This window comes from Apium graveolens, unplaced genomic scaffold, assembly GCF_009905375.1.
Source record: "Apium graveolens cultivar Ventura unplaced genomic scaffold, ASM990537v1 ctg971, whole genome shotgun sequence".
NCBI classification, from domain to species: Eukaryota; Viridiplantae; Streptophyta; class Magnoliopsida; order Apiales; family Apiaceae; genus Apium; species Apium graveolens.
In genome coordinates this window covers 26430-95134 of record NW_027421884.1, presented here as the reverse complement: position 1 = coordinate 95134, position 68705 = coordinate 26430, and the positions used below count along the sequence as shown (strand labels likewise).

Here is a 68705-nt window from a genome sequence, read left to right as displayed (position 1 = left end):
ATTTATGAAATGGAAATTACATCAATACTTATACAAGATTTTCCCTAAGCTTCTAATCCTAACATCAACAGCCTTAGTCCTAGCTAAGAAGCCTGACAAAGCTGATGATGAAGAAAAACAGGAAGAAGATGAGATTAAGTCATCTTCTTCTTCCTACTCTCGACAAACAGAATGGCGAGTCGGATGATTCGCTCTTGCTGGCGGAGAGCTTCCAGCCTTTCCTCCTCCAATCGCTCCAGATGGCGATGGTAGTCCATATAGAAGAACAGAAGGTGTGCCAGTACCTCCTGTGGGACAGAGTCCCATATCTCCTCAGGAATGGCTGTGACATGCCATTCCTGCTGCCACTCGGCACAACTTAGCTCCATATTGAAGTTTTGGTAGTTCAAAAACATGTTGTATCTGACCATTGTGTTTTTGAAGGAAGAAGTATGAAGATAAGTGTGTGAGAAGAATGTGATGGAAAGACTGATGTGAAGTGGTTGCTTATATAGGAAAGAGAATGCCAGGAGATGCAAAGAAATTGAATGCTGACATGTAGACTTAATTCTACCTCGTCTCCCTAGACTTTGAAAAAGAATAACATTCATTGGAAAGAGGAATCATGGTTTAAACCGCACAAGAAACAAGAAATAGTGGACTGTTCAAGGACGAATACCATTAATCCTAATCATAGTGACTATTAATCTTCCACTTCAACATATTCTAGTTCGAACTGAGACTGTTATCAAATTTTATTCACAGATAAGCCAAGTAAAGGATTAGACTGAGAAATCAGAACTTAGACCTATACCAGAACTTAACAGTCATCACAACATAATTTCTTAACTCGAAAAAGGAATGCCCATCTTAGTAAATCCTCATACAAGTTCTGAGTTATAGACTTCAGAACTTAATCATCAGAACGTGTAACTAGAACTTGTCCTCAGAATTTGTGCAATAATGACACAATGACTGTTTATCTAAAATAACATAGACCACCACAGAAATTTTCATCATTCAGATGGAGTGATAAGTGTGTGCATTAAGCTAAATAACAGACAAAGAGTAAAGTCTGATTCACTTCAGTACATCTTAGAAATAAGGCATAACTAAAATTTTGCTAAAGAGCTGTCATTGTCCTGAAACCTACTGATGAATGAGTTCATGCTTGAGTCCACCTCAACTGATTTGTGCTAATTTTATGCATCTTTTGAAATTCTATTTTACAGTGGCTTCTCAGTGTAAGTGAGTCACGACTGTTTATCAGAATTTATGCTATTATTAGAGTATTTCTCCAGTAATCATAGAGTGTGAAAAGTCACCAAGAAAATATTTTGCTTTTCTAATGCATATCTACTTAATACCAGCAATGCACTTGGGTCGTCCCTTCCACATTTTTACTCTAGATCTCAAAGGAGTACCTGATTTTATTCTTTGATCTTTTTGCTTTTTCTTTTGATAAGTGAGGTTTATCAGCACTTAGTACATTCAGCAGTTTTACTAGTATCAGAACTTAACAGATGAGTAGCATTATTCTAATTTGTGACTTAGTAATAAGATATACAAAGTAAACTTAACTAAGCTCAATTATCAGAATTTGCTAGTGTCATAGGGTTTCCACTGAAATAATTACTTCTTACATGGAATCATTTGTTTATTGAAGACTACTAGGTCAGTGTCTAGCACAGTTATCCTCATAGGATTGAATAGGTACTTGAACAGACATATCACTTATCAGAGTTTAGAAACATATATCAGACAACAGTCAGTACTTAAAGACATTTATCAATTAAGCACAGAATACACAATGAGATTAATTCTGTAAATACTGAGCATAAAGTCTGATAACACAGAACAAGACTAAGTAGATTTAGAGAAAGAACCTGAAACCATTCCAAGTTCATTTACCAATCTTGTAAAAGTAGCTTCACACAGTGGTTTTGTGAAGATATCTGCTAGTTGTTGATCTGTGGGAACAAAATGCAATTCCACTGTACCTTCATCCACATGTTCCCTGATGAAGTGGTACCTGATGCTGATGTGCTTTGTTATTGAGTGTTGAACTGAATTACCTGTCATAGCAATAGCACTTTGATTATCACAGTAAATAGGGATTTGAAATATGTTAACCCATAATCCAGTAACTGATTCTTCATCCAAAGAATCTGTGCACAACAGCTTCCTGCAGCAATATACTCGGCTTCTGCAGTTGATGTGGAAATTGACTTTTGTTTCTTGCTGTACCAAGAAACCAATCTACCTTAAAGAAATTGGCAGCTTCCACTTGTGCTTTTCCTGTCAATTTTGCAACCTGCAAAATCTGCATCTGAGTAACCTATTAGTTTAAAATCTGATTCTCTAGGATACCATAATCCCAGAGCAGCTGTTCCTTTAAGATACTTAAAGATTCTTTTTACAGCTGTTAAGTGAGGTTCTCTTGGATCTGCTTGAAATCTTGCTCAAAGACAGGTAGCATACATATATCAGGTCTACTAGCAGTTAGATAGAGTAGAGAGCCAATCATACCTCTGTAGTCAGTAATATCTACTGATTTACCGGTATCCTTATCCAGTTTTATCGCAGTGGCCATTGGAGTGGATGCACTTGAACAATCTTGCATTCCAAATTTCTTCAGCAAGTTTCTGGTGTACTTGGGTTTGACAAATAAAAGTGCCTTCCTCATTCTGCTTGACTTGAAGGCCCAGAAAATAGCTAAGTTCCCCCATCATACTCATCTGATATCTTGACTGCATTAGTTTGGCAAACTTTTTGCAAAGTTTGTCATTTGTAGATCCAAAAATGATATCATCAACATAAATCTGGACCAGAAGTAAGTCCTTTCCATGGTTGAGGTAGAACAGTGTTTTGTCTATTGTCCCTCGGTTGAATCCACTTTCCAGAAGAAACTGAGCTAAAGTCTCATACCATGCTCTAGGAGCTTGCTTAAGTCCATAAAGTGCTTTGTCAAGCCTGTAGACATAATCTGGATGTTTGGTATCTACAAAACCTGGAGGTTGTTCAACATATACCTCCTCCTCCAATTCTCCATTGAGAAAAGCACTTTTCACATCCATTTGAAAGACAGTAAACTTTTTGTGAGCAGCATAAGCCAAAAATATCCTTATGGCTTCTAACCTAGCAACTGGTACAAATGTTTCATCATAATCAATTCCCTCCTGTTGAGAATATCCTTTTGCAACCAGCCTTGCCTTATTCCTTGTAATTATGCCATCACTGTCAGTTTTGTTTCTGAATACCCACTTTGTACCAACAACAGATCTATTCTTTGGTCTTGGCACTAGGTTCCAGACTTTGTTTCTTTCAAATTCATTTAACTCTTCCTGCATTGCTTGCACCCAATCAGCATCTTGAAGAGCTTCTTCCACTTTCTTTGGCTCAGTCTGAGAGAGAAAAGAATTATAGAGACATTTATTTGAAGTACCTGTTCTAGTTCTGACACCTGCATCAGGATTTCCAATTATCAAATCAGGTGTATGTGATTTTGTCCACTTCCTTGCAGATGGAAGGTTTTCTCTAGAACTAGATGCTCCCCCATGATCCATGCTATCTTTATTTTCATTTTCTGATGCTCCCCTTGAAACTATGCTCTCTGAGTTGGATTCTTCAGTATTTAGATTTTCAGCACTATCAGAACTTGGCTTATCAGAACTTGACGAATCAGAACTTGAAGAGCCAGATGCATGTTCTGATGTTTCTTGAGATGTGGTAGGATCTTGAGTATGCTCCCCCTGCATAGGTGCATCTTCCTTTGACGTAGTCACCACAGTTTCAATAACATCAGAGTTTAATCTATCAGAGTTTACAGTATCAGGACTTAGACTGTCAGGATTTTCAGTATCAGAATTTGAGTCTTCATTTTCAAATCTCAGCTGATCATGGTCAATGAAATCTTCAAGACCAGTAATCTTCTTGTCATCAAAAGAGACATTGATAGATTCCATGACCACTTTTGTTCTCAAATTATAGACTCTGAAGGCTTTTGTGGAAAGTGGATATCCAACAAAGATTCCTTCATCAGCTTTTAGATCAAACTTTGATAGCTGTTCAGGATGAGTCTTGAGAACAAAACACTTGCATCCAAATATATGAAAATATTTCAGATTTGGCTTCTTTTTCTTCACCATCTCATATGGTGTTTTTCCATGCTTGTTAATGAGTGTTGCATTTTGAGTAAAACAAGCAGTCTGCACAGCTTCAGCCCAGAAATAGGTTGGAAGCTTTGCTTCTTCAAGCATTGTACGTGCAGCTTCAATGAGAGTTCTATTCTTCCTTTCAACAACTCCATTTTGCTGTGGAGTTCCAGGAGCAGAAAATTCCTGCTTTATTCCATGGCTTTTGCAGAACTCTTCCATTATCAAATTCTTGAACTCAGTGCCATTATCACTTCTTAAAACTTTCACAGAATCTTTGACCATTTTATCCAGATGTTTGATATGATCAATCAAGGTTGATGCAGTTTCACTTTTTGTATGCAAGAAATACACCCATGTGTATCTGGTGAACTCATCCACTATGACCAACGCATACTTCTTCTTTGTAATAGACATGACATTTACTGGACCAAATAGATCAACATGTATTAGATGATAAGGCTCAAGAATTGATGATTCAGTCTTGCTCTTGAATGAAGATTTTCTTTGTTTGGCTTTCTGACATGAATCACAAAGACCATCAGGACCAAATACTGTGTTTGGCAATCCTCTCACAAGATCTTTCTTGACCAGTTCATTTATATTGTTGAAATTTAAATGAGAGAGTTTCTTATGCCAATTCCAGCTTTCTTCAATTGATGCTCTACTCATTAGACAGATTGCAGAACCATCAGTACTTGTTGAAAGCTTAGCTTCATAAATGTTACCACGCCTGTATCCTTTCAGAACAACTTTGCCTTTAGATTTACTCACAATTTCACAGTGTTCTTCAAAGAAATCAACATGATAACCTCTGTCACAGATTTGACTTATACTCAGTAGGTTGTGTTTAAGTCCTGAGACTAGAGCTACTTGTTTAATTATGACATTTCCAATATTGATATTGCCATATCCCAATGTTTTTCCAATGTTGCCATCTCCATAAGAAACACTTGGGCCAGCTTTCTCCACAAAGTCTGATAGCAGGGCCTTATTTCCAGTCATATGTCCTGAACATCCACTGTCCAGAACTAGAATATTTTTCCTGTTGCCCTGCAATCACAAAGACCACTAATTATTAATTTTAAGGACCCAGACTTGCTTGGATCCTTTGGCCTTATTAAGTTTGTTAACATTTGCAGCGGATTTAGCATCAGAGTTTATGTTAACATTTTTCTTATCAGAATTTACACTATCAGACTTTGAATCAGAATTTACACTAGAAGGAACAATGGAAACTTTCTTCAAAGAAGGTTTTATTTGATAATAATCATAATACAAACTATGATATTCCTTACAAGTATAAATGGAATGCCATAAACTACCACAATGAAAACAAGGATTTTGTGGTTTGTATCTAACAGACTGACTCTTAACTCCTGATTTTGAAGGTAAGGAGTTAATATTCTTATTCTTCCTGCAAAAAGAAGCCAGATGGTTAGAACTTCCACAGTTATGACATGTTTTCCTAGGAGCATCAGGAACAGGTTTATAATCATTGCTTTTATTCACACCTTCCTTTCCATTCCTATTTTTCCTAGGTGATTTTACCTTGTTTGCATTCTTGACATCTTTCAGCATATGCTTAAGCTGCTTCTTTGTCATTAAGCCTATGTTCACTTCAGCTGTCTTTTCCTGTTTTAGTTTATCAGAAGTTAATTTCTTTGTAACTTCTGATTTTTCATTTTCAAACTTTACAGTTACAAACTTAACAGGTTTTAACTTTGGCTTTTGTTTATCAACAGACTTAATTTCTTCAGTTCCTTTATCTTTCTTATCTTCTCCATAACCTAAGCCCTCTTTCCAGTTTCCACTACTTAGCAAATTTTGAGTTGTTTTGCTAGAGTTAGTCCAAGTCCTGATAATCTCTCTTTCCTTTTCTAACTCAGTTTTTAGAGATTCATTTAATTTTAGCACTTCATTCCTAACATAAAAAGCATCATCTCTATCCTTCTGAGTTTGATGGAACATGACTAACTCTTTTTCTAAGAAATCATTTCTTTTCTTAAATGCAAGATTTTCAGAAGTTAATCTTTCACATGTTAAAGTTTGATCTCTATAGCTAACAAACATGGTTTTAAGATATCTTCTCAACTCATTAATATCATCAGTATGAAAAGCATAAGTAGTCTGAGGTACCTTTGTTTCAGCAGCTTCAGAACTGCTCTCAGCACTTTCTTTATCAGCATTTGCCATCAATGCATAGTTTTCCTCACTTTTAGAGTCTGAGGTGTCTGTCCAGCTTTTCTGCTTTGTGACAAGAGCCTTGCCTTTGTCACCCTTTACCTTCTTGCAGTCAGGAGATATGTGTCCTTTCTCACCACAGTTATAGCATTTAACATTGGTGTAATCTCCTCTGTCAGACTTTCCTCCTCTGCCTTCAGATCTTCTGAAATTCTTCTTATCAGAACTTATGCCTTTCCTGGAAAACTTCTTTCCCTTTCTGAACTTCCTGTATGCAATCTTTGTGATTCCTTTCACCATAAGAGCACACAGCTTCATCATCTCCTCATCAGCATCAGTCTCAGGCAAGCTTTCAGAATCTGAGTCATCATCACTCTCAGAACTTGATGACTCAGTATCGGACTTTATGAAAAGAGCTTTACCCTTGTCTTTCTTTGAGGAAGCTGCTTTGGGGAATTCTTCTTCAGCCTTAAGAGCAACTGTCCTTGACTTTCCTCCTTTCCTCTTGCTTCTTTGTTCCATCTCCAGCTCATGAGTCTTGAGCATTCCATAGATTTCGTCAAGAGTTGTTTCATCAAGATTGTAGTTGTCTCTTATTGTCGTTGCCTTCAAATCCCAGCATTCAGGAAGAGCTAACAGGAACTTAAGGTTTGAATCTTCAAGATCATACTCTTTATCAACCAATGACAAATCATTCAAAAGTTTGACAAATCTATCATATAAATCATTCAATGACTCATTAGTCTTTGAGTCAAAGTGTTCATACTCTTGAGTGAGTATTGTCTTCCTGTTCTTCTTAATTGTGTCAGTTCCCTGACACCTTATTTCCAGAGCATCCCATATCTCCTTAGCAGTCTTGCAGTTGATTACCCTGTTTGACATTACATTATCAATGGCACTATGCAGTAAGTGTCGTACCTTAGCATCCTTAGCAATTGATGCTATGTCTTCAGCAGTATAATCACTCTTCTCCTTTGGTACGGTCTTTGCTGCTTCACCTGCAACTGCAACAGCGAGTTTGGTTGGTTTGTGAGGGCCTTCCTTGATTCTATCAAGGTATTCTGGATCTGTTGCTTCCAGGAACATGGTCATCCTTACCTTCCATATGGGATATTCAGATGGTCTCAGTATGGGAACTCTGATGGTCTCATACCGACTCTGAATTTGTGTCTTTGGTGGTTCCTCAGTTTTGGTAGGCTTGGTTGGAGTTTCTGTGTCCGACATGATTGTGTTCTGATCTTTAACTGTATGTATGTTAACAGATAGGCTCTGATACCAATTGTTAGGTCACACACACACTGTAGAGGGGGTGAATACAGTGTATAGTACACTCAAATCGAACTTTAAGAACTTAAGTAATAGAAAACAAATTTTATTGAAACAATAAACTCTGTTACAGTATGGAACTGTTACCTCTCAGTGATGAACAAATATCACGAGAGCTGCTAGGGTTACAATGAATAATCTTCTGTAATAATGATAACACTTATAGTGTAAACCCTATATCTGTGTTTATATACTACACAGTTACAAGATAATCGCTAATTGATATGGAATATAATTCTGCTTCCTAAAATATATCAATCAGATATCTTTTCTTCCAAGTATTCCATTCTTTACGGAATTCCTTCTTCATGCATATCTCTTCTTATGTTTATCTTGATCTTCTTTCCTTTAATCAGCTACTGTCCTTATCTGATTGTCCTTCAGCACTTAAGTTCTGATATCTATCTTCTGACGATTATCTCCTGATAACATATGTACTGATATCCTTAAGTCCTGACTTCCAGTATAAGTACTGATCAACAGTTAAGTACTGATTTATCCTGTTCAAATAAGATCTGAAAGCTAAACATAAAACATATTAGCCATGACATTATCAAATATATCTAACAACACGGCTAATCAAGAGTTTCATAATATGTTGTGGAGGTCTGGTAGAGAAATATAGAGATGTACTGATAGGAAAGTACTTCATGAAAGAGCAGAAAGAAGGGCTTATAACTTTCCTCGAATCATGAACAATTACAAGTGGGAGAAAATTGATAATCTTAAATGCAAAAAGCAGATGCATTTTACTCCTGGAGGAATAAGGGAGGTAGGATTGCCCTCAACCTAATATCATGAACATAAATGATGATATTTCTTCTTGGATGAGACATGCTCAAGCTCTTAAATTACAAATCCATATACAAGAGGAGGAATTGGACATCATGAAGCTCAATTACTGAATACAAGGATGGTTAACTTCACATTAGCTGATATACCTGATCATGAAGTCACTGCAAATTATTTGGACAGGCTTGAAGCTGTGAAAATCATTCTTGACAGACATGGTGGTTCAGAACCCAAATAGAAAATCTTGCTTATGCTACAGGGTGATCAAGTTCAAGTTCTTTCACTTGATGAACTTTTGATAATATTAACCAAGGAACTCAAATATATTCACTATCTACTGAGGAATGAAAATGAAGCATCCAAGGAATGGTTGGACCTAATCTACTAAGCTATCAAAAGAAGAATTCTTGACAAGGGCATATAATACAATGGACATTACATTCCTACATACATGAACATCAGCAATTACGGAAGTAGACATGAAAAAGGGGGCAACAATATTTGAAACTGTCTGGACTCAAAGGCATTTAACTATGAATCCTGATGGAATGAAGCCTTGATATGTGTCATTGGATGAGTTGATGATTAAAAGAACTCCCATTGGAATGCAGAGAGCTGCTATATATCAGTTGTCATAGAAAACTGAGTATGAAAGAAACTTGAAGAAAATGCTACAACATATACTCCTAAAGAAGATAAGTGAAAGAGTAAAAGCATTTGTTCAGAGATACTTCAGAGTTTATTAAGAACCATGAGGATCAACTTTTATTTCCTAGTATGATCTACAAATTCTGCTTTCTATATTTTGTCTTTATATTTTTGGCATCACACATTACCTATATAATTTATGCTTATTCTGCAAAGCATAAATTGGGGGAGATTGTTGGAAAATGTTTAAGTCAGAAATCAGGATTTGCTGGGATCATGATCAGAATTAGCTGAAGTTAATCAGGATCTCCATATGGCAGTCGTGATCTGTCAAAGCGTCAGCATCTGATCAGTTGTCAGTATCTGCATGAATTAGGATATGACACTGTCAGGATATAACTATACTACAGGAAAAGTCAGAATCTGTTTGATTGATACAGTCCCAGTATTAAATGAGTTTTTTATTATCGGTTCCTGACTTATGGGAACATAGCTGTTAAGTAGATATATATAGAAACTAGATATGTCATACTGTAACATCTCTTATAATTGATAGAAATTGATTTTGTAGCTGTGTGATATATAAACATAGATTAGGTTACCGCTGTTGGTAGATACCTCGAGTATTATTCATAACCTAGCAACTCTTAAGAATCTTGTTTCTTGAGAGAGTCCTGTAACAGTTTATAAAGATTTAATAAAGTATTATATGATCTATATTGTTCTTACTTTACTTTCTTGACAATTGATTTATTTGATAATTGTATCCAACCCCCTTAAATAATTATCATATTCTGGGTAACAGTATATATATATACATATATGATCACTACTTAATTTTTAATTATTTTGATTTTCAAAAATTGAACCAAATAACCAAAATCTTTCGGTTCAGTTTTCGGTTCGGTTAACACATAAATTTGGTTCAGTTTCGAAAAAAGAAGAATTCAGATTTTCGGTTAATTCGGTTCGATTCGGTTTCTGACCGAACGGACCGAAGCTCAACCCTGTATATAGGCTAGTGCTTATATATATATAAAGTCATGACTATAAAGAGTCGCTGCACTTTATTTGAATTTGAAAATATAGTTTAACCCATTTTTTCCCCTAAAATGGCGAAAATATTGCATCTTAATTCGAATTCGAAATATGGCCCATTTTTTGAAAAAATATTCGTCATTCGGCTATATGTACCAATTCACTGCATAAGTTGAGTTCATTTAAATTACGAGTTCGGCGAAGATATATTATCAATATAGCAGAATGCTCTAAATGTCTTATATCAATAAAATGTGTTTGATATTTTTTTATATGATCAATAACTAATAAATATCATCTAACAATTGTTAACTACACGTCACCGCCATTAATATAACAACGTTGTACTGACACTTTAGTACGATATCACTGAAGTTGGACGGAGCCATTGTCGTTTTCAAATACAACAAATTTCAATTACCTTACACCCAAAAGTATCGGAGCTACACAAATTATAATTACTATCGACATATCTTTAACTTAAATATCGGATCCAAACAAAAAGAGTCGATTTCTAGTCGAACATGTATAAAACTCGACTCGAGCTTGTTTATGTATCGATCATTTTTCATGTTCAAGCTCGTGTTCGATTAATAAATGAACCAAGCCGAATTAATCTATAATGTTATTTTTGAATATGTTCACGAATACCTCACGAACTATGGTTCAACGAACAACTCATAAATATTGTTCACGAATTCCTGATCACAAACAACTCAATTTACGAACTTGTTCACACGATTCATCAAATAAATAAATTTGAGTGTTTAGCATTCGAATTTTGATTAAATAAAATAATTCTTATTTAAATAATGAATACAGGAACACAAGTTGAATAAAATAATTATATATATACCATCTAACATGTAATTTAATTTAAATTTTATATATCTAATTATAAATTCAATAAAAATAATAAAAAAAATTAAATAACTTGGTAAATTTATTGGTAGATAAATATATACATATTTATTCACTAAATATTATATCATAAACGTGTGTTTATAATATATTTATGACATGTATAATAAGTAATTTATATACTTATTCACAAGTTATATTAACAACATGTTTACGAAGAGATTGATACTACTAATTACGTACGCACGTAACTTGGATGAGTACAAATTTTTTTTTTAATATGAATGCACCATGACATTATTGTAATCACAAAATTAATTTAAAAATTTACAACACTGTCATTAAAAATACATTATATATTCACATAACCCCTAATTATGTACTTATGAACATCTTTCTCTATAAATATTATTCATGAACCTGTTCACGAACATTATAATCAAAGTTGTTGATGAACTTTGGAGCTAAATTATATTATGCTCAATTTTAACTCATTTATAAACTGAGTTTTAAAAATATATTCATGTTCGATTGTTTATAAATCAAACCAAATTCAAAATATTGATACCGGATCGTCTCATTTACCATGCCACCCCGTACCAACCGTAATTTTAAATCGCAGCCCGCAACACAAATAAAAAAAAGTTAATCGGTCTTCCACGAAATTTCTTCAACCTCTATCTTTCTAATTTTATGGCGCAAAAGGTACGCCGCTGTTCCTGAATTACACACATACCCACTGTCTCTCTCTATATATTTTTACTTTTGCAATTTATTAGTCACACAACTTTCCTTATTTCGCTTGCGTCGTTTTCAATTCATCACAAATTAGGGTTTAATTTATTGTAAGTTTTAATCGCACATTAACTGATTGTTTTGAAGATTTTTTGGTAGATTTGCTCTGGAATGATGGGGTTGTTAATTGTTCTCGATCTTGATCTGTAATTCGCCTGGGCCTCATACATTTTGTTTTAATTTTGTTGTGTATTTGTTAAAGTTGCAAACTTTTACTGATGGAAATGAAGGGTGAAAGTTCTTTACTTGAATTTGTTGAAGATAATCAACTTAATTTGGTTCATAGGAATGGTGCTTGTAGTGCTGAAAATGTTGGGAACAATTTATCGGTGAATGGAATGAAAATGAAACCCGAGGGGGTGCTTGGCGGTTCGACCCCTCAGGTTAAGAAAGGGAAGGGGTTGAGGAGGTGGAAAAGGGTTCCGAGGGGGGAATCTAGTAAGGAACGGGGTGAGAGTACGGGTAATGGTAAAGGAGGGAAGAGAGGGTTGCCGAATGTGAGAAATTCTGCTGAGACGAAGCAGAGAAGTGAGGGGTCGGTTTCGTCTACTAATGCTGTGGTGAGAAGTCAAGGAGGTGTTGTTGGTGGTTTTGATTTTGGGATGGTAGTTGGACCTAATAATTTTGCTGCTACGGATTCAGAAAACAGTGAAGATCGGAGTAGTAAGTCCTCGACTGCAGCAAGTGCTCCTAGGTGGAGGTTGGAGGCTGCAGTGGGAGGATATATTGGTGATAATAATGGGATTGCAAGTTCAAACAGGGACCAGAATTTAGTAGCCTTGATGGGTCAGCAGGGTAAAATTCGTACTGGTTTCGGTAAGAAGCCCAGGGGGAATCAGGTCAAAATCGAGAAGGAGAACTCTCATTCCAGCATGGAGTCTGACTCTCAGAGCTCCATCTTTGTCTTTGTGCAGGGAGCTAGCTCTGTGACCAGTAAGGGGAGACAAAGTAGGCGGTCTGCAAATTACGATGGAGAAAACAGTGATGATGAAGCTCAAGGCAGTGAACAGCGTTTTGCTGAAGAACTTCAAGCTGGATTTAGGAAAAATATGGCTGAATTTGAGGAAGTCTCACAAAGGTGCCTAGATGCTGATAACATTGGGTTATCAGAAGATCAAGATCCTTTGCTTGAGTCTATCACTGCACTCCAGTCTGCACAGGATGCACTTGCTCAAGGTGTTCTATCCTCCCTCATTACTTATTTTACCTGTGCTTAAGTATATATCAATAAAGTATTTAACACATTTTTTATCAAGGTACCATACATTTTGATTTTGTAAGAAGTGCAATATACATATTTAAGAACCTTTATAGAGAATTAGGATAAATGCTTGCATTAAATAAGCATTTCTACTAAATTATATACTGATTTAGTGATATTATTACATACGAAAAACTGTGATGGTCTAACATTCCCACTGTTTCATACGGATTGCAGTTTAAACTACTTTGTTCCCTTTACGTAACTCTATTCCGCTCTTCATTTCATTGAAATGAACTAGAGCTTCACCCTTTCTAATTTACGAAATGAGTGCATATGTCATCTTTCCACTCATGTCCTTCACAACTCTTATTATCTCTAGAAAAATACTGTTCATCACTTTTTTATATCACAACTTCCACCCCTAATTCTCTAGTTATCTTTTTCATGCCTCTATTCTTTACATTATAACCAAGTTGTCACTAGATAAAAACAATATCCTGGTAAGCACTGCTTAATTCAAAGGCGGCAGATGAGGTTACAGGACATCAGGACCCTACGAGGATTTTCATTTTTATTAATAATATATATTGTTAGCTTATATATTTATTTTGCTGATTTATAGCTTATATATAATTCTTTAATTTTTTTATTTGTATTTTAATTATTTTTTTGTGATTTTATATTTATTTTATTCTTTCAACAGTGTTTTCAATTTTATTTAATATCACATATAAAATTATCCTTCTAGTGTTAATCATATTAAATGGTTGTATTATTGTTTTGAAATGCATGTTTATGTATAAAATAATTATAATATTGTTATTGAATGTCTTTTGTTTGTTTAGTCCAATTCCAACTTGTAATGTATTGAAGATAGTGCATGTATATTTATATTTTTGTTACTATTCTTTTAGTTGTTTGTCCTCTATTGTTTTTTAAACTTTGTGGGACCCGCTGACGACTAACCACATTAAATCATTTACGTTAATTATTTATAGTTTTATATTATGGGGTCACAGGACCCAAATTCAATGTTATATTCTGTAAACGAAAGGAATTATGATTTTTTTGCGAGAAGTAAACATCCAATTTCTTCGGACAAATTGACAAATTTAACTGAGAAGTAAACTTATTTTCCAGCTGAAGTAGTTCTCTAGAGACCCATTCTCTCCCTCTGTATATAAGTTTGAACAAAAACATGAAATAAGGGTTAATATTCATATATTAAGAAAGTATTTATTATTTCAGTGATTTTATTGCGCACATATTTTGTGATCTTAAATTTTTATTTTTGGACTATAAGTTTGATTTTTTTTTCAACGCTAATTGAGAAGAATATTGCTCTGCGCAAATCACTGTTAATAAGTGTCACATTACTATACATTTTACTGTTATCGGTGGTGGATCTAAAAGGAGGAAGACCTGTTGTCAGGATATTTTATCCTTGAATAATTTCAGTGGCTCGCTTTGCACTGCTAGGAAGTTTGTTTATATTGTTATCTTATCAAGGGATATATATCATGTACTTGTGTGATCTGCAAATGCATTACTGGAGGGATAAAACCTTTGTTTATTGGCCAGGATGATGTATAATAATTTTATATGATCACCCTTTGATGGATAAAGCATTTGTTTATTTCTTGACCACTTGACCTGCTGAATTCAAAACTTCGTTCGTACCTGCTTGTTGCCTTATAGCTTTCTTTGTTATCTAACTGAATTCTTTGGCCAAACTTTAAATTAATGATTACAGAGTAGCTTTTGATTACTTTTTGTATTGCAGTGGGTCATTCTCTCTCAGTCGGGCAGTTGTATTACTTTCTGCTGCTTCTCTTAACATCATTCTTTTCCTCTGTTGTACTTGTACCTATGAGCTCATCATCTAAGATTCTTAATTTACTTGAGATTGAAATAAGGAACAATATAGCTAACAAATGTTTGCATCTGAAAGACGCATTATAGAGCCTGTTTAAGAACTTCATTTCAGGTGCCTGTCCTTAGAAGAGGTGTTTGATGTCTGCTTACTATATCTTTGGTATTTGGTCCTTAAAAGCAGGGTTAAATGAGCACAGTTAATATGGTACCTAAGTTTTCCTAATAGTTTATGATCTGAAAACAATTCTTGATAACGTAATGCTCCCACATTTTCCCCTCCCTTGTTTTTACCCTTGGGTTATATAATCATGAATATAGATTTTCTGGTAGTAAAGCTAATTCTACTTGTTTCTACTTTGCAGAACTTCTTAAATTTAGGGAATTTGGAAAAGATGACAGTGATGTGGTCCAGAATAGTAGTCCAAACTTATCTGAACCGCAGCAATATGGTGAGACTCGACAAACTCGTCCAACTTCATTGGAGAGTGAGATTGTTAACTTAAAGTGCAATGTTAACGAGTTAGAAAGCAAGCTTGCTGATACAAGGTCTATGCTTAAGGTGAAGGAAGATAAGGTTATTGAACTTGAAGCCTCTTTAAATTCTAGTGCACCACAACTGAAAGAAAACAGAAAAATCATAGATTTGGAAGAGAGAAATTTAAGAGAACTGAAGTCGGGACTTGAAAGCCTCTTCAAGGAAAAGATTGAAGCCGAGGTTGAGTCCCTGGTAGTATCTACGTGTCAAGATTTGAAAATAGCAGCACGGGATGAAATTACATTTTTGGAAGAACAAAAGACTCTAGTTACAGAACAAGCCGAGATAGTAAACTTGTCTGAAAACTTAGGAAACAGAGCGACCATGCTAAAGAGACGAGTGGACAACTTAGAAATAGAAGCAGAGGCTGGTGAAATTGTGAAGCTGGAGAAGAGAATATGTAAAGTTGCTTCGCTTTTCTTTATACAGTTGGTACTACTATTTCCAGTCCTTTGTTTTTTTGTTTTCCAGTTGGTTCCTGAATACACCGAGGATGTGCCCACCTAAATCGTAGACTGTCTGTTTTTGTTATCTTCAGTGTCTGTAGCTTCCCTAGACCGTAGACAATATGATGTAATATGTAAGTTCTTTAAGTAGTCGTGATAGAAAATATGATGTAACATATAAGTTCGTGTTGAAATGGTGATAGACTTTTGTTTAAATATGTTGTTTTTCTCAATCTTGAGCAGTTGAGCTAAGCTAATTGATGTCTGTTTCCAAAGTTAAAATTTGTTAGTGTAACTTGACATCAGCACTTTGCTCAGGTGGCTTACAGAGATGACATGTCAATAGAACAGCCAAACCTAATTGTTAGATTATTAAGTGATGGTTTTCTAGCTGTAGTTAGAGTAGAGGCTTATTATAACACTAGTGAAATGTCAATGAAGACTTTTATACGACTGTAAATTGAGATTAGAAATGTCCTACTTTAACTTTGTTATGATGTTTCGTTATTAGTTTCAACCAACATTTCAATCTGCGTCAACCACCCAACCTTAGCTATGGCTGGGAATGTTGTTTTGTTTCTTGTTACACTTGAATATAATTAGGTTTCGTTATGCTTTAATTTACAAATATCATAAAAAACAAAGAAACCAGTTAGATAGCATGAATGTAGATTATGCTTGGAAGCTGATGGAAAGTTCAAAGTAAGAATAAACTAAGCATATTAGAATTTGGAACCGACCTAGAAAGTTTCGGAATTTATGTTAAATATTAATTTTATATTTATACGGTTTTTTTTACGCTAAGTGATTACACACGTACATGTCAGTCGAATTCTTAAACTCTCGCAATTAAACTCCCACAAGTGAACAACAGTTCGCACAAGTGAACAACAGTTCAATCACTGTACCAAAAATTGATTTTTTTAATACGGACTGAGAATGTAGCAATAATCGAACCTTTCTGTCCCCCCCAATTAGTAATTATGTATTGGGCTTGGAGAACACACTTAAGCGTCTATCTACGTACAATAAAAAATATATACACATTCTTAATAAAACAAATTATTTTTATATCCCTATAATATAAATCGAGTAGAATATTTCCTATAATAAAAGATTGGATGATAGTAATTGACAAAAAACACTTATAATAATAATAATAATAATAATAATAATAATAATAATAATAATAATAATCTATCTATACTAAACTATAATAACCAAACAAGGGTCTAATTTGTCGTTTGGTTTACCCCTGATTTTGGTTATCATTTTTGAAATTATTATATTATAAATTAATAAGTGTAAATAATAACAATATTAATAAACAAAAAAGAGACAATTTAGAGAATGCACATGTCACGCCAATACAAACAATACACAAGTCACGGATGCCGATGCAAGACTCTCTGGGCAGTTCATTCTCTCATCAATTCATTCTACACACGGCCTCTTGCACCGCTACCCCTCCATACGCATCACTCCATACTATACAGGTCTGCCACTTTATTCATTTGTTCCCTCCAGTTATTAAAACTTTTCCAGGAGCCAATCTATACCAACATTAAAATGTAAAATTCTTAAAAGGTCAATAAAAAGTACCGAGAGTTTAGAGACACCACATACTAACAGACTATGAGAATAACGAATGCAGTGAAAGGATATGCATGACTAAAACTATATATATAAAACATTTGTCACGAACCTAACACCCCAACCCTGTTTTTAAAAAAAGAGCAAGGGTTGAAATCCGAAAAGAAACTTATGTATTAATTCAATCCAGAAGGGAAAAAAATTAATTTCTAAGTTGCCAAGCAAAGATATTGTTGATAGTTTTGATATTGGTTTGTTAAGTTATCAGCTCTTCCGGGATATAAGATTTTGGACATTGAACTAAAAGGAGGTTATATATGATGATATTAAGTCCTATTAATTATATTAAGTTATATTATCTTGAGATTGTGATAGAGCCATTAATATAACATAAGTAGTATAGTATATGATCTAAATAAGTTCTTTTACCATTTTGAGGTCATTAGTTCGTGAACACTTATACTGTGTCAATTGTGACCACACCTGGATCAACCAACTAATTACACATAGACCAATGCCAAAAATCATTGATCAATCTAATAAACCTTGCACTAACCAACTGATTGTAGCATTTTTACTATCGAATATGGTTAAATCTGTTGCATTTTGATTTTGGATCCTTTTTATGTGCGTAATGATTTGTGATGCGTGCGAATTTCAGTCTGTTTTTTTATATTAGGTTTAATTATATAGTGCCTACTTTTACCACATTAACATGTCAAGTTCATCACACAAGTTTAATTATGTGTCATTCGAGTCACTATGTACACAAAATGTATACTATGCTATATTAGAAGGATCTTTGATTACCCGAGCTCTTCTTTCTTGGGATCATAAATCTCGAAGAAAATACGCATATCTTCCTTCGTCCTTCCAGGCAATGGTATAGGCCATTGTTTCTGGAAAAAAATGGCAAACATTGATACCCTATTTAGCCTCCTTCAACTGCCCGACCTGTATTTGCACAAGTCATTAGTTATTATAATAGTCTAGGCTTCCATTGCTCATCTGCATTACTTGCACTTCAATTGTTGAGAGTTTGAGCTTCTAGGATTCCAGAACAGACATTTATAACCAAAATTTTAAGTTGACATCGGATCAATATTATCACGGTCATATTCATCCACGCGTAATCATCTCAGAAAATACAGATCCACACATGCAACTAACATGGTTGCTGACTCCATATCAGTTACAAACATATATAAATATTTATTATATTTACATTTTTTCCTACACACAAATATGAATATTTGTTATATTTACATTTTTTTAAATTTGTACTCCTATAACTTAATAAATGTCAAACCTTAACACGATCAAGTCAAATCTTATAAATTAATCCAATTCATAATTCAAACACTGTTAATTATGTACTCCTATAATTTATACATGTTTTAGTATAAGAAAAAAGTGAATAAGAAATAGAAAATGACTACCAGTAAAAACATATGAAATTTGTTGGGTATAATTCTAACTACACAACAACAATGGGCAGTTATATATATAATAACAAGAACATGTCAAATAACCAACTAATGAAATAAAACACGAAGGCAATAACAAATTATAAAGACTGTAATTGACAAAGAAAGTAAAGAAAACTTATCTTTTATCGCTTTCCAAATTCTGATAAGAAGAAGAACACAACAGCTGAGTCGCCAAACCCTTCAACAGGACTTGACTGTTCTTGAAGAGATTATTGCCCCCCACTTAAGCTGTGATGGAATGCAGCAATATCGATTCCAGGATAAAACAGCAACAGATCAATCTGGCCACAGAACCAACAATGATCAACGGCGACTCGCACCTCAGTTTGCCAAAAAAACCTATGCAACTCATATATGTTTGCGAGGTAGGCACCGAGACTTGTGTCATTTTAATCTCAAGTATACCTCTCAATATATAGGCATCTAAAGTTGCTCTTCTTCTATTTTACTCAATGTGGTACACCAAGTAACAAAACAGAAAAAGTAAACAAAATGGGTTTTCCTTATTATTTATATTATATCATGATTAATTAAAATTAATATTACAAAATATATTCAGAGTATGATTAAAATAATCCTTACTCAATATATTTTATATTAATAATTAAATAATCAATATAAATAATTAAACTTGTAATAGAAAAGAAAAATATAAGAGTTTCCACTAGTATTAGGCCACACAAGCATTCCACTTATGCTAGTAGTTGTAAACAACTGTAACACAAGATGCTATATAAACTCAATATCTTTCTTTTACAATACCAATGTGGGACAAAATCCCCATAACCCATTTCAAACAAGCAACTTTGTCTCAATATATTCATGGATTCCACTAAGAAAATATCTTAGATCCAAATATGAAAGTTTAAGTCCTCATGTCAAGGAACAACCTCCAAGTGTTAGTTTCCGGAAATCATATCAAGAACATATATAAAATATGCCTCAAACTTTTCATTTTCTAACAATCCCCCACAAATTCATAATTAAATTGCATACCAGATTTTATCATGACTTGCTTTTCAGAGTCGGTACCCTCCCGGGTTTGAACCCTCCCGGGTTTGAACCCTCCTATGTCCTCTACTTCGATGGCTACCGGATACAGATGGAATGTTTCACCTTGAATCTTTATCCGTTGGGTGTAACCACACTCCATAGACGACGACAAGTCAAAGGCTATTGTGCCAATCTACGGCTTTGAGACATTAATGGTCATGTCTCGATCCTGTTCGTCGAATGTTTCGAGGAATAACCCTTTCCTCTAATTGCGACCACACAATTACATTCGCTTAGCTGGGCATCTCCAGAGATGTACTGTTATCATCTCGTCAAACGACTTGACCCCATTCAGAGTTCAAATAACTCTTGCTAACTAGCAGTTCAAGTACCTCTTAAGGTTTATAGGGAATAGACTCAGATACATAAGTATCTAAATGTATATGGTAGAGGTACTACTAATTCATCCTTACAACTTGTTATTACCACATTGGATACACTTCGAGGGATCTCCTCTCAGGTGTATTGGGTTCCCGCTGTTGATGAATTATGATGGGTTACCAGTCCCATCCCCAACCCCGACTTAAGGACTATAGCATGCTCAATCCCTTTAGTCAGCGGATCAGCTATATTATCTTGAGTTCCTTTGAACTCTATAGCAATAATCCTATCAGACACAAGACCCCTTATAGACTTTAGTCTAACTTGGATGTGTCTCTTTGTTTTAGCATTATACTTTACACTTCTGACTTTGTCGATAGTTGTACGGCTATCACAATGAACAGAAATGGCAGAAACGGCTTGCTTACTACAGGTAACATACTCATGAGTCCATGTAACCATTCAGCCTCCGTCCCCGTGGCATCAAGTGCACACAACTCAGCCTCAAAAGTAGACCGAGTAATCAAAGTCTGTCTAGAAGACTTTCAGGACACTGCTCCACTCGCAAGGGTAAACACATATCCAGTCACTCCATTGGAAACAGATTTCTTAGCTATCCAACTTGCATCACTGTACCCCTCGAGTACTCCCGGAAATCTCCGGTAATGCAAGCCAAGGAAAATAGTTCCCTTCAGATATCTAAGAACTCTATCCAGTGCCTCCCAATGAGTCTTGTTTGGACAGCTTGTATATCTAGCCAACTTAGACACAGAATAAGAAATATCTGGCCTAGTCACATTAGCAAGATATTGCAAACTCCCAATAATCTAAGAATACCTTAACTGAGACACAGGAACTCCTGAACTATTCTTGACTAAGGCAACTTTTAAATCATATGGTGTACTAGCGATTCTACAATTTGAATAACCATACTTCTCAAGTATAGATTTCTCTATATAATGAGACTGTGACAAAGTTATTCCATCAGTTGACTAAGTCAACTTGATCCCAAGAATCACACTAGCTTCACCCATATCCTTCATCTCAAAGTGCATCTTCAAGAAACTCTTTGTCTCGTTAATAATCTCAATATTGGTTCCAAACAACAAGATATCATCTACATACAAGCACACGATCACACAATCAATACCTCTAACCTTATAGTAGACACACTTGTCACTTTCATTAACAAAAAAAATTCAAAGTCTAAAACAGTTTCATCAAACTTTTTATGCCAGTCTATAGGTGTTTGTTTAAGGCCACAGATGGACTTGACTAGTCTACATACTTTCCTCTCATTACCAGAAGCAACAAATCCCTCAGGCTGATCCATATAAATCTCTTCTTCAAGGTCACCATGAAGAAAAGCTGTCTTTACATCCATTTGATGGATGATAAGACCATGTACAGAAGCCAATGCAATAAGCATTCTGATTGTTGTCATTCGGGCAACTGGAGAATATGTATCAAAATAATCAATGCCTTCCCTTTTCCTAAAGCCCTTAGCAACTAGCCTAGCCTTGTACTTATTTATTGAGCCATCAGGGTTTAGCTTCCTCTTGAAGATCCATGTACATCCAATAGTAGAACACCCTGGAGGGAGATCAACTAACTCCCATGTTCCGTTTGAAACAATTGAGTCAATTTCACTCTTTACAGCGCCTTTCCAATGCCTTGACTTCGAAGAATCCTTGGCTTGACGGAAAGTTAAAGGCTCATCCTCGACATTGTAAGTGATAAAGTCACTTCCAAAGTTCTTGACTATCTTTGCACGCTTACTCCTTCTAGGTTCCTCTACTTTGTTAGGAGTAGAGCTACTACCAGGATCCACCCCCACATTTGGCATCTTTTCCACATGATCAGGAATAGAACTTGATGTGTGAGTGGGATCATCCTCAGAATTACCCAAAGATATACCAGTCTTCATTGGGAATACTTCCTCAAAGAAAGTTGCATCACGAAACTCAACTATCGTATTCGCCACAATACCATCTATGTCAGATTTTAATACTAAAAATCTCATAGCAGTTGTGGTTTCAAGATAGCCCAGAAAGATACAATCAACAGTTTTCGGACCCAGTTTCTTTCTCTTGTGTTCAGGGAAAAGCACCTTAGCAAGGCACCCCCACACACGAAGATAACTCAAACTTGTCCTACGCTTTCTCCATAATTTATATGGTGTCTTGTCCATATATTTCAGAGGGACTCTATTCAGAATATGGCAAGCCGTATTCAGAGTCTCTCCCCACATGTACTTAGGCAACCCAGAATTAATTAACATATTGTTAATCATGTCTTTAAAAGTTCTGTTCTTTCGTTCTGCCACACATTAGACTCAGGTGTGTATGGTGGAGTAACCTCATGAACTATACCATTGTTTGCGCAAAATTCATTAAACAAGGTACTCGTATACTTACCACCTCTATCAGACCTCAAACATTTAAGTACTTTGCCAATTTGTGTTTTAGCTTCATTTTTATACATAATGAATTTATCTAGTGCTTCATTCTTATGTTTAAGCAAATAAACATAACAATATCTACTACAATCATCTATAAAGGTAATGAAATATCTACATTGATCCTTGGTCAACACACCACCAAATTTACATATGTCTGAGTGCACTAAATCTAACAAGTCTGAATCCCTAACAACATTATGAAAAGGTTTCCTTGTTTGTTTAGCAGTTACACACACTTGACACTTAGATTTCTTATCAATGACGTACTTTGGAATCAACTCTAAATTCAACATATTCTTTAGAGCACCAAGATTTAAATGACCAAGTCGTAAGTGCCACAAATTAGACGATTCTACACAATTAACAGAAGGTGTAACACTATCATTAATAAAACCACCCAAAACGGGTTCAACATTTATTAAAAACAAACCATCAGACAAGTAACCCTTGCCAAAGAATGTACCAGTATGAGTAATAACTACTTTATTACACTTCAAAGAAAGTTCAAAGCCATTTTTAACTAAACAACTTCCACTTATAATATTTCTACAAATAGAGGGAACATGATACACTCTAGTGAGAGATAGAATCCGCCCAGAAGCAAACTTCAGGTCCACGTTTCCTATTCCAAGCACTTGTGCAGCACTAGCATTCCCGATCGTCACTGTCACTCCATGACTCTGTTGATAAGATACAAACAAGCTAATATCAACACAAATATGTACATTAGCTCTAGTATCAATCAACCACTCATGTGACAGATAAGTGGAAAGTAGTACAGGGTTGTAAGTAACATACCTGTCATCGGTTCTAGAGGCAACAACCTCACCAATGACCATGTTAGCTACTGGCCCATTCGTGGTTCCAAGTCCAAGCACAGTATTTGCTTGAGCTACGACTCCAGCTTTATTAGCTTTCTTACTTAGACAGTCCTTGCTCCAATGACCAACCTGTCCACAAGACCAACATGGTTTGTTCGCCTTTGGTTTCTTAGCCTTGTTCTTGTCAGGTTTAGTTAGCCTTCTTAGTGACTACCTTTCTTTTATGTCCTACAGTCACTACATTCACCTTCGAGCTCCCATGTTCCACAGGCAACACATGTCCCTATTTGGACTTGTGTTGCTCTCGTACTGAGATGTCTAACATCAAGTTAGTCCATGTGATCTCTTTTTTCTGTCTTTTCAGGGAGAGAGCAAACTCTTCCCAAGACTTAGGGAGCTTTTCAATCACAGACGTCACTCGAAACTTCTCAAGCAAGACCATACCGGACTCACCCAAATCATGAACTAACATCTCAAACTCATGAACCTGTTCAGTCATGGATTTTCCATCCACCAGCTTAAAATCAAGAAACCTAGCCACAGAATACTTCTCAAATCCTTGAGAATCAGTATTATGGGTTTGGTCCAGCTTATCCCATAAGACTTTAGCAGTATAGGCATCTGATGAATAAACATCGAACAAGGTGTTCTCCAAGGATGCCAAAATTGGTTGCCCTAGCCACCCCATCCTTCTCAGCCCATAAAGCATAAACCTTAACAGATTCAGCTTTCTCTTGATCCAACCCAGGAGGATCATACAGTACCACTAATCATAGACCCTTAACCGTTAACCAGAGCTTCATTTTTTTCTGCCAACGAGAAAAAGAAGCTCCACCACTGAATTTATTAGGCATACCCGATAAATTAATTGGATGGGGAAAACGATACGTGGTCCAGTCAATGGTAGTAGTACCACCAGAACCAAAACCAGTCTCAACAATTTTAGGAACATCAGTTTCGTTAACCATCTTGCTAATTAACTATATATAACAATAATCTCTTCAAGATTGTTGGGTATAATTCTAACTACATAGCAACAATGGGCAGTTATATATATAATAACAAGAATATGGCAAATAACCAACTAACGAAATAAAACACGAAGGCAATAACAAACTATAAAGACTGTAATTGACAAAGAAAGTAAAAAAAACTTATCTCTTATCGCTTTCCAAATTCTGATAAGAAGAAGAACACAACAGCTGAGTCGCCAAACCCTTCAAAAGTACTTGACTGTTCTTGAAGAGATTATTGCCCCCCACTTGAGCTGTGATGGAATGCAGCAATATCGCTTCCAAGATAAAACAGCAACAGATCAATCTGGCCACAGAACCAACAATGATCAACGGCGACTCGCACCTCAGTTTGCCCAAAAAACCTATGCAACTCATATATGTTTGTGAGGTAGGCACCGAGACTTGTGTCATTTTAATCTCAAGTATACCTCTCAATATATAGGCATCTCAAGTTGCTCTTCTTCTATTTTACTCGATGTCGTACACTAAGTAACAAAACAGAAAAAGTAAACAAAATGGGGTTTCCTTATTATTTATATTATATCCTGATTAATTAAAATTAGTATTACAAAATATATTCAGAGTATGATTTAAATAATCCTTACTCAATATATTTTATATTAATAATTAAATAATCAATATAAATAATTAAACTTGTAATAGAAAAGAAAAATATAAGAGTTCCCACTAGCACTAGGCCACACAAGCATTCCACTTATGCTAGTAGTTGTAAACAATACTAACACAAGATGTTATATAAACTCAATATCTTTCTTTTACAATACCAATGTGGGAAAAAATCCCCATAACCCATTTCAAACAAGCAACTTTGTCTCAATATATTCATGGATTCCACTAAGAAAATATCTTAGATCCAAATATGAAAGTTTAAATCCTCATGTCAAGGAACAACCTCCAAGTGTTAGTTTCCGGAAATCGTATCAAGAACATATATAAAATATGCCTCAAACTTTCCATTTTCTAACAAAATTGTTATACTACTATTCTAGATGGACTTATATGAAGAATAACAAAGTACACATGATGAGGCCTATTTCAGTTATCACGAGAGAAATAAACTCGAAATTGGTACCTTTGATTCCTTTCTTACTTTTTTATTTTAATTTATATATATTATTAATATGTCATGATATTTTGATTATAACATTATTATAACTATAAATGAGACAATCCTATTAAGAACCAGGAAAGAATTTTTAATGACTTACATTGGCCTACGTGTATTGGTGCAAAAAACCTGATATAACTTGCAACATGAATCAGAACAGTCGATGCATTTTCTACTTAATTCAAATGCGTGCTTAACTCCCTCTAAAAGTGTAAATATAAATGCACCATTATTATATTAACCTTAAGAAAGTAATAGAGCTGAAAGTTTAAATGTATTGCATTCAAAAATAAACTCATAGGTTGAGATTAGCTTACTGCATCGGCTTCTCAAAGGCATGTCATAGGATGTCTTCTTTTATATGAACTCTGCATCGACTTCTAAATTACTATAAGAAGATAATGCCTTTACATATGTACAAACCATTTGTTGTTTTCTTCATATGCAATGACATCTACATGCAAATATTTAATTGCTAAAAAAAGGAATACTTGGTTAGAAACTAGATATTAGTATGCAAATGCTTAAGTAGTTTATTATTTTATATGATAATGTTTCCCGCACTTTATTAATGCATAAATAGTTTTTTGAATGATGTTAACATAAAATATATTTAATTTATGTTTGTGTGTATACTATTAATGTTCAATCTTCAAATGTTTGTAGGAGAATCTAAAGTATATCGAATCGTGGATTCAATTTGCAAGAGTACCGTCAACTATGAATTAGTGGAAACATGTACATTCCTATTAATATTTGAATTCTCTTAAAATTGGAGGCATACCAAATCATGAATAGGAAATTAAAAGTGGAGCTCCAATTGTTCTTCTAAGAAATCTGGCTCCTAACAAGGGATTGTGCAATGGTACGCGATTAATTGTCACCCAGCTATGTACTCGATTTATTGAAGGAGTTATAATTAGTGGCAATCACATTGATGAAAAGGCTTTTATTCAGAGAATTCGTATGAGGCCAACATATACAACCCTACCTTTTGCATTTAAAAGAGTACAATTCCCTGTATCCCTGTGCTACGCAATGATGATAAATAAAAGTCAAGGGCAAACACTAAAATTTGTCGGATTGTATTTGCCAAATCCAGTTTTTAGCGATAGACAGTTTTATGTGGCAATATCGAGAGTGACTACACCGTTAAGATTGTTTATAGTTTGTGAGAATGGAAGACACCCAATAATTGGCATGACTAAGAATGTTGTTTACCATGAGGTTTTTAGTAACTTATGATTCTGGAGACAAAATATTACTATCATGATCTTTTTGGTACATTATGATTCGAAAAAAACCTTGAATGCCCAACATGTATTTCCTATCACTGTTGTTATATCTACACTTCAGTGCTTTAATCACTATAATAGATCTTTGTTTATATCTATTTTTTTTGGTAAATGATATTACCCTTCCTTACAACGGATTGTTCAGTCTTAGATGACATAAATAAAATTGTGTGTGAAGTTCGATCTCAAAATGTTTATTATTTAAGAAAATTCGTTCATTTTAATCATTTTATTTATTATTTAAAAAATTGGTTCATTTTAATTATTTTATTCATTTTGAGAATGGGAGCAAGTGTAAACTATGATGCAACAACACTTATTATTAAATAAACCAATATGCAGAAATTACATAAATTTGCAGAGATATATTACTTAATTAGCAAACTTCTATGATCATCTCTGTATCAGGTGAATTATGGATCAAGTAGTTAATGGCAGGCTGTGGATAGCAATCAGGGTCGTATATTGGTCCTGGTGGCCCATAATCTATCAGGTGCAACAAGTCCACGTTAATAAATGGAGAAGGAAAGCTCAAGTATCTTTTAGTTGCAAAAATTTCTTTGCAAATTATAAAATTTCTTCTATAATTTATTTAATCTTACATTAGTCAGAAATTTAGGACTGACAGATTTATTTTGCATCAGGTATTTCCCTCAGTTTGAGATATTAAAGCACAGTCCCCTGACTCATTTTGTACTTGGAGTTTGCCTTTACTTATGCATTTTACAAAATCTGATGGTTAGAGTTAGAACATGAAGCTCTGCAAAAGGGGTGATGTGCCAATCGTTGTTGATTTTTAAATTAACTAAATAGAATAGAACAACTTAAAGGTAATGGAAGTTTCACAGAATACCACATGCATTATAACATCATTGCAATTTGTCTAAGTTGGTTGTATTCACTGGTCAATGTTACATCCAGCTGCTCAAAGTACATTCATATATAATATCAAACATGCACATCCCATGTGGGCATAAATAATACTTCAGGTTAAGTAAACAAGTCTCTTTACTTTCCCATACTTGAGATTATGAAGTACTACCAGGAACAATCTGCCCACCGCCATCATATTTTGGAAAATTTCGTTCTACAACAAATGATCATGGACCGGAAATCATATGCATTCGAACCTCAGTCCCTACTTCACATTTCTTAAAGAATTTATTAAAATACAAGAACACACCAAAAGAAAGAACACATAATATTTTGTATAGAAATAACTTTGGACAATTTATTATTATGATAGCATCAACCGGGAGGTCTCAACAAATCACATTTCAACTATTATTTAATTTAGTTAATTAAAATAACAAAAACATAAAATGTCCATTAATACAGTAGTTAGGAATTTCATTATAACCATAATACATATTACGACAACTCAATTATGTTGTTCAAATCAAATGCAACTCCATCAATTGTATTTTAATTCTAATACAAAGTTCATTATTTGTAAATATCATAAATCAAGTTAACATAATTATATCTAGCAAAAATTATCAGGTCTTAGATATTAAGTAGGATTGTATTTGTTTGAGTCATCCCAAAGATAATTCAAATCGATAAGATTCATTTGAACTAAAATATAAATATTCAAAGCCAATACAACTCTATTAATTGGATTTTTACACTAATACAAAAACCTGCAGACCAATATATACTTCAATAATCTACTCCCTGCTATTCATCAGAATAACAACGTCAACAACTGCAACTACTAGGGTAATTTATATATAAATTATAAGGTAATTTTTTAACTTGCTTAAATAAACATGCATATACATGGGAGCCATACATACTAATAAAGGATTTGAGCACGACCAATGAGAAAGTTTCATCAAAGTTCGGGTCTCAAGGGAATGGGAGGGCAAGAAATCAAATTCGAAGAATGTCATAAGAAAAACTTATATTATTGTAGATGAAGAGGTCTCTTTCTTTGCTTACCTATTTCCTTTTTTATATCCAAAGATATGATAAATTACATCCTCCCTCCTAAGTTAATAACAAGTATAAATACATCAAATAATTCAGAGAACTCAAGTCCTAGCGGGACCGTTACATTTAGGCTGATAGCAGATTCACTAAAAAGTTAAAGATCGGAAGTGTCTACATGATTTCAGACTACAATGTAAAACATGCACTCAGAACCTGTCGACCCGTGCCTGGACAATACATTGTCAAATTCCACCGCAGGATGATTGTTAAAGAAGTTGACGATGGGGCTAACATACCTATGCTTATATTTGAGCTAAAAATATTCCAAGATGCAAGGGCGACACTAGGAGATTGTGACTCTCATGGGTAATTAAAAATATTCATGCTATATCTTAACCATCTTTTTATGTCTTCATTCACATATGTGTTTAAACAATACTAACATGCATATATTATTTGCTAGATGTTGTTGGTAAGTTGACAGAGATTACGCAAATTCAAACTTCACCCAAAGGAAAAAATTTCATGGATATTCTGCTAGCAGACCAAAGGTTTGTGTTTAATGGCTTTGTCATAATTATTTTGTAAGCTATTTTTCTATCATTAATATTAATAATTATAACCAGCATATAGTCTCTTATTGTTATTTTTCTAATTTTGCTTTAGGAATGACACAATCAAAATCTCACTCTGGGAGAATCAAGCATGCGAGTTTATGAATTGGGAGACCGAGTATAAGAAGCCCAATATCTTTATTATTGTAACAACTACCTCCACCAGATCTGTCAAAGGTACATTTTTTATTGTATAATTTACAGGATTCATGATTTACATGGTCTTAAACACTATATTTCAGAGACTTTGCAGGAGAATTAGTACTGAATTTTACCGGGTTTGTAAAAGTGTAGTTCTACGAAATCATGTCTATTATGACATATTGGAATATTCGTACAAAATAATCGAGTATTTGTCTAACAAGGGACACATGCTCAGCCTGCTATTCAAGAATATGATTGATATATATATTGTTAGAAAATGGAAAGTTTGAGGCATATTTTATATATGTTCTTGATATGATTTCCGGAAACTAACACTTGGAGGTTGTTCCTTGATATGAGGACTTAAACTTTCATATTTGGATCTAAGATATTTTCTTAGTGGAATCCATGAATATATTGAGACAAAGTTGCTTGTTTGAAATGGGTTATGGGGATTTTGTCCCACATTGATATTGTAAAAGAAAGATATTGAGTTTATATAGCATCTTGTGTTAGTGTTGTTTACAACTACTAGCATAAGTGGAATGCTTGTGTAGCCTAGTGCTAGTGGGAACTTTTATATTTTTCTTTTCTATTACAAGTTTAATTATTTATATTGATTATTTAATTATTAATATAAAATATATTGAGTAAGGATTATTTTAATCATACTCTGAATATATTTTATAATATTAATATTAAGTAATCTGGATATAATATAAATAATAAGGAAAACCCATTTTGTTTACTTTTTCTATTTTGTTACTTGGTGTACCACATCGAGTAAAATAGAAGAAGAGTAACTTGAGATGCCTATATATTAAAAGGTACACTTGAGATAAAAATGACACAAGTCTCGGTGCCTACCTCGCAAACATATATGAGTTGCATAGGTTTTTTGGGCAAACTGAGGTGCGAGTCGCCGTTGATCATTGTTGGTTCTGTGGCCAGATTGATCTGTTGTTGTTTTATCCTGGAAGCGATATTGCTGCATTCCATCACAGCTTAAGTGGGGGGCAATAATCTCTTCAAGAACAGTCAAGTCCTCTTGAAGGGTTTGGCGACTCAGCTGTTGTGTTCTTCTTCTTATCAGAATTTGGAAAGCGATAAGAGATAAGTTTTCTTTACTTTCTTTGTCAATTACAGTCTTTATAGTTTGTTATTGCCTTCGTATTTTGTTTCGTTAGTTGGTTATTTGCCATGTTCTTGTTATTATATATATAACTGCCCATTGTTGCTGTGTAGTTAAAATTATACCCAACATTCTTGAAGAGATTATTAGTTATTTAGAATTTAGCATAATGGTTAACGAAAGTGAGGTTATCGTTGGTGGTGGTAGCAGTTCGGGTGTAACTGCTGGGGCCATTGATTGGACCACCTATAGTTTCCCACAGGCTGTTGAACTAACCGGTTTACCGGAGAAATTCAACGGTGGCATTGGCTTTTCTCGCTGGCAGAAAAGGATGAAGCTGTGGTTGACTATAAAGGGTCTGTGGCCGGTTGTGGAATATGAGAAACCAGTAGTGGATCAAGAGAAGGCTGACACAGTTAAGGCTTTTGCGAAGTGGGATGAGAAGGATGGAGTGGCTAGAGCGGCCATTCTTGCGGCACTAACAAACACTTTGTTTGATGTCTATTCTTCTGATGCCTACTCTGCAAAACTCTTATGGGAGAAGCTGGACCAGACACATAATACTGACTCACAAGGTCTAGAAAAGTATTCTGTGGCAAGGTTCCTCGAGTTCAAGCTGGTGGACAATAAGTCCATGACTGAGCAGGTGCATGAGTTCGAGATGATAGTGCATGCTTTGAAGGAGTCTGGAATGAATCTCCCGGAGAAGTTCAAGGTGATGAGTGTGATTGAAAAACTCCCGAAGTCTTGGGAAGAGTTCTCTCTCTCCCTGAAAAGACAGAAAGGAGAGATCACCTGGACCAACCTTATGCTGGACATCTCGGTACAAGAACAACACAAGTCCAAACAGGGACATGTGATGCCAACTGAACACGGTACCTCGAAGGTAAACATAGCAACTGTAGGACAAAAGAGGAAGGCTTTTGCCAAGAAAGCTAATAGTAATAAACCTAAGAGTGACAAGGACAAGGCCAAGAAACCCTAGGCAAACAAACCATGCTGGTCTTGTGGGCAGGTTGGGCACTGGAGTAAGGACTGCCCTACGAAGAAAGCGAAGAAAACCGAGGTAGCACAAACAAATGTTGTGCTTGGAACCGCAAGTGGGCCTGTAGTGAACATGGTTGTTGGTGAGGCTACGGCTTCTGAAACCAACGTTGACCGGTATGTATCCTACAACCTTGTGATATTTTCTACCTATCTGTCAAATGAATGATTGATAGATACTGGAGCTAATGTACATATTTGTGCTGATATTAGTTTATTTGTATCTTATCAACAGAGTCATAGCCTGACTGTGAAGATGGGGAATGCTAGTGCTGCTCAAGTACATGGAGTTGGAAACGTGGATCTGAAGTTCCCTTCAGGACGTATTCTATCTCTGACGAGAGTGCATCATGTTCCCGACATGCGTAGAAATATAATAAGTGGAAGCTGTTTAGTTTCTAGTGGTTTTGAAATTTCGTTCAAGTGTAATAAAGTAGTTCTTATTCACACTGGTACATTCTTTGGCAAGGGTTACTTGTCAAATAGTTTATTTGTTATTAATGCGGATCCCGTTTTGGGAAGTTTGAATAATAATGTTATTCCTACTGTTAATTGTATTGAATCCTCAAATATATGGCATGCTAGACTAGGTCATTTAAACTTTGGTGCTCTTAAGAACATGATGAACTTAGAGTTGATTCCAAAATATACCATAGAAAAGAATTCTAAATGTCAAGTATGTGTGTCTGCTAAACAGATAAGGAAACCTTTTCATAACGTTGTTAGGGATTCAGACTTGTTAGATTTAGTACACACTGATATTTGTGAATTTGGTGGTGTGTTGACCAAGGACCAGTTTAGATACTTCATTACTTTTATAGATGATAGTAGTAGATATTGTTATGTTTATTTACTTAGACATAAGGATGAAGCACTTAGTAAATTCATTATATATAAAACTGAAGTAGAAAAACAAACTAGTAAGTTACTTAAAAGATTGAGATCTAATAGAGGTGGTGAGTATACGAGTAATGCTTTTAATGAATTTTGTGCAAACAATGGTATAGTTCATGAAGTTACTCCACCATACACACCTAAGTCTAATGGGGTTGCTGAGCGAAAGAACAGAACATTTAAAGATATGATTAATAGTATGCTTATTAACTCTGGGTTGCCTAAATACATGTGGGGAGAGGCTCTAAATACGGCTTGCCATATTTTGAATAGAGTCCCTCTGAAACACATGGATAAAACACCCTTGGAGTTATGGAAAGGCAGGATGACTAGTCTTAAGTATCTTCGTGTGTGGGGGTGCCTTGCTAAGGTGCTTGTTCCTGAACACAAGAGAAAGAAACTAGGTCCAAAGACTGTTGACTGTATCTTTCTGGGCTATCTTGAAACCACTACAGCTATGAGATTTTTAGTGTTAAAATCTGACATAGATGGTATAGTGGCAAACACGATAGTTGAATTTCGAGATGCGACATTCTTTGAGGATGTCTACCCTATGAAGACTGGAATACCTGAAACGACTTCTGAGGAAGATCCTACTCACACATCAAGTTCTATTCCTGATCATGTGGAAAAGATGACAAATGTAGGGGCGGAACCTAGTAGTAGCTCTATTCCTAAGGAATTAGAGGAACCAAGGAGAAGTAAGCGTGCAAAAATAGTCAAGGATTTTGGAGGTGATTTCATCACTTACAATATCGAGGACGAACCTTTAACTTTCCGGCAAGCTATGGATTCTTCTGAGTCAAGGCACTGGAAGGGCGCTGTCAAGAGTGAAATTGACTCTATTGTTTCCAATGGAACATGGGAGTTGGTTGATCTCCCTCCTGGGTGTTCTACTATTGGGTGCAAATGGGTCTTTAAGAGGAAGTTGAACCCTGACGGCTCAATAGATAAGTACAAAGCTAGACTGGTAGCTAAGGGTTTTAAGCAAAAGGAAGGAATTGATTATTTTGATACATACTCTCCGGTTGCAAGAATGGTAACAATCCGAATGCTTATAGCATTGGCTTCAGTCCATGGTCTTATCATTCATCAGATGGATGTAAAGACGGCTTTTCTTCATGGTGAACTTGAGGAAGAGATTTATATGGATCAGCCTGATGGATTTGTTGCATCAGGAAATAAAAGGAAAGTATGTAAGTTGATCAAGTCCATCTATGGCTTGAAACAAGCTCCCAGAGATTGGCATAAAAAGTTTGATGAAACTATATTGCCTTTCAGTTATAAGATTAATGAAAGTGATAAGTGTGTCTACACTAAAGTTAAAGGTAATGAGTGTGTTATCTTGTGCCTATATGTGGATGATATTTTATTGTTTGGAACCAATATTGAGATTATTAACGAGACTAAAGAATTCTTGAAAAAGCATTTTGAAATGAAGGATATGGGTGAGGCAAGTGTGATTCTTGGAATCAAATTGATTCAGTCCACTGAAGGAATAACCTTGACTCAATCTCATTATATAGAGAAATCTATACTTGAGAAATATGGTTATTCACAGTGTAGAATCGCTAGTACACCTTATGATTCGAAAGTTGCCCTTGTCAAGAATACTTCAGGAGTGCCTGTGTCTCAGTTAAGGTATTCTCAGATTATTGGGAGCTTGCAGTATCTTGCTAATGTGACTAGGCCAGATATTTCTTATTCTGTGTCTAAGTTGGCTAGATATACAAGCTGTCCAAACAAGACTCATTGGGAGGCACTGGATAGAGTTCTTAAATATCTGAAGGGAATTATTTCCCTTGGCTTGCATTACCGGAGATTTCCGGGGGTACTCAAGGGGTACAGTAATGCAAGTTGGATAGCTAAGAAATCTGGTTTCAATGGAGTGACTAGATATATGTTTACCCTTACGGGTGGAACAGTGTCCTGAAAGTCTTCTAGACAGACTTTGATTACTCGGTCTACTTTTGAGGCTGAGTTGTGTGCACTTGATGCCATGGGGACGGAGGCTGAATGGTTACATGAACTCATGAGTATGTTACCTGTAGTAAGCAAGCCGCTTCCTGCCATTTCTGGTCATTATGATAGCCGTACAACTATCGACAAAGTCAGAAGTGTAAAGTATAATGCTAAAACAAAGAGACACATCCAAGTTAGACTAAAGTCTATAAGGGGTCTTGTGTCTGATAGGATTATTGCTATAGAGTTCATAGGAACTCAAGATAATATAGCTGATCCGCTAACTAAAGGGATTGAGCATGCTATAGTCCTTAAGTTGAGGTTGGGGATGAGACTGGTAACCCATCATAATTCATCAACAGCGGGAACCCAATACACCTGAGAGGAGATCCCTCGAAGTGTATTCAATGTGGTAATAACAAGTTGTAAGGATGAATTGGTAGTACCTCTACCATATACATTTAGATACTTATGTATTTGAGTCTATTCCCTATAAACCTTAAGAGGTACTTGAACTGCTAGTTAGCAAGAGTTATTTGAACTCTGAATGGGGTCAAGTCGTTTGACGAGATGATAGCAGTACATCTCTGGAGATGCCCAACTAAGCGAATGTAATTGTGTGGTCGCAATTAGAGGAAAGGGTTATTCCTCGAAACATTCGACGAACAGGATCGAGACATGACCATTAACGTCTCAAAGCCGTAGATTGGCACCATAGCCTTTGACTTGTCGTCGTCTATGGAGTGTGGTTACACCCAACGGATAAAGATTCAAGGTGAAACATTCCATCTGTATCCGGAAGCCATCGAAGTAGAGGACTTAGGAGGGTTCAAACCCGGGAGGGTACCGACTCTGAAAAGCAAGTCATGATAAAATCTGGTATGCAATTTAATTATGGATTTGTGGGGGATTGTTAGAAAATGGAAAGTTTGAGGCATATTTTATATATGTTCTTGATATGATTTCCGGAAACTAACACTTGGAGGTTGTTCCTTGATATGAGGACTTAAACTTTCATATTTGGATCTAAGATATTTTCTTAGTGGAATTGTTATGGATAAAAAATGAAAGTTATTATATGCTGTATTTATTACTAAGATTCGGGAGCTCAAGGCCTTTAATGGCTGCTCTCGTGTTTCGTGGCTCGATCTGCCTTTACAAGATGCCTACGTATCTCTGTGTATTAGAGAATCAAGCCAAAAAACGTAGTTCTGATTGGTGGGGGTGAGACCCCTTATATAGATGTTGGGAGTCCTTGAATTGGACTTGGTATAGGAGACTTGGTGGATAAGCCTCTGAATTAGGATAGACTTAGGAGTCCTAGGAAGTAGGAAGCTGATTCCTTATCCTTTTAGGTCCCCTTGAGGCTAATCTCTAAGGATTTATATCCTTATCGGGACTCTTTTCAACATCTGATTTCTCCCTTATTAATTAATTACGAAATTAATTAATAATCAGGGCTTTTGGGCCTTTTTTATTCCGTCAGGCCTGATCTGGTCCATCAGGCTTAACCTTTCTGGTTTGAGTATCATATACCTATTTATTGGGCCTAGCAGCCCACAGCTTGTACAATTAATGCAGTATTTAATTATACAATCATAATTTATTTATCCCTATCATTTGCCCCCCAACTTTTGGGAAACATTGAATAGGTTTCGCAGAAGTTAAGTCCATTTGTTCCCTTACAGGGTTTCGTTTTTCCGTAAAGTGTGGAGCGACCTACACGTTTACAACGAATTTTTCCTTTTATTTAGGAATTATTTTGATTTCCAGGAATTTTTCCCTTATTTCCGGGATTTTTCCCTAATTTCTGGAATTTTCCCTAATTTTTCTGGGATTTTTCCTTATTTTTCTGGGATTTATCCTTAATTTCTGGATTTTTCCCTTAATTTCTGGGATTTATCCTTAATTTCTGGATTTTTCCCTTAATTTCTGGATTTTTCCCTAATTTCTGGGATTTTTCCCTAATTTTCTAGGATTTATCCTTAATTTCTGGATTTTTCCCTAATTTCTGGGATTTTTCCCTAATTTTCTGGGATTTATCCTTAATTTCTGGTTTAAAATGCATACAAAATTGATTAGGATGCAGAAGAAATTGATCAGGATTCAGCCAAATCGATCAGAATTCCTGCTCGATTTCGATCAGGATCCTGATCGAATTAACTCAGGATCTTACACTCTGGTCGACAGGATTCCTGATCGATTTCGATCAGGGCTCTGATCGAATTGATCTTCAAAGTGACACCCTAGTCGACTGTTACACGTGCTTAATCGATCAGGATTCCTGATCGATTTCGATCAGGACTCTGATCGAATTAAGTGATTTTCTATCATTCTGATCGAATGGAATATCGATCAGGATTTTCTTCTGTGTCGATCAGGACTCTGATCGATCTTAGGGGATTTCTTCCCTCCTGTTCGAATAATATATCGACCAGGATTCTCTTTTGTATCGATCAGGACTCTGATCGATCTTAGGGGATTTCTTCCCTTCTGTTCGAATAATATATCGACCAGGATTCTCTTTTGTATCGATCAGGACTCTGATCGATCTTAGGGGATTTCTTCCCTTCTGTTCGAATAATATATCGATCAGGATTCTCTTTTTGTATCGATCAGGACTCCGATCGATCCAGTTTAAAACTCTGGTCGATTTTTGACCATTCATTTTCCATATGAGCTTCTAGATTATTCCTGATATTTCTAGTAGACGGGCTTTTAGGTTGGGCCTGGCTAAATGGGCCTAGAAACGCCTCGTATTCCGAGCTTTTCGCCTATATAAGTGTAGTGTGAAGTGAGAATCCTCACTTCACTTCTCATTTCTCATTTTCTTCTACAAACTTCTCTAGAGTTCTCCCTTTGAGTAGGCGATTTCCGGCGAGCACACAGCCACCGTAGCTCCACCATTCTCAAGTATTTCTGGGTTTCAAGCTTTTAAACGAAGTATATCAATGGCGGACCGCGACTTGGCTCGTTTGCAGAAGATGAATGTCTCTAAGAGAGGTACAAACATTCAAATTCAATCTCCATATACTTCTCTCATTGACATGATTAACTCGAGAGGTGATGAATATCCTTCTCTATCTGAGTTAGATTCGTATAATCATGGTAACACTTTTCATGAGTTAGATGGTAGAATAGAGTCTATGAACACCCTGTACAGACTTCCACCCCACCTTAGGATCACTCCAGCCGCCCCTGGGGATAGGACTTGTAATTGGGAGGGGGATACCCTGTTCATTTATCGAGGAGCCCTGACCGCAGGTCTTAGGTTCCCATTCCATGAATTTATTCCTCGTTTATTAGCCGATGTACAAATCAACCCTTGTCAACTCCCTCCCAACGCCTGGAGGAATATTATCTGTTTTATGGTCCTTTGTCTCAGGAATAACTTCCCTCTTTCCGTAGCTGTCTTTAGGAAAGTTTTCCAATTCTATAATAGCTCCATGAGTCAACCGGGATGGGTTTTAATTCGCCAACGACCCAAAGTTCCCCATATCTTTGATAGTAACTCTATAGTCGAGAACAACCCTAAATGGAGGGATGAGTTTGTGAGGCTGACCTGGGCTGGGGGTGATTGGGCCACACTCTTCCGTAGGCCATTTTGCAAGGTATCAGATGGTAGTCCTGGTAGTATCAGATTGACTGATGAGGAGGAGGTGGCCTACCAGGCCTTAATTTCAGATGATGGGAAAACGGATACCTGGACCCTTTTAGAGGAGTTTTCCTTGAAGAAAGTTGGTCTCTCCCAGGCCAGTGATAAGGGTAAATTTATACCTGCGTAATTATTTTTCCTTCTCTTTAATCGCACTTTCTTTTTTTTTCTGGATTTTAATGTTCCTTCTATTTTTCCTTTCAGCTTGCGAGGCCATCAATAATGTTAACAGGCCTAAGGAGGGGGAGTCAGGCCGTCAGAAAAGGGCCAAGCTAAACAGGGACCCTAGGAGCAAACCTGACGGTCCTTCTTTTCTTAAGCCCCACGTCCCGGTGGTCGAGCTGGGGGACGATGTGGATCCTCCACTTAAGGCACATTCCTTCAGGCCTAACTGGGGCTTCCGGAGGAGCGATACGGTGGTTGGATCCACCAAACACGCTAAAGATTGGTCTTATCACTCCGTCACTCCCCATGACTTTACTGACATTATTACGGGGAGTGATATTGAGACTATTGAGCTTCTGGGTTCTCAAGCCCAAGCTGCGGTAATTTTCTTTCTCTCCTTCTTTGAATCCCAACTTTTTGTATTCCAACGAACTTGTGCTAACTCATACATATTTCTTTGCAGAGTAATACCTACTTCCAGGCGGCCCTCCATCAGGCTAGGTCCTGGAAGGGTAACTCAGATGGGTTTGAGAAAGAGATGAAGAAATGGGAGGAGAGAGCCAAGGTCCTGGAGAAGAAGCTGGACACGAAGAAAGAGGAGCTGGCTCAGGCTCATTCCGAGCTGGTGAAACTTAGGAGCGATAAGGATAAGCTCATCGATGACTACATGGATTCTGACAAGTTTAAGAATCTCATGGAGATTCATGATGAGGGTCTTTATTCCCTACAGTTTACTCAGGGATGGGACGCGGCCGTGAAGGCGGTTTCTGAGAAGTACCCGGGCTTAGTCGACCCTAAGGACTTTATAAGTCCTGAGCAGGCTGAGTCGGAGGATAGCATAGATGCCCTCTTTAACTCCCCTCAGCCAGATGATCGCATCTTGGACCCTAACACTGCTTCTCCTCCCGCTTCTCCTGCGAAGGACGCTGAAGGCGCTGATAAGGAGAAAGAGAATGAAGGCTCCCACATGGAGGAGTAGTTTTTTTATTCTGTAATTTGATCCTTAATTTATGTCTGGACTTTTGTTTGTATCAGATCTTATTACCCTCCGGGGTTATTTTATATGCTTCTTTCCTTATTCGTATTTTTCTCCTTTATCTTTCCGATACTTTAATATGCATTCAAGCTTAAACTAATTGGCCACACCAGTGTTATCACAACTCAAACATCCATAGGTTGAAATAATTTCGATTTCTTCAGTTTGAAGTCTGGTTTTTCAAAACCTTACATAGCATGGGTTCGACCCTAATCAATAATAACTAGACAATGTAAATTCTACTGGAATATAAAATCCTATGCAAGCAAAGCTTCCAGGTGCTTTTAAACCTACTTGTCACAATGACAAGTGAGAATTGTACTTCGCCTATCTTACACGTAGTAAACCTTCAGGTTTTGTGCGTGCCAGGTCCTCGGGACTTCAAAACCATCCATAGTCTCGAGCTTGTAGGTTCCTCTACCTTGAACACTCTTGACTCTGTACGGCCCTTCCCAATTTGGGGCAAGCTTCCCTTTTTGTCCTACACCAGATGCTTCTATCTTCCTCAAGACTAGATCGCCTTGTTTAAAAAACCTTTCTTTAACCCTTAAGTTGTAGTAGAATGAAGCTTTTTTCTGATATTCTACTATCTTTGCATGTGCTTTATCTCGCACTTCATCAATTAAATCCAGGGCTAATCTCTGCCCTTCCTCATTTTCTTTCTCATCGAAAGCCTGAATCCTTGGAGAGGAATGTGATATCTCTACAGGAACTACTGCTTCCGCCCCATATGCCAACATGAAAGGAGTTGCATCTGTCGTGACTCTACAGGTAGTCCTATAAGCCCATAATATGGGAAGTATCTCATCTACCCAATTATTTCTCGACTTTTCGATCCTCTTCTTCAGTCCATCCAGGATTATCCGATTTGCTACCTCTGCTTGTCCATTGGCTTGCGGGTGAGCCACAGAGGTGAATCGTAACTCGATTTCATTTTCTTCACAATACTTCTTGAATTCCTCATTGTTGAATTGTGTTCCATTGTCAGTGACGAGGATACGGGGAATTCCATATCGGCACATAATGTTTTCCCACAGGAATTGTGCAACGTGCTTAGTTGTGATTTTGGCCAAGGGCTTGGCTTCAATCCACTTGGTGAAATAATCAATGGCTACAATTAGAAATTTCCTTTGTGCCGTGGCCATAGGAAAAGGCCCTAGAATATCCATCCCCCACATGGCAAAGGGAATAGGCGAGTTGATAGAGGTCAGCATCTCGGGGGGTTGTCTAACAACTGGTGCATGCTTCTGACAGCGGTCACACTTCTTTACATATTCTTTGGCATCAGCCATCATTTCTGGCCAATAGAAGCCTAAACGAGTTATCTTATGAGCCAAGGCCCTGCCCCCCAAGTGTTGTCCACAAATACCTTCATGCACTTCTTCAAGAGCCAAGCGTGCCTCATCGGGCCTGAGACACCTCAAGTAAGGAACCACGAAAGATCTCTTATACAGAATTCCATCTATCAAGGAGTACCTTAGTGCTCGAACAATTAATTTTCGTGCTTCAGTTGCATCGCTTGGCAACCATCCAGTTTGAATGTGAGCCTTAATGGGATCGATCCATGACGCCCCCAGGCCTATGGGAGCCACAAGCTTAACATCTATGCTTCGTGTCTTCATAACACGGAAGTACACACTTCCTGAACTTTCTTCAATCTCAGATGAAGCAAACTTTGATAGCGCATCTGCTTTAGCATTTTCTTCCCTTGGAATGTGTTCAACATGGCATTCATTAAATTGGGTCATCACAGCCCTTACTAGGCGAACATATTTAGCCATTGTATCATCTCTTACCTCAAATTCTCCCTTTACCTGGGATATGATCAGCTTCGAGTCTCCACGGACCTTTAAGTTTTTGACTCTAAGTGTCCCAGCTAGACCAAGGCCAGCAATCAGGGCTTCATACTCTGCCTCATTATTTGTGGTTGGGAAGTCTAGCTTCATAGCATACTCAATTAAGAATCCATCAGGGCTTTGCAAAACCAATCCTGCTCCACTGGAATTTGTTTTTGATGCTCCATCAAAATAGAGAACCCAATATTCTTTCTCCTTGTCCCCATTGTCGACTCCCTTGTCTTGAGGTGTGGTATCTTCCTGCCCCCCGACTTCTTGGTTGGGTATGGTACATTCCACCACGAAGTCAGCTAGTGCCTGGGCTTTTATGGCCATACGTGGCTTATACTTGAGATCGAACTCTCCCAATTCTATTGCCCACTTAATCAGTCTCCCACTTGCCTTGGGACTGTGAATGATATTTCTCAGTGGCTGATTTGTTAGCACTTCAATTTGGTGAGCTTGAAAATAAGGACGCAGCTTTCTTGAAGCCATTATCAAGGCTAAAGCGAATTTCTCAATGGCTGAATAATTCAATTCAGCACCATGCAAAATTTTGCTGACATAGTATACGGGTTTCTGGACTTTTAGTTCCTCCTTAACCAACACCGCGCTCAAGGCGCTTTCTGAAACAGCCAAGTACAAGAATAAAACTTCACCCAGAACTGGCTTGGCCAACAACGGGGCCTGGCCCATATACTTCTTTAACTCTTCAAATGCCTTCTGATTTTCCTCACTCCATACAAAGTCTTTAATGTTCTTTAATGACTTGAAGAATGACAAGCACTTGTCTCCTGACTTGGAGATGAATCGTCCTAGCGCAGCAACCCTTCCTGTGAGTTTCTGAACATCCTTGACAGTTTTTGGGGGTTCCATGTCCAGGATTGCCTTTATTTTATCGGGGTTAGCCTCAATTCCCCTCTTTGAGACCATCAATCCCAAGAATTTTCCAGATCCTACTCCGAAAGCACACTTCGTGGGATTCAACATCATCTTGTGGTACCTCAGGACCTCAAAAGCTTCCCTCAAATGGGTTATATGATCAGTCTTTACTAGACTCTTGACTAGCATGTCATCAACATAGACTTCCATAGTCTTCCCAATAAGATCCTTAAAAATTTTATTCACCAACCTTTGATAGGTGGCTCCTGCATTCTTGAGACCAAACGCCATAACAAGATAACAATAAACGCCAAAGTCAGTGATAAATGATACCTTTGGAATGTCATCTTTATGCATTTTGATCTGGTTGTATCCGCTAAACCCATCCATGAAACTCAGCATCTCATGTCCAGCGGTGGCATCAATCAAAGTATCAATTCTAGGCAGCGGAAAACAGTCTTTGGGGCATGCATCATTCAGATCGGTGAAGTCTATACACATCCTCCACTTTCCATTAGCCTTCTTCACCATTACAGGGTTTGCTAACCACTCCAGAAATTGAATCTCCTCAATGAAACCAGCCTCTAAGAGCTTTTCCACTTCCTGCTTTATAGCCTCTTGTCTTTCCGGGGCAAAATTTCTTTTCTTTTGTTTCACTGTCTTCCGGCTTGGATCCACGTTTAACTTGTGGGTAATTAACTCCGGGTCTATGCCTGGCATATCAGCTGCTGACCATGCAAACACATCACTATTTTCTTGCAAAAATTTCACTAACTTCCCTCTAAGGGGCTCCTCTAATGTAGCTCCAATGAAAGTCATCCTCTCAGGATTCTTGGGATCTAAAGGAACCGAAACCAATTCTTCTGCTGGCCTTCCTCTATTCTCATCATTTTCTCGAACATCCATATCTTCAATAGGAAGAACCTGCCCCCCGACTCCATCTGCCTTCAAAGAGGCCACATAACAGCTTCTAGCCATTTTTTGATCTCCCCTCTCTTCTCCAATCCCGTTTCGGGTGGGAAACTTCATGACTGAATGGTAGGAAGAGGGGACTGCCTTGAAGGCATGTATCCCTGTTCTCCCCATGATAGCATTATAAGTTGAACTAGCCTTTACCACCACAAAATCCAGCATCTGCGTTGCTTGCCTTGGCTTCGTACCTATGGTGGTTGGCAATTTAATTATCCCTTCCACAGGACATTCTACTCCAGCAAATCCATATATCGGCATGTCGGTTGGTGTCAACTGGGATTCGTTATACCCCATCCTTAGAAAGGTGTCGTGTAGCAAGATATCCACAGAAGCACCATTATCCACAAGGACCCTCTTAACCGGGCTATTTCCTATTATCGGCGTTATGACCAGCGGGTCGTCATGGGGAAACTTCACACCCTCTAGGTCGGAATCATCAAAAGCCAATGTTACTTCTGTCCTGGCCCTCTTCGGGGCTTCTCCAACAATATGCATAACCTCTCTAGTATATGCCTTTCTGGAATTTTTGGACAATCCAGCAGCAGTTGGACCTCCAAAGATCGTGTTTATCACAGGCCCTCGAGGTCTCGGCCCTCCATAAATGGTGTTTATAACTGGTCCTCTAGGTTGGGGATTCCGCCCCTGATCATCTTGGTCCCTCCTACGATCTTCAAAATTCTTCCTTCCATTATTGTTTCTGTCTCCTCCGTCTCCAGTATACTTGTTCAGCCTTCCTTTTCGGATCAAAAACTCAATTTCATCTTTCAACTGCCTACACTCATCGGTGTCATGGCCAACATCTTTGTGAAACCTGCAATACTTGCCCTTATCTAGCTTGGCGGGATCAGCCTTCAAGGGCTTAGGCCAGCGAATATCTCTGTCTTTCTCAATCTCCATCAAAATCTGACTTCTGGGAGCATTCAGCTTAGCGTATTCAGTGAACTTTTGCCCAGGTCCTCCCTTCTTGGGGGTTGAATCAGGGTTTTGTTCAGTTCTAGGATATTTATCCTTAGCGATATACTCCAAATCAGTTTTTCGTTTCTTGCCTCCAGTGGGCTCATTACTTACTACGGTCTTCCTCATACTTTCTTCAACCTTGATATACTTCCCTGCCCTCTCTTGGAGCTGCAACATGCTCTCAGGGGGTCGTTTGGCCAAAGACATCTTGAAAAACTCATCCCTAGTTCCTTGTTGCAGTGCTATCATGGCTACCTTATCATCAAGGTCTGGGACTTTTAAAGCCTCCTTTGTAAAACGATTTAGGTAATCTCTTAAGGATTCTTTAGCTCCCTGCACAAGACTCATAAGAGATGCTGAACTTTTCTCATGGACTCTTCCACTGATGAATTGCTTAATAAAAGCCTGACTTAATTCTCTGAATGATCCAATAGAATTGGGGGGTAGGCGACTGTACCATCTTTGAGCCATACCCGACAGGGTTTGAGGGAAGGCCCGACATTTTATAGCATCATTCACGGGTTGCAGCAGCAGTGCATTAGAGAATGTCCTAACATGATTAGCGGGGTCTCCCGTGCCATCATAGGCTTTGATAGTGGGCATCTTAAATTTTATTGAGATATGGGCATTCATTATCTCTTCTGTGAAGGGTGGAGTTGGATCATCAGGATCTCCAAGGGGAAGGAGATTGCTTGGATCAGTTCTTGGGACAGCAGCCCTTCTTCTTACCGGACCATCCAGGTCTATGATAGGAGGAGGATTTCTCCCCCTAGGAGGTATGTGGGGTCTGGTGGCTTGGTGAGCCTCCAAATCACGCCTCAGCCTTTGGATTTCAGCCTCATGAGCCCTGATCTTTTCCTGCACTTCTTGGGGATTCGCCCCTGGGGTGCTTTGGGGGCGTTGCCTTCCATCGGCCATTGGCTCTTTTCCAGGGCGCCTCCTTCTCGGGGCCACTTCATCATCCGAAGATTCGGAGTCTCTCTCAGTGTATGGACCAGAAAATTCCCGATCCTCAGGGATAGGATCCAAACCTCGTATATAGGGGGGCGACCGCCCTCGTGCTTCGCTTCGCCCAGCATATCCACTTCCTCCAACCTCAGGGTGAAGGGGCATCCCATAAGGGGGGTTAGTAGTAACAATAGTTGAATATTCATACCCGACGGGTCGAGAATTCACAGGTATATGTATTTGTTGAACTTGAGGATTCGTACCTTGAATAGTCGGGGGAGTTGTCCCTTGTGGCTGAGGATGAGTTGCCCCTGTCTGGGCTTCCCCCTGAGTAGATGCATAAGTTGAATGGGGAGGAACCTCCACGGTTGATGAAATCACCTGGGTCGTCCCTGATGGTGTTCCCTCCTCCAGAGTGCTAGTTGTTCTCCATGTTCTCGCCATGGTTGTTGTTCCGTTTTCCCACAGACGGCGCCAAATGTTATGGATAAAAAACGAAAGTTATTATATGCTGTATTTATTACTAAGATTCGGGAGCTCAAGGCCTTTAATGGCTGCTCTCGTGTTTCGTGGCTCGATCTGCCTTTACAAGATGCCTACGTATCTCTGTGTATTAGAGAATCAAGCCAAAAAACGTAGTTCTGATTGGTGGGGGTGAGACCCCTTATATAGATGTTGGGAGTCCTTGAATTGGACTTGGTATAGGAGACTTGGTGGATAAGCCTCTGAATTAGGATAGACTTAGGAGTCCTAGGAAGTAGGAAGCTGATTCCTTATCCTTTTAGGTCCCCTTGAGGCTAATCTCTAAGGATTTATATCCTTATCGGGACTCTTTTCAACATCTGATTTCTCCCTTATTAATTAATTACGAAATTAATTAATAATCAGGGCTTTTGGGCCTTTTTAATTCCGTCAGGCCTGATCTGGTCCATCAGGCTTAACCTTTCTGGTTTGAGTATCATATACCTATTTATTGGGCCTAGCAGCCCACAGCTTGTACAATTAATGCAGTATTTAATTATACAATCATAATTTATTTATCCCTATCAGGAATCCATGAATATATTGAGACAAAGTTGCTTGTTTGAAATGGGTTATGGGGATTTTGTCCCACATTGATATTGTAAAAGAAAGATATTGAGTTTATATAGCATCTTATGTTAGTGTTGTTTACAACTACTAGCATAAGTGGAATGCTTGTGTAGCCTAGTGCTAGTGGGAACTTTTATATTTTTCTTTTCTATTACAAGTTTAATTATTTATATTGATTATTTAATTATTAATATAAAATATATTGAGTAAGGATTATTTTAATCATACTCTGAATATATTTTATAATATTAATATTAAGTAATCTGGATATAATATAAATAATAAGGAAAACCCATTTTGTTTACTTTTTCTATTTTGTTACTTGGTGTACCACATCGAGTAAAATAGAAGAAGAGTAACTTGAGATGCCTATATATTAAAAGGTACACTTGAGATAAAAATGACACAAGTCTCGGTGCCTACCTCGCAAACATATATGAGTTGCATAGGTTTTTTGGGCAAACTGAGGTGCGAGTCGTCGTTGATCATTGTTGGTTCTGTGGCCAGATTGATCTGTTGTTGTTTTATCCTGGAAGCGATATTGCTGCATTCCATCACAGCTTAAGTGGGGGGCAATAATCTCTTCAAGAACAGTCAAGTCCTCTTGAAGGGTTTGGCGACTCAGCTGTTGTGTTCTTCTTCTTATCAGAATTTGGAAAGCGATAAGAGATAAGTTTTCTTTACTTTCTTTGTCAATTACAGTCTTTATAGTTTGTTATTGCCTTCGTGTTTTGTTTCGTTAGTTGGTTATTTGCCATGTTCTTGTTATTATATATATAACTGCCCATTGTTGCTGTGTAGTTAAAATTATACCCAACATATATATATATATATATATATATATATATATATATATTTCTTCCCTAGAAAGAGACAAGATACTGTCACTGCTATTATACAAACTAGCATGGATGCCCGCTTCGCGTGACGTTGGTTTTTTAATAATTTTAGAGGACAATCAAGTGATTACACGGATCTGGTTCTCCAAAATTAGGAGTTTGGAGGCGTATTGTTATTTTTGGTATGAGGGCGCCCAGGAAATGGAAGAAGGTTAAATGAATGGGATTACATAATTGTGAAATCCACTTAAAAAGGATTGAGCGTGACGATTTTGTATTCCTTGGTTTTTTTGCTGGATCACTCCATCTTCTTTGTTATTTTTGGTCCGGAGTGGAACTTGATATCGAAATCAGTTAAATATTTTAACATTAGCTTGAAGGTTACATTAATATAGAAACTGTACGTTTAAGAGTGATAGATTAGTAGTTGTAAACAGAAAGTGGTTTGTGTAGTATATGTGTAATGTCATAAAACAACTTATGTGGTAAACATTTAGCAAGCAAGTACTACATATAGTTATACTTGAAAAGCATTTATTTCATTACATAATTGTTTAACTTCCTCACTTTCAAGGTTGAAGGGAAAATTAGAAGCATAAGGACATATAGTTTCACATTATAGTGGATGCAAAATTCAAGCAAAATAGATTGTGGAAATCATCAGGATTTTATTCTTTCTTCCGTACTGGGCTCATGGATTGGGTTTCTGTTTTGTCGGTGGAGAGCGAAAGGTAAGATTTGACATCATGTCCAGGTGGTAGCTGCTGGTTGATCCCTGTATTTTGCAGTATAGTTAAATAGTTTATTCAGAATTAGGTTATGTGTAATATTGTAAAATGATAGTTGGGGTGTAATTCCATACCGTTGTTGTCTGTTGCTGCATACATGCTTTGGCCTCTGTTAGGTGTTGGTTTGGATCGATGAAGGCTGTGCAAATGTTTGTTGCCAAGTATGTTGTGGCCTTGTGTTGTATATTGAATTCCTTGATGATAAGTTTGATGGTGTATTTTCTGTTAACCAATGCTTTCAAGTCTGAAGGGAATGACTTATCTTCTCCCATTTGAATGTAGACTAGGAAGTTACTGGTATGTGGAATGATGCATGAAATGATAGGTTAAAGTTTTAGTTGTTACCTGTTTGAGTATGTGGACAACTCTTTTTCCGAGGACAGCTCTTACCTGCTGGTCATTGAGGATGATGTCAATGCAACTCGTGTTATCCGATACCTTTACAGTTAGCTTGAACCTATGTATATTGAAGAGGCTGAAGAAGGTTTGAATTTGGTGTGAAATGTAGACAATATTTTATGTGGTGGAGAAGTTTGTAATCTATCACTTACCTCTTATTGGGGCAAGGAAGGATATGATTGCAACGCATATAGTACCATATATCTTGGTCAAATTCTATTTCTCCAAAGCATTGTGTGCAAACCATCTTGTACCATGTACCGGTCTCGTCCACAACAGTGATAATTAGGTGTGCACAAATTTGTCTCTGCAAGTACATTAACTGTAATATTGAACGAAGTAAAATTTGGTATTTGTTTATAATTGCAGTACCATGATGTATTCCTTCCCCAGGCTTATAATCCTTGCAACATTCAGAATTTCCACCTCTGGATGCTTGTCCATTAAATACATTTCTTGTTGGAAAGCAGGTTGGGTCAATCTAATGAGATTTGAGGAATGTTAAAAGTGTTGCATAGATTACATGTTTATACATGTATAACAAATAAGTTTTTTACTTACTTCTGCCTTAGCTGCATGACACTGTAATGATTGTAGTTGATATAACATTGAGTCCCCCTACACTTGAAAGATCAACTTGATCTTGGAAGGGAAACGTGTTTTTATACATGCACAGTGTATTGAAAAAAGCGTCAAAATACATAAACAGTTTTTGGATTGATCAATAAACGGAAGAACTTAGTAATTTCATACCATTCCACAATCCTACTCGACTACTTTTAATAATCAGTATAGTAGTTTTTTCACGAACTTCTTTCATCTGTTCATCAAATATTTCAGCAAATGTATCCCAGAAAGTGACATTGATTGAGGACCTACGCATTATTTTCGGTATATATAATGAATAACGATGAAAATAACCTATAATTATGGATATGAAACGTAGAAGAAAAATGTAACCTTCCATCGGTGAGTATTAGCTTAACCTGCTTCTGAGCATCATTGAATCTGTTAACCAAATGTGTAAGTGGCTGATAAAATTTGACAATTCCAATTACATCTGTGGATGCAATTATTTGCACTCGTTAGTTTCAGTTGAAGGTTAAGATGTGAAAAGCTTTTATTTATTGATTTTACCTGCCAAGTGAGTTGTTTTTTTTGTAAGCTTCATCATCTCGCCATGATCATAGAAATTAAAGGCATTAGTTTCAGTACGACATGTACTCTCCTCAATCTCTTTCATCTGAGTGTCTTTTGAGAAAACCAACTGCACATCATTCGTGAGGTATAAGAACTTGTCATCGGGTTTATATGCCTGAATGACAAACTTCCTAATGATATAGCAGTTGCCCACAGTGAACTTATCTTTTAGCACGTCATCTTCGTTTTCCAGGGATGAAAGCGTGCATCCTTCTATTTTGGGAGTTTTGCAGAAAGTGTACATTAAATTCTGCAGCTGAATGTATAATACTAAAGCTTCATAACATATTTTACCTTGTCATCTAAGAGAATGATGTTGAAACTTTTGAAAATCTCGCCCTTTCTTGTAGCTCCTCTCCAGAACCTTACAACTCTTACTTTGATTTTCCAATCAAACTTCCCAACTTTGAGGCTACTTAGCTCGTCAAACTTTGCTTAGTACATGATGTTCTTCACAGCCTAGGTACAATGCTAATTTGTTTGGTGGTTGAAAGTTCTCTGGTGTGAATAACTTACCTTATAGTCATATGTATTATGTTTATCACCTACCACCATTTGCAATTATGCTTGATTTGATATCAACATTTACTTACCCACAAATGTAAATGATGAAGAAAATTTTAAATAATTTTCCTTTATATTTGATAGTACTGTGCTTATAAATTACCTGTTTGCTTTATTCATATGGAAAAAATCAATAATTATTTTGTCACACTTTTGGTTTTATAGTTTGCAGCCATAGTTAGACAATTTTGCGAATATTGTATCATTGTAAGGTATTTGTAATGTACGGGAATATCCATCTAATTAGTCGTAATTTGGCATGAGCAATATGGGGAAGTACTTCATTCATATATTATCATAACTAAATGCAGTCAATTACAGCTGAGGTTGTTAACAAAATAGAACGTCACATAGTCTGAGGAGTTACAACTGCAAACAGTTGCTATACGTAGACAAAAGTCCCCATATTACTGAATCTTGTAGTTCTCTTCACTTAGCCTTCTTCTTCTGGAGAATGTTTATTAATGGTCAGAGAAGATAAATAGGGAAATAATAACATGTAGTCAAAAGTCAAAATCAGCTTACATACTTTGTCTGATTTTGGCTCTTTCTGAATCTGACCTTCTTCTTCAAATGACACTAGTGCGTGAAGTTTCCTTGCTTGAACCTTCTTGCTTGTAGATTTTGCTGTGTTTAGGGCTTGCATTAATGTATCTTCGTTCACTGATACCTACATGCAAAAATGTAGTCATACATTACATGTTTTAATAGCAATAAGGTACTTATCATGCTAATATCTTACATTCATAGCTGACATTTCATTTGTCTCAATAGTTTGGTTAGAAGACGGAGTGAAGGTCCCAGCAGATTCATTTTCGTTACCAATTCCAGTAGCTTTGTACACTTCTGAGCCGTTCATGACATTTTCCTCTGTAATGATGACCATCATATTGTATTTTTGTTTCTTAAACATTCTCAAATATGGCGGGAATTGTTGTTCTCCCCATTACTGCACTGTGTAAAATGGCTGATTATAGTTATATATCTGATATAGTTTACAAAATTATTGTAGTACAATATTGGAGGTTAACCTCTTTGTCCGGAGAATACAGAACTTCAACACTTTTCTGTGCAATGTCAGCAACGGCTGCATTAGGTAACACTATTGTCAACGATCCAGTATCATCTGAGCATCTTGTTTCCAACCGAAAACTGTATTACGAAGCAACTGATTATGCATGCATAAACTGCTCAATGTTCATAATTATGTAAACTAATTCTTTCTCATTTTACCTTCTTCTAGGAAGTGGTATGATCCTCTTACAATTTTGACATTTGAATTTGTCAACTTAGAAAGGAACTTCAATGAGGTATCTTATGCATTTTGTTAGGTACCAATTAGCATCCTCATTAACCTTGTCAATCATAACTTCGCACACAACTTCCCGCTGAACAGGAATAGAATAACTTAGTTTCTCTGCAATTACAATCATAATACCACCAACATAATTACATTACCTGAACATGTGTTTCAGTTAACAGAGTAATATCTCTCACAGTTAGTGTCTGTTTGATGTCTTCTTCATCAACATCAGACATTTCAGTCATTTGATCGCATCTGAAGGCATTGGAAAGAAGCATGAATATAAAGGTACATTATAATTTGTACTTTGTCTTAAGTAAAAATATCACCTATTTATGAGGTCATCAACACTGTAATAATCGGGATTGATAAAAATCCTTGTTGCAGGATAGTTTGTAAGGTGTGCTATCCCTCTGTCAGTAACGTAAGATTATTAGTGGGAATTTTGAGTTAATTAGGTAATAGAAAACATTATGAGGGTGCCATTACACATACCTCATATGAACTAACTCTAGCACAACTGATAATAATAATAGGCTCCTTCTCCTCAAGTTGTTGCAGAGCTTTGTCAATTAAAATCCCAAATTCGTCAAATAAGGTGACAGACACGCAACACCTACATAACAAAAAGTTGCTTAAGTAGGTAGGCCAGTAACTAATTACAAAAAACACTAACACATTGTTAATTTAGAAGAAAAACCTCCCATCTACCAAATCAAATTTCATCCTTTATTTTTCCTGACTATTTTTAGTCGAAGTAATGAGCGGTCTTCGATTTTTCAGGTAACCAACCATGTCTAAAATTGAATACATTTTAGTACTAATAGGCATTGTTATAAATTTAAAAAAGAGTATAGCTTACATACCTACTAAGAACCTATTATATGCTTGCAAGTTTCTCTATTTCAGTCATGTGGAAAAGATCAAAAACATATTTTTCAATTACTAATCCTGGCTCAGTTACTCTTCTTAATTTCGTGTCTTTGGTGAAGAAAATGTGTTTTTTATTTCTGACAGGGCGATATGTTTCTTCACCTAAAAAGTCCTTCACTTTAAAGTTGTCAACTATGTAAATGCCTCCTTCAACCAAAGGGCAGGTCAACTCCGCACAATATTTTGCATTTACAAAAGCGTGAATTTGATTGTTCTACATATAGTGAATCATCATCATATTAAAAGGTATTGTGGAAGTGAGGCATGTAGTCCCCAGTTGTAATTATGATGTGGTACTTACCATATCATCGATGAGAAGCATATTAAAACCCTAAAATTCTCGTGTTTCTCTGTCCATTCCTTTCCATAGGGCCTGCACTCTTACTCTACATTTCCAGTCATAACTTGAGCTATCCACATCACTTAAATTTTTGTACTGGTGTAGATCCATTCTTAGGCAACTTATTGCTTCAGTAGTAGGTACCTGCAGCTGTGTTCAATTAATGTGTTCACATGTCAGTATAGTTACAGAAATGAATGCATAATCTAATTTAAGAGTGAATGATCTATACCTGATATAGTGTGTTCTCTACATGGAGCTTCAATAAGACCTCACCTACCTTCTTTATGTTATGAATAATTCTACCTTCTTAATGGTCAGTAAACATGTATGTAACTGAATGGTATGATGTGGATGACGTTAATGGCTAACTGTGTACATGGAAAAAGTTCTAATCTGGTTGTTCAGTGGTTAAAGATTTGGAAGTATTTTCCTTTCTAACCTCTCAAACTTGCACTTCACTGATACTGTTACAGGTACATAGTTAGATTGAAGATTATGTTATCAACTCATTCCAGTACACAGCTAGCTTCCGGAAAATTTTAATACACTTTCAAAATTCACTCAATCTGATATAAGTCAAATATATTGAAAGTGTTAAAAAAAATTTATTCCAATTTTAGTAATACGTAAAATGATTTGTTTCATAACTTCAACTATTGTGTTAATAATATTGGACATATCATTTTACCAAAAGTTATGTTCTATAATTAAACCTTTTTTGAAAAATAAGAAATATTTTCAAATTTAATTTACGTTGTGCAGTTCAAGTTTATTTATTTGAAACCGATGATTAAGGTAATTTATAAACTATGTACGTAGCTTGATTAAATTTATTAGGTGATCAATACAGTTTTTGAACTTCAAATTCCTAAAATTACTGTAACAATATCGTGTACTAATCATGTTCAGCAAATTGTAATTTACAAATTTACTATATTTAAATTTTATAGCTTCTTAAAGAACACAATACCAATCTTAATATTCGGATCTCATTAGTGTGTAACATAAATTAATTTGAATAATAAAGTTTGTAAAACCGTTTGTAGGGAGTTCATATGTAGATGTGAATAAATAGTGCATTTTAAATCTGTTTCATTTAAGTGAATAAATACATATCTGGGTTTTTTGAATTTAATGGACAGTTTCTAACTTAATTTACGTTGTACATTTTAAGTTCATTTATTTTAAACCATTGATTAAGGTAATTTATAAATTATGTACGTTTCTTGATTAAATTTATTAAGTGATCGATACATTTATCACCTCCGAAATCATAAAATTACATAACAATATCGTGTACTAATCACAGTTCAGCAAATTGTAATTTATAAATTTACTATTTTTAACTTCTGTAGCTTCTTAAAGAACACGTTACCAATCTTAATATTCAGGATTTCATTACTCATTAGCAATCTTAAAGAACACATTACCAACGTAGGTGCAAATAATAATTGTTTATTACTATACGTAGTTGTTGAACAATGTATGGGTTTGGAAAAAATATTGAAATTTTAAGTTCAAGATAATTGTTTAATAGCACTTTACTTTACTGTTATAGGAATTATGTTATACTTTTATAATAAATCTTCATAATGTACACGATGTACTTACGTTACATTAACCAAACTATATGATTACAATGTCAAAATTATTTCCCTTTTATGTATCCAATATATACATAATAAACTACAATTATTTTTCATTTAAAAAAATCTATATACAATTGTAATCGCATATTAATCTCTGAATAGATGCAATTGTTTGACATACTATTTTTTTGACATAACTGGAAGCCATTATTTGTAATTTAAAAATAAGGTAATATATATTTTTTTTAAAATCAGATTTTTATTTTGTATTTAATTAAAATCACAATTATGTATTTAAATTACAATTATTGTTATGTATTTAATTATTTATTATAATAAATACTGATTGGTTGAAACCTTTTCATTTGCTACCTGACCATTCGTTGAAGAGTCCCGCATGTTAGATACCGTGTCTTGCTGAACGAACAGACGGACCATTGCATGTGATACACCTGGACTATTCATCTCCCCCAAGACCTCTATTAAAGAAGACTGCATCTGATTATAACCGATTCATTCATCATCTCCTCTCACTCATATTTTTATTTTTCTTCCGCTTCATTCAACATCAGAGCAATCACAGCAATGGCCTCCGCTTCAAAGAACAGGTGATTCTCTTAACTTATGCATGTACATACATATGTAAATACTCCCATTTGTCTAAAATTGTACTCCCTTTATATGATTATTTTGCGTTTCGTGTTATATGATTTTCTTAATATGTCTGTCTTCTTCTTACTCAGTTGCCTGTCTTCTACACCCTCTGTCCTCTTTTCACTTGCATGTGTTGTATAGTAGGATGTCCATATCAATATGTGTTGTCCTCACTTTATGCCTGAACTTGTGTACATTAATGGTTCATAGCTTCTGTCAAAGATAGATTTACTTACGCCTCTTATTATAATTTTGATTCATGTCTTGTAAGTGCTAAATCGATGGGTAAAAGTTTATAGTTTTCCAGTGTTGGGTTCATTCCTGAAACATGTGATATGCTTTCTTTACCTATTCTTTCAACCGACTTATGGCATTCTCATCGTTTCATTTCCTGCTATGACATTATTGCTGAATTTAGATTTGAATTCCAAATTTTACTGCTATGATATGGCCTAACCTAATGTCTCCTAACAGTGGTAGCAGTTCCGATGAGTGCGAAAGTGCCAGATATGAGAACCGGAGATGCATCAGGTCGGAGAATATGGAAAAGAGAATGACCAATCTCAATGTTAACTTGGCGGCTGTGTCGAGGATGGTTGAGGCACTGGGGGAGAGCCACATGCAGTTCACTGGGCACATGACGATGCAACAGAAAGAGTTCAATAATAGGTTTCAAGGCGCAGCAATAACTTCTGCTTGATGAGATTAGGCTTCTGAGGATTGAGCATGGTGATATCCGCAGGAAGATGAATGAGTGGTTCTGAAGGCGTAACTAGTGTGGCTGCTTTAATGTTTATTTTTGTTTAATTAAGTTTTAATATTTTGATGAATTATGGGGTTTTTTTTTGGATGATCAGATTCTGATATAATGATATTTAATGGTTTCCAGTAAGGTTTAATGAATGTGGTTTTATTCTGAAACTTGTCATAATTTTCATTTTCTTTCAAAAGTGATTTTATCGTGTATTACCATCATAAACTATCAGTAAGTATCTTTAAGAAGCTGTAGATGGAAACATATTGTTTAGAGGCATCTTTAAGTAACTATCAGTAGGGGGAAGCCGAACAGACTGACAGTAATTAGTAAGGGTAGTTGGTAGGTAAAGATACTCAAGGTTCTCTACTCTGCTAGACCTATTACTTGACTGAAACTTACTACTTCTCCTAAATCTACATGATGTCAGTAGGCAATGAGTATTGTGCAGCCTCGATCCACTTAAAAGGAGTATGGCTGATGTCCGTACAGATGCAGTTGACAATACAACTCCTGTTGTGCAACTTCTACTTCCGCTTCCTTCTTGTTCTTTAAAATCTGCTATCTTCCACTGCAAACTTCAAGCTCCTGTATATATATATTTTTTATACATGTACTTCTATAGAGAATTTAGTTAATAGAATATATTGGGGGTTTTAAATGAAATAGTAAGGTTATATTACATCTAACAAATGAGTAGTCTTGCTTATTCATTTCTTTTTCAGTTCGTTGCAATATTGTTTCTCGACTAAATTTGTAAAATTAAGTTGTAATTTTTAAGAAGAAGAATATAAGTTTTGGCATAACTTGGCTCTAATTTTTTTTAAAATTTATATTTGATTCTGAATTTTATTTTTATAAATTTGGTTCAAATTTGAATGTACCTTAAAACATAGGATCTAATATAACTGTATTTGAAAATTATTTATTTTAGTTGAAGTTATAATAGTGAGCAAACTTACACAATTTATTGATAAAATAAAAATTTTAAAATTAGAGGAAGGAACATGTATTTTATATGGCACTAGCATTTAAAAAGTGACTAAAATTTTGATATCGTTATGAAAGAAGAGACAATTTAGTTTATCCATTTTCAATAATACCATTCAACAGTAATAGTTGTGTAATTCTAACTGACAATATATTACAGCCATAACAATTTGTATGGTTACATTTAATTTTAATTAAGATCTTAATATGTGTAAAATAAAATGGGTGGGTTTGTCAATTTAGTTGTAGGACCAAATGCCGAAAATCCGAATCCGAGAAATTAGTAAATATATGTAATCAACATAATCATAAGTTATTTTGGTGAAATAGAAATGTGTTACCTAATTGCCGGAGATATAATAAATTTGATAATTAGTTATGCAATTATACGCAGTGTAATATTATTATTATACACCTACATGGTTACAATTGTCAAATAAAATAGTTTACGGTGATTACACTTTCCATAATTAGTAGAATAAATAATTAGACCGATTTTGGTCCAAATGTAACGAACAGTAACCTATTTCCCCGTTCCCCTATATTTCATCTCCCAGAGTGGCTTAATGGCCTAAAGTTGGAGCGATTCCGGTCCAAATTTACCCAACAGTGGTGTATTACTTTGTTCCAATTTAGTATATTGAATAGTGTCGACATAAATTTAGGCTGACGATATTCACCGGTCTAAATCTTCATAATAATTAAACCTTAACTTTCTAGGTTTTATATATTCATTAGTTTTTTTGTTGAATGTTAATATATATATATATATATATTAGGTAGTTCTTAATTATATTTTGTAGTTTTCACTTATATACATAACAGTTATTGAACAAAAAATAAATTTTCACTTCACATTAATAATATTCTTACTTGAAGATGAACGTGATTTGATCGCTCCAATTGAAGAGCTGATCGAAATTCCAAATCCAAAAGTTGAGACGGTTGAAATTGATGACAATACTCCATATCGATAATTTCCTGTAATATATGAAAACAAACAAAATTATATTGCTGTTTGAGAATGCATTAACCGACCATTTCTGGGAACAATATACTAATTCGGATTACTTCAATATTTGTTATTTTTGTTTTAGCTAATAAATTATAATATTATTTTTTCTTGTTCAGGTTTGATGTTTTTATAATATAATATATTTTCAAGTTTGAAATTAATATGAATAGGTATGTGAATTAGTATCAACTGTTAAAATAAAAATATCGTAATAATTGAAAGAATAAAAAAGTGATATATGAATTTGGATGAACATTTAGACCGAAGTGTTGGAATAGAGAATTTTCTTAGTCCAAATTTAGGTCAATATTTAGGCAAAAAACCTTGGCCACTTCTTGGACTTACCCTTAGGCCAATGGGTAGTGTCAGTCCTTAATTTTGGCCGTCAATCATCACCGGCCTAAATCTTGTTTAAATAAAATTTTAACTTTATATATATATATATATATATGTTTATATATATATGAAGTACTTTTGAATTATAATTTTTAGGTTTAAGTTAAATATATAGCAGTTATTTAAGAAAAATATATTAAACACTGTGATTTAGTTTTAATTAAAATTATTAATATGGTTGGTTGAAGATGAACTTGATATAAGTGCTCCAGTTCAAGAGACTATGCAAATTCATATTTCTTATTTTTCTTTTAGTTTAATAATTAAATATTATTTTTTATTGTTTAACTGTAATGGTGTGCAAAATTATAATAATAGCATTTTAAAAATCTAATTTTTGGATAAAAGTTTTGTACATTCCTTGAAATCAATATGATAAAGAACTCGGTTAATATTTGACCGAATATATGAATTAGTTAAATTAAATAAGTGTATAACATAATTTATAGATATAAAACACCTCTACATTTTAATAAAAAAACACTTAACTGTACCATATATAACCCAATACAGTGAGTGCTTGTAGTTATTGAACACCGAAGGGGGAGCATTAGAGCCGAGGAAAAAGGGTTGTCCAGTAACTTCCACAAACTGAGAAAGGGGTTTCTTAGGTTCTGAAGGGCACATTACACATTGTTAAAGGTAAGCAGTTCTCTTCTTTAATCTTCAGTATGTATTCATGTCTACGATATATATGTTCAATTAAACTATTAGACATATATGTACTCATGACGGCTTTTTATGATGCAGAAGGAGTGTGTTATTCAAAAGAAAGGAATGCAATTACTATGTCCTGTTTTTGTAGAAACATATAACAGAGGATGTTGTTCCCTACTTTCTGATCACAAATCTTTATATTAAGGCATGTTGTTGTAGTTCTGTTCTTTTCGGAATTGCTTAGTTAGTACAATGAATCTATTAATATTCTTCCCAATCAGCCTTTGCCTGAGGAGTTTGTCAAAAATATGGGTAACCAATTGACCAGAACAGTGTATCTCCGAGTTAAAAATGGTGATGAATGGAAATGTTCATTGGATAGTGCCAATGCATGCATAGGAAATGTTGGGAAAATAATGGATTTCCATGCAATCAAACGATACAGTGTCTTCCTTCTTGATTACAAAGACCATGGATGTTTTTATGTACAAATATTTGATGGTAATACGGTGGAGATTGATTAACCACTAAGGCCTATTCAGTATCATAAAGTGTGCAGTACAGGACATGATCGGAAAACTTTTAGTCCAGCGGAAATAGAGGAACTGGTAGCAAGGTTTTTCTACAATGCAATCGGTGACAGCCGCTTAAGTGACAGAGTTTTCATTGTCAATGAACACCTTCAATAAAATTCTTACACTCAGGTTACATTTTTCTCAATCGAATGTCATTTCCCCTTGCTACTTTTACTATTATGTTCAATTGTAATTCTATATTTGTTAGGTGCTGCCCAAAGATGTAATCGCCCGCTTAAATGTACATGAACAAATGACCTGGGTTCAGTTATGCCTGAACAAAAGTAGTTGGATTATAAAGTTAAAATGGGAGAATGGGAATTTGCTCTTTAACGAAGAGTGGACAAAATTCTGTGGATATGTGAACTTGAAAGAAGGTGATGTTTGTGTGATATCACGTACAGAGCATTCACAGAGGTTGAATATAAGTATCATTGACAATGATAATGATAATTATCAAAAAGTGAAGGTATATTTGCCATTCTTTAGGAGTCCTCACAAATATAAACTGTATATGACAAATTGTTAACCATGTTGTATTCTTCCTGGGTAGTTCATGGAAGTGGAACTTCAGAGAAAAAATATTTCAAAATGGTTAATCATGATATGCTGCATGACGGGAATCTGGTAACCAACTGTATTACATATATTTGTTGCTAGCAATTTTGCGGTGTGGCTAATACATTTATGCTCTTCACATCTATAATTCTAATGTATAGGAATTACCATCAACGTTTATAGAAACTTATGGTTCAATGCTGGCTAAGAAAGTGAGGCTGTCCTTTGGTGACAGGTGGTAGTACATTGCTAAGTTCTCTGAGCTCAATAAAAGTTTGTTCAATTTGGATGAAGTTTTAAACAATTATTCTGTCAGGGAGAGTTTTTGGATATTCTTCGAATGTGTGGGTCCATCAAGTCTATACTTAACAATGTTTAGCACAAATTGTATGGATATTCTTAACTCTACAGTTGCTAAAGTGGCTTTGAAAGAGCTGGGGAAATAACTATGTTTTGAGGTTACTGATATGTCTATGTCAGATTCAGATTCTTCAGGTACTTTTAATTTCAGTATGTAGTATATTAGCAAAGAACCATACAAAATAACCAAATCTTCCTTTGCTTTATAACAGATGCTCATTCGGAGAAATCGCCAGGCTATACATCAGGTACAACAGTACTCTGTCCATTTATGTACGGGTGATCGTTGGGCTGTATGAAAAATTCAAACTAATTCTTTCTATTCCAGGATTGGTTACTGAGATATCATCAGGAGGAAGTCAAATACCTGGGATTTTGCATGATGCGGCTCAGGCAAATGTGGAGGAAGGTACATTTGAATTGATGGGTTAATGACTTGTTATAGTTTCATACCTAAGTGTAAATTTTCATGCCTCTTTAGGAGCCACCCAAGCAAATGCAGAAGTATATTTTATTGAAGAAGAAAATACCCATTATTTCATAGTAACTCTGTTGCCTTCATATGTTGATTAAAGAGGACACAGAGTGGTATGATAACCTGTACACGGTTCTTGCAAAAAATTAATTATGCTTAATATTTACTTGTACTCTAAACTTTTTTTACTCTTCCATATAGTATTTCCCAAGACATATGCTCCAAGTATTTCAACCATGGACCAAATCTACTCTCATGAAACTTCTATTTGAAGATGGTACTTGGTATGTCGCTGTCCAACGAAAGAGGAAAATGTTTCGATTTAGATTATGTTGGAATGATTTCACCTACGACAATAACTTCGTTGCAGGCAACAAACTACGATTCATGTACCAAAACAACTTCACATTAGATTAGTTTTGCTTACTTAATTGCACTTGCATTCTAGCATGAATGTAATATGAAAGCCAATTCTAAAGAACTTGTACTTTAATTCTGAACTTATTTGTACTTTTAAAGTTTGTTACATTTGATCAAATCTTCGCACGTTATTTATAACCTTTCTTCATCTCTTTCTATGGTCATTAGCGTAACTCTTCTTTTATTCTATTACATGTAAGACGAAACAATTGAGAATACGTTTATAGAAGAATAAACTACTACCAATACGTAACATAAGTTACAATATATAATGGTAAAGAGCAACTGCCATACAGTAAAATATTTTCTCACCATCACATTTACATAATTACTTAATCACAATACTGTATTTCTATACATACATAAAATCAAACAAACTAAGCTTCTGGAAGGCCGTAAAAAGCTTCTTTGTACACAATGTTTTGGGTTAAATTTGTAGCTGCACTAGACTCATCATCAACAAATATAGTGAGGCCAGTGGGTGATGTTACTCGACTAATAACAACATAGTACTGTCCATGAGTGAAAACTGACTTAAGTAAGTATAGCCCAACTGTCTTAAGGAATTGACCTTGAGATTTGTTGATTGTCATGGCATAGCATATCTGTATTGGCATTTGTTTCCGTACCAATTCGAATGGCATTTTTGTATCTGAGGGAGAAAACTCCATACGTGGAATAAAATGCTTCGAACCAACAAAGGTACCACAGATGACCTCACACTCCACACATAATCTCAGGCATTTGGTCACAATCATCATTGTACCATTATACAAACCTAGGGTTTGGTTCAAATTACACATTAGCATAACAACAGCCCCAACCTTAAGTTTCAGATCATGAGGTGGCATCCCAGCAACATTTAAGGAGTTCAAATACTCTACTGGGAAGGCTTCATTCAGATGCTCATCTGTCCCACCAAATTCCTCTATAGCATCAACACTAAAATAGGACACATATTCTCCTAGGATCTTGTCTACAATAAGCGAATTGAGGTGGCCCACAGTCTGGTTGGTAGGTGTCAAAATAGCTCTTTCGCTCAAGTACTGTGAACTGTGCCCTTCCTGAGAAAAATTAGGATACGTGCTACAAATCATTGTTAGCAACTATATTTTCAGATTGTACATCACAAAACTGAGACAGAATCAAAATTTGATTTTCAATGAGTGGAAAATTGCAAACCCGAGGTGGACTGACCTGGCCATTACCAATGTCAAGTACCCATTTTGTAAACTTTTTAAGCTCTTCACTTTTACTATCACTTTCACCTTGTTTCAAGCGCATATATTCTGTCAGCAAGAAAACTTGGCAAATGGACCACAGTCGTGACCTAGTGATACATGCATCTACAATATCAGCACGATCTCCATACGTAATGACTGGGAGGATTTGATGGAAATCACCACCCAGAACTACAGTAATACCTCCAAAAGGCATGTCGTAACATTGTGGATAAACAACTTTCATAATATCCTTCAACGATCGGTCTAGGCATTCGAATGCATACCTATGCTGTATAGGCGCCCCGTCTCATATTATTAGTTGTGTCTGCTTTATGAGTTGCGCAATATCTGAATCATGGGCAATATTACATGTTGAACATCATAAAGAACTATTAGAATTTTAAATCCGGAGTGCGCAGTTCAACCACCAGGCATTAATATGGCAGCAATCCCAGAAGAAGCAACTGGAAGCACAATTTCACCTTCTGCACGTAACTTACATATAAGAGTTCTCCATAAGAATGTCTTTCCACATCCACCACTACCATAAATGAAGAAAATCCCTCCGACATTACTGTCAATAGATTGTATTACTGTATCATATATTTTTCTCTACTCCTCTGTATAGTCCTATAGTAGCTTCGCAGTTTCGTACTCCATCTTCCCAGTGTCATAGCTTGTCTCTTCAATTATCAAATTATGTGTTCCATTCTTCAAATAGCTGCGAGGAGGTTGAGGCAACTGATCAAATTTCTTCAAGGATTTACCAACTGACCGGAGCAACTCACCTTTTTCTACAATATTACATATATTCAACTATTTAACCGCAATGATGCAGTTATAGGTAATAATTTAAACAAATAATAGACTGTAGTTCGAGTCCGCAAAAAAACTTAAAATTAGTCGTAGACTGTAATGTAAAAAGGTCTCATACCTCCTAAAGCATAGAACTGCAGCTGCGTGTCGTTAAGAGTGAATAAGGTATTTGGACAACTTTTACGTCGTTTCAGTAAAATGTCATCGACCATGCTCTTCCAATGTGTACTCCATAAAGTCTTCAAATCAGTGACTTTACAATTGAAAATAATATGGACAAAAAGCTGACGAATCTGGGGAGGTAATCCACCTGCAGAAGCTTAAAGCAACACTTTAGGCCATTCTTTATCATCGTCCAATAAACCATACTCTTTACAGGCATCATGAAATGTACTGTAACAAACTCCATTGACTATCCGTAAAGACCCAAAGGAGGTGGCACCACGTACCTTCGTAAGAAATAAACGAAGAAACCAAGGCTCTCCCGTACTGTGACGCGCATAACACAATCTACCTATTTGAAAGCCACGCTTCCTCATGCTTCATCTCCTCTCACCATCATTCCACACATAAAACCTTGGAATTTTATCATACATGTACTTGCGTGCATTAACATCAAAAGAGTTTTAAAAAAAAGGCTTCCAGTTTACTAAACTTGTTCTTCTCCCTGGAAGCAACTTTCCCAAGTGCTTCATTGGCACGGTATGTGCAGTTTTTGTCACCTGGTAAGTGAAATGGAAGTCTCTCAACGATATACTTCTATGATGGATAGGGAAGCCAAATATCCTATAGGCTGATTCAGCACCACATAAATATCTGCCATCAAAATATGCATTTATCTCATCAATTCCCCCCTCATCGGTGTCATTCGATTGCCATTTTCTCTTTCTCTGAACTTTAACAGTAGCACGGTCATGGCCTTTCAAACAGTATTTAAATAAATACTTAAGACTGCGTGCGTGACAACATATTTCCACATTCATATGGCATTGAAACTTGACCAAAAGATCTCGGTTGTATGGTACTACCCACTGGTTGTCCAGCTCAGTCTTCTTTATTTCAACAGTAATGTTTGTCCTGCATCGCATATACATCGGGAAGCCACTGTCATCAAAATTAGTTTGAGCACAGTACCTGAAATAATTCAGTGACGACAAAGTTTAGGTATTAGGTTACGTTACTGGATTGTGAAATGACACAAAAAAGGTATGCCTATATCTTAATTTTTGGGAAAATAACGTATGCAACGTAAATCTTTTATGCATAGAGACTTGACATTTTGCAAACCACATAGACCTGTGGATCATATATTCCTTGACGGCTGCATAACCAACCAGATCTAATAAAGGATCTGGGATTTCTGCGGATACAAATTTATCCACATTCTGCTTGAGGTTTTTTTAGAATCAGCATCAAGCCATATTAATATATGTACATGTGGAAGGCCTTTTTTCTGAAACTCGATGACATACATAACTGCAAAATTGGGAAATCTAGATTATATTGGCAATTGGCAAAATAAAATTACTTTTACCAAAATCTTTTCAATGTAATAATATATTTAGAAATTATACTAAGAAAGTCCTCGTAAGCACTCTTACCTCCAATACAAACCCCAAAGTGCTTTTTGTCCTTAATATCTCCCATTAACTTATCAAGTTTTAGTCTAAACACCCTTGATATGATGTCGGGATAGTTTGGAGCAATGCAACCAGGTGCACACTCCATCATCTTCTGTATTTCATCCCAAATAGAATTACAGGTAATAGTCAGGAATATGTCTGGATGTCCGATGTAACGGCATACGGCCAACGCGTCTTGGAAATTTTATTGCATGTATCACTTCGAACCAATGTAGCCAGCTGGCAGAACCATACCTTTACCGGTATTTGAACTGTCCACATCACCTCTGTTAACAGATCTATAAATATTGCTGTATAATTCATTCCATAAAGTAGTTTGGTGAGTACGGAACCACCATAGTCGTGTCTGTTCAATGGTAGAAAAAGCATATACCATATACTGTTGAAATAGTCTTTCACCAAGCCGAGGAGTCAACCCTACAATACAAAATTCATTATTTATTTATGTGGAACATAAACAATTCAATACTTTTTGTTAAATATAGTTTACCATCAGTCTCTCTAATTTGGAAAGCATATGAGTAGTAATTCTTCAGAGACAAAAACCCACATGGTTTGCAAGAACTATCAGCGGTCTTTCAAAATTTTATCTTGGGGTGAAATCCATCTTCTCCACGTGGAAAGAGTAAAGGGTACTGTAAAGCCATCAACTTCGGATGAACATAAGAAACACGGACTAAACCTTTACCTTTTTCATTGAAAACTATATCACGGTCGCCACATGTTTCTTCAGTGTCGCCAATCATAATGCCAACAACTTCATCAGTGCTAGAAATATGACACTCTCTTCCACTTTTAGATCTTATAACTTTCAATGTAATCTGCAGCTCAAGAATTTCATCGCTTTCATACAGATCACGCTGCTGCCTAAACTTACCAACCAATTGATTTGTTTCATCTAACATTGTTATAAGACCTCGTACAACCTCTTTATCAACACTTTGTCGGTCCTGAATATTAATCCACCGAAGATGATTATCAACTTCGTTAATGGTGTCATAAATGTAAAGTTGACGAAATTTGGGGGTTTCATTATCATTCTATTTTAAAGATCCAAAAACATGGTGGTTCTGACCATTTAATCTGTACATATAAGGCGCCCTTCCATTATTTATTGAATGATCTATGTTACCGCCGGTAGAAGTAAAGGCAAAAATTGTATTATAGAGCCGTATCAATCTATGAAATGCAGGACCTCTTTTCTTGTTATTGTACAAATCCAGCAAATACTGAGGGGTAGGAGGGATTGAAGGAAATCTCACTACACCTTTCATACAACAAAGAAAAAATATAGGACAGCCTTTAGTCACATTTTATTTACCTTTTCTTCCTTCCACATCCGAGCATGACATTTCGAACAAATGGCAGTAGGAGCACCCAAAGAAGCATACTCCTCAGGAATGACACGTCGCGGTGTACGTCTGCTTTGCATCAAATTACATTTCGAATTCATCTCATTAACAGTGTCTTCATCATCAACATCATGAGACCCACTAAGACAATCTGCATCATCTGCATTTTTTTATTTTAGTGTCACCAAATTAAATCTGGGGAATTTTTTAGGAGTACATCTTTGTATTTCTTACCACTTGATTCACAACAACTTGCTTCATACTCTGATCCATCAGAATCATCAGACCATAGTGAAGGAGCAACAACATTCAGACCTGCAAGAAAACATTAAATGGTAATTCATAATCACGTAATACATAGCCAAGACGAAATGTCACATAGATATCACCTTCATTAAAGTCATTACTTTCTTCCTCATCATCAGTAACAATCTCATCTGTGAATAATTCTCTACCAAACCTCAGATAATTTTACTTCCCTTTCCGGTTCAAAGGTTCACGTCCATTTAAGGAAACATCATTAATGTTCGATCGCGTTTCCTCTGTTTCATAATTAAAATAACAATTCTTCAGTTCTTCCTGTTACCATAAGGATAGACAGACAAAAGCTTAACAATGGTAGAATCTAATATTTACCTCTCACTATTTTTCTAGGAAATGAGGCGCTACCTAAATTTGTTACATCTGATAAAGGAGTTCTGTTCTAACTACCTTCAGGAGGATTCATGTAGTTTTCTCTGCTATTTGATCGGGGAGTAACAATTGGAATACTACATTCTAGCAACCAAATATTAAACGCATTATTGCATCATAAACATAAAATAACAGTTGCTTTGCAAAAAAACACAGAGTAAATAAAGAAAAAAATAGTACTGGAAGCTGTTTTATTAAAATGGCCTGACCTAGGCAAGTCACCAAGTTTCGTCCTCTTTCCCACCAACCTAACAATATTTGGCGTGGATTCCATCAACATACCTGCATTACAGACATAATAATGGGTAGTCAGAACATAGGCCTAAGTATGGTTGCAGTTTAAATTTTGTAAGAATTAGAATATGTACTTGTAGGTGTTTTGTTTTGACTCCTAGTACTAAATATTGCTGGGGTGAACAGAGGTGATAGGTTCATTTTGGGGGACAGAGTATGAACGTTGGCCATTGATCCTGTTAACACATCAGCAGAACAAACACAAACAGAAGCCTCAGTTACATTCACATATATGAAGATACAGTACACAATAACAACTAACTTACCTGTGGTCGTGCTCCTTATTGAGGAAGAAGATAAAGCACAATGATCAACAATAGCAGAGTCGACAACCACATTCTCTTTGTTACCATTCAATAGTTTTGTCCTTCTGTACTTCCGATCATAATCTGCATTCAAATCTTCCATGCTAAAGAACTTGTCAGCTTCTTCACCACCCATTCCTTGGAAAATGAATCAACCTCTAGTGACATTATCAACCAGAATTTATATACACAGTCTTAAAGGGGGTGAAGTTACTATTCAAAAGAGGGGGTGAAGTCACTAATCAACCTAAACAAACTAATTTCAATATGAAATTCAAATTCAAAAGTGTGTTGGACACAATCTTACCTTCCAAGAGAAGCTTAAAAAGCTTTCAACATAAGCTTTCTTCTCATCAAATATATATGTAATTATGAATTAAAAAAAACTAATCAGTGGCAACTTCAGTTTTTTTTACAACTTGGTGGGTACAATGCTAAAAAGAGGTTGAAGTCACTATTCAAAAGAGACAGTATGAACTATAATATACATAGATAATCACTTCACCCGAGACAAAACTGACTATTAATGGCATGATACTAGCTTTAAAAAAATTGGTGGCCAAATTTATCAAGATACAATATATGATTAATTAACTGGCGTGCCAATATGTAATGCTCAACTTCCAAATAAAGACAATCATTATAAACCTGATGAATATCCGATACACCTAGACCAGATGGATGATTACACATATCCTCAATGCAAAGTTGCAGTGCTTTCGTGATGCCTTTCAGCTTATCGTACTGAATCTCTTGACTACTATTTAGATATGTTTTAAGTGGTCTAAGAGATTAGTTTTTCCATGCATAGTTTTCAAAGTCGATTCAATAATTTTATATTAAATTAATAATGGTCCGATAAATTACATACTCAATAATTTAAAAATTCTATCATGCTTTCTAATGTTTGCATGATTTTGAAATTGAGTTAAATATTAAAGTTTTATTTTTCATTTCCTATAATTTTTTCCAATGGACGGCGATACATGATATCTTCGTTTAAATCGCTTAAAGATATATAAACCCGGAAAGAAAAATTTGATGAACAAGATGGTCATCTTTTATTCCAGTTAATTGTCAATATGTATAGAAAACAATCAATGCCATTGCTTTGTACTTCAATCAAAATTATATAGCGAAATTTTCATACATTGTCAATAGTGCAATATACAGTACATTGTCGGTGTACATATGAGATTAGTTCAGAAAGAAAGATTATATATGATTCTGCTCACTTGGACATGATCCAGTTATCAGATCTTTATGAAGCCATCCCAACTAGAC

The 68705-nt window shown here is 35.9% G+C and overlaps 3 protein-coding genes across 6 annotated transcripts; 1 reads left to right on the top strand and 2 right to left on the bottom strand.

The window, feature by feature from the left end:
- The first annotated feature begins 11565 nt into the window (after positions 1–11565).
- On the top strand, positions 11566–16070 carry LOC141705763 (WPP domain-interacting protein 2-like). Of its 2 annotated transcripts, none has more exons than XM_074508649.1 (3): positions 11566–11687; positions 11877–12953; positions 15219–16070. In XM_074508649.1, exons 2-3 carry the CDS (start codon positions 11996–11998, stop codon positions 15896–15898), a joined length of 1638 nt encoding a protein of 545 aa, XP_074364750.1. In that variant the 5' UTR covers positions 11566–11687; positions 11877–11995; the 3' UTR covers positions 15899–16070. The 2 variants fall into 2 exon arrangements, with proteins under 2 accessions (XP_074364750.1, XP_074364751.1); XM_074508650.1 differs by having other exon boundaries at positions 11575–11687; positions 11865–12953.
- Positions 16071–48475: 32405 nt separating this feature from the next.
- Positions 48476–49936, bottom strand: LOC141705765 (uncharacterized). 3 transcript variants are annotated; one of them, XR_012568473.1, is made up of 6 exons: positions 49447–49779; positions 49270–49369; positions 49063–49184; positions 48871–48951; positions 48682–48790; positions 48476–48616 (listed from the first exon to the last, which is right to left on the bottom strand). XR_012568473.1 is itself a non-coding variant. In XM_074508653.1 (6 exons), the coding sequence occupies exons 2-5, from the start codon at positions 49550–49552 to the stop codon at positions 48878–48880; spliced, it is 402 nt and encodes a 133-aa protein (XP_074364754.1). In that variant the 5' UTR covers positions 49553–49722; positions 49804–49936; the 3' UTR covers positions 48476–48790; positions 48871–48877. The 3 variants fall into 3 exon arrangements, 2 of the variants coding, with proteins under 2 accessions (XP_074364754.1, XP_074364753.1); XM_074508653.1 differs by adding an exon at positions 49804–49936 and having other exon boundaries at positions 48476–48790; positions 49447–49722; XM_074508652.1 differs by having other exon boundaries at positions 48476–48790.
- Positions 49937–61472: 11536 nt separating this feature from the next.
- On the bottom strand, positions 61473–62532 carry LOC141705761 (uncharacterized). The gene is made up of 2 exons (XM_074508648.1): positions 62293–62532; positions 61473–62201 (listed from the first exon to the last, which is right to left on the bottom strand). Exons 1-2 carry the CDS (start codon positions 62530–62532, stop codon positions 61473–61475), a joined length of 969 nt encoding a protein of 322 aa, XP_074364749.1.
- Positions 62533–68705: the final 6173 nt, after the last annotated feature.

Coding starts and splice junctions, on each gene's coding strand:
- LOC141705763 (XM_074508649.1), top strand. CDS start 11,996: ATGGAAATGAAGGGTGAAAGTTCTTTACTTGAATTTGTTGAAGATAAT. Junction 12,954..15,218: donor ACAGGATGCACTTGCTCAAG/GTGTTCTATCCT, acceptor TCTACTTTGCAG/AACTTCTTAAATTTAGGGAA.
- LOC141705765 (XM_074508652.1), bottom strand. CDS start 49,753: ATGTACACTTTCTGCAAAACTCCCAAAATAGAAGGATGCACGCTTTCA. Junction 49,185..49,269: donor CTAATACTCACCGATGGAAG/GTTACATTTTTC, acceptor AATAATGCGTAG/GTCCTCAATCAATGTCACTT. Junction 48,952..49,062: donor TCGAGTAGGATTGTGGAATG/GTATGAAATTAC, acceptor TTCCCTTCCAAG/ATCAAGTTGATCTTTCAAGT.
- LOC141705761 (XM_074508648.1), bottom strand. CDS start 62,532: ATGCCTTTTGGAGGTATTACTGTAGTTCTGGGTGGTGATTTCCATCAA. Junction 62,202..62,292: donor TTGACATTGGTAATGGCCAG/GTCAGTCCACCT, acceptor CTGAAAATATAG/TTGCTAACAATGATTTGTAG.